The sequence below is a fragment of the Triticum aestivum genome, chromosome 7A, assembly GCF_018294505.1.
Source record: "Triticum aestivum cultivar Chinese Spring chromosome 7A, IWGSC CS RefSeq v2.1, whole genome shotgun sequence".
Lineage (NCBI taxonomy): Eukaryota > Viridiplantae > Streptophyta > Magnoliopsida > Poales > Poaceae > Triticum > Triticum aestivum.
The window spans coordinates 25487577-25559383 of record NC_057812.1 but is presented as its reverse complement, the minus strand read 5'-3'; the positions used below and the strand labels follow the sequence as shown (position 1 = coordinate 25559383).

Genomic DNA, 71807 nt, shown 5'->3' with positions numbered 1-71807 from the left:
CGACGCACCGATTTTTTTTTTCAAACTAATGCATTCAGGGCACCAATAATAAGAATCCAAGTCGTTTGGAGTCGTGCGCACGTACAGAACCCTATCTGTCTGTGCGTAGGGTGCAATATATATCGATCGAATCCAACAGAACAATTCTTCTACCGCGGCTGCTCTTTCTTCTTCGGCACGTCAAACATGTTGCGGAAGGACGAGGTGGCCGCGATCCTCTCCGGCGCAGCTTTCGTCTGGTCTGCGTGGAAGTTATACAACGTAGACGCCGATCTGTTGCCTCGGTTCCCCTTCAGACTCACCATCTTGGACGCCAACAGTGTTGATCCGGTCATCGGCCGCGACAACGAGATCGACCGCGTCATCTGCATCCTCTGCCGCCGGACCAAGAACTGTGCCACGCTCGTCGGAGCCGCGGGAGTCGGCAAGACCGCCATGGTCGAGGGCCTCGCCCGACGCATCGTCGCCGGGACGGTCCCCGACCTTCTCACTGGAGCGCGCGTCGCAGTGCTCGATGTCGGGGCGATGATCGCCGGGACCTCGTTGCGCGGCCAGTTCGAGCAGCGCTTGAAGGAGACCATCAAGCAGGCCGAGGACGAAGGCGGTAAACTGATCGTCTTCGTCGACGAGATGCACATGCTTATTGGCGCAGGCGATCGAAGAGGCACCGCCGACGCCGCTAACATCCTCAAGCCGGCGTTGGCCCGAGGCCGCCTCCGTTGCATCGGTGCTACCACCTCTCAGGAGTATTACAGGTACATTGAGCAGGATGCGGCGCTTGAGCGCCGGTTCCAGAAGGTCGAAGTCGGAGAGCCGAGCATGCAAACCACTCTTGCAATCCTGCAGGGGGCTGAAGCAGAAGTACCAAGAGCACCATGGCTTGAAAATCGACGACGAGGCCCTTGTTGCTGCTGTAGAGCTCGCTGCCCGTTATATTACCGGTACGTATGCTCATGAAATCATCAAGAATTGGTTTGATTCATTACTCTTTTAAATTGGTGCATCTTGAAGAAAATTGTTGTCCTTTTTTTGTTCCAGGTCGCAAATTCCCTGATAAAGCAATTGATCTCATGGACGAGGCATGCACTACGGTAAAGTTGCGTGTCGGCAAACAAAGAGAAATGAATGCACCGAGGGAGGTACTGGTTGGTCCAGGCCATGTCACAGAGGTCATTCCTAATCACATACGTTTGAGTGCTTTCTACTATTTCATCATTAATTATTATTATTATTATTATTATTATTATTATTATTATTATTATTATGCTCTTAATTAATGTTTTCTAATATTGTTTGAAGATTGTGAGCCGGTGGACTCGAGTTCCTATCACTACACTCGATCAAGAGGAGGAAAAACTGACTCATCTAATAGATAGGCTTCATGAGCGAGTTGTTGGTCAGAATGAAACAGTTAGTTTGGTTGCACAAGCAGTGCTACGGTCTAGGGTCGGCATTGATAAATCTGGTCAACCGATATGTTCTTTCCTCTTTTTGGGCTCGATGGGTGTTGGGAAGACAACACTTGCTAAAGCTCTTGCGGAGAAGCTATTTAATAATGAGAAAATGTTAGTTCGTTTAGACATGTCTGAATATGCTGAGATTGGATCTTTGTCGCGTCTCATTGGAGGACCTCGAAGGTTTGACTTGTACACTTGTTGCAAGTGTATTTCATTTTTATGCTTCGTCGATCATCATGTCTCACCTTTTCATTTGACTTCCTAAAGCTATGAAGAAGAGGGACAACTCACCGAGATAGTCAGGCGCCGGCCATATAGTGTTATCCTTTTTGACGACATGGATAAGGCAAATCCTTCGATACTCAAGCTTTTTGTTCAACTCCTAAATGATGGTATGTTGGTTGATGGCAAAGGAAGAGACGTAGATTTCAAGAATACAATCATTATTATGAGTTCAAATCTAGGATCGGAGCACCTATCTGCTGAAGTGGGAGGAGAAAACACTATGGAAAATGCACGTGATCTTCTCATGAAAGAGGTATGCTAATCAATCCCAAACGGTCCCTTGTAATGTCCTCAGTGATTAATTGTCATATAATACTTGTTTGTGCAGGTTGAGAAACATTTCAAGCCTGATCTTAGGAACAGACTGAGCGAGATTGTGATATTTGAGCCGCTTTCACACAATGAACTGAGGGAAATCTTGAAAATCCAAATGAAAAGCGTCGTCGATATGATGGCTAAGAAGTGTATTTCTCTATCTATGGCAGATGCCGCCTTGGAAGTCATTTTGTCGGAATCACACGACACGGTAAGCATAGCTTCTTACCACAATCAGCGGACGAGAAAGGCATCATATGTAGTTTTTAACTGGAAAATATTTATTTGAGTATTTGTTTGTATGACTTGTTAATCCATGCATCCTTCTTGGATGCTCATAGGTGAACGGTGCGAGGCCTATAAAGATGTGGGTAAAGAAGCATGTGCCGATAGTTCTTTCAAACATGTTGGTCAATGGAGAAGCATGTAAAGGCTCAACGATCTCCATAGATGCTAGTGACGATAAGAGGGGGTTGAAGTACCGAGTATTGAAGAAGCAGGAGATGGCTGATCCATTAGGCCTGCTACAAGTTATGCTGTAAACATCACTTCTAGAACAAAAAGAATATGAAAAGGAAGATGAACTTGCATATACTTGGTAGTTTCGCAAAAGAAAAGGACTTGCATATACTTATATATAGCGGCATCTGATATATGGGTTGTTAGTGATTTACCCAGGTTTATATGTAACATGACTTTGCTATCTTCCGGTCGTTCTGAAATATAGCATCAGATCAGATGCTAGCGCTGTAGCTTGTTTGCATAGGTGTCTAAGAGTAGCCATATTTTAATTAGAAGGGCCTAATTACATGCATGTGTAGAAAAAAAATGATGATGTCAGTCTAGATTTCTTTTAAAATTGAAAATTTAAAATGTTGAGGAAATCGTTAACTGGTAGCTGCTCGGTCGGATAGGGAGTAGGGGATTAATGGGCTAATCAGCAAGTTAATCGGCCATTTAATCAATTAATCGGATGATTTATCGGGTTATCGGCTACTCGGAGACCCTATGAGTAGGGATTAATCGGCAAGTTAACTGGTTAATCGGATGAATTCTTGAACAGTGATTGAGAGATTGTTTTCAGATAAAAGATTCATAGCGACGAGACTTTCAAAACTAGATCTCATGTTACTATGTTTTGACAACTTTTTTGGGGTAAAATGTTACCATGCTTGTTCTACGTAAATGTGTTATATAAGTTGTCATGTAGATAATAATTTCATTCTAGATTCTTCTATTTTGAAACTTCAAAATGTTTTGTAGCTCCAATCATATGCCCGATCGAAAAATTGTTTTCACATAAAGAATCAACGCGGCGACACCTTCAAAACTATATCCCATGTTGATATATTTCCATGACTTTTTTGGTTAAAAAGTTACCAGGCCTAACTAAAGTATTTATCAGTTCTGTTGTGCACATATTGCTATGCTATTCACATATGAGTTATAGGGGGTGTTTTAAAAAAAATCTTGGATCAGATAGTTACCAGTCCCTAGGCTACGTAAGTTATCAGCTTTGTTATGCGTATATTATCATCCTATTTACGAATGAGTTACCCAGGGCTGTTTTTCAAAAAAAAAATCCCCGCGCGGAAAGTTATCATGGTGTTTGTATGCAAGTTATCAGCTTTCTTGTGCGTAAAGAGTAATGTTATTTACACAGACGATATCAGGAGGATCTATGGATAAATACACCGTGAAAAGATTGATAACTAAAGTATGAGAAGCATGGTAACTTTAGCATGATAATGTTGATAACTTCAACATTAACACCCTGATACCAAATAGCATGGTAAGGTCGATAACTACATCGTTAAAAGGCTAATAACTGCATCGTTAGAAGCATGATAAGGTTGATAACTACATCGTTAGAGGGCTGATAACTAGAGCATGACGGGTATGTTTCCACACCTATTTCTCCCCTAAGCCAAAGTTACCATGTTGTTTTGTGCGTAAGTAATCTGGTCTGCGGTGCGTAAAATTAGCACGTTATTATGGATCAACTTACGGGCTGATTGGCGTATTTTGGTTGAAAATTAGGCAGCAGGAGAAATACTTTTGGCCATTTGTGGTTGGCAATCCTTAGCTTAATAAGCTTCTTCTTCTCTTGATATGAAATTTTGGGGCACACATGACGCCCTATACCGCGAGTAAATTTTGAGGTGCATTCCTTAATTAGCTAAAGCTTCTTCTTTTCTTGATATAGGGCATCATTCCTCCTAAGATTGCGTGTATTCCAGTGACTTTTGAGTGTTGAATAAAGAACTATATAGTCATACTCCTAAAGCATCTACCACATGGTGTATGCGGTAAACAATTTTAAAAAAAATGCTAAAGCATCTAAATAAAAGTGGACGTCTAAAACAAAGGTGGGAGGAGAGAGTCCGGTAGTTAAGTTTTGTCTCTCAAAGAAAAACTGGAGGAATTTTGTCTCTTCAGATAAAGAGGTAAATACGCTAGGTGTGCCTCAACTTGTTCTACACGGTCAGTTTAGTGCCTAAAGTTGCAAAATACATGAAATTGGTGATTAAACTTGTCCGGCTGTGCAAATACGGTGCCACCTTCTATATCTGGGCGTATGCTCTGCCCACGTGGCGTGACAACCCCACATGTCAGTGGCAGAGAGCAGGGAACGTGCTGGGTGGCCTGCGCTTGAGATTGTTTTTGTAGGAAACTCCTCATATTTAATTTAATCACGTAGGGAAAACCTATGTCAGTATAAGCGTATGACAGACAAAAACTAAAGAAAACGTGTGAGTCCACGCCAAACTCTGCTGAATAGGCAATCATGAAGTTGAACTGTACATATTGTGTTGCTATGCAAAAGGTAATTCTTCTATAAAAATATAAAGGGGGCGCTTGCCTTTATGATCTCGCCTTTTTTGTAACTTTGCAACACGGGCATATTGTGCCCGTTTTTTGAACTTCAAAGAAACGGATTTTTACAGTGCAAAAAATTCTGAATTTTTTTATATGTGCACATATAGAAGTGTAATACATCGTGTGAATTTTCATCAAAATCTGTGCTTGTATGTGAGAGATAAGAAAAAGACAAATACATGCAAAAATCAGCTCTTTTTTTCTCCGGATTGTTGTCTTTATTGTAGAGTATAATATAACATCATTTCAGACAAAATTTGACAGTCACTTATAGCACATGCATATGTTTTTGTCAAATAAATAAATAAATGTTAACTTTTAAGTGACGGTTTTTACCCTTTCAAAAAAAAGTGCTCAGTGGCCACCGTGCTCCAAAAATCCGTTGTGGTCGCTATGTACCTCTTCAAGCGATTTTGTTTCCATATGGCGCTCGTATTGATCCACACAAGTTTTATTTTTACTTTTTCAAGTTTGTGGTTATATTTTTTTTACTATTTTAAAAAATAAATGTTCGAAAAAAAGTACAAACTGCCATAAACTTAGAAGAAAGTTTTAGTGCATTTGAAAAATGTTCAACATGTTTTGGGAAAAGTTTTCACATGTATTAACAAATTATAAGTGTTTTTGAAAAATATTTTCCATGCATTAAAAATGACAATGTGTATTTTACAAAAGGCTCAACATGTTTTTAGAAAATGTTCAACGGTTATTAAAATTGTTTTGAATATCCTTAAATTTCTACAAACATGGTTGATATGTTTGGATACATTGTAGAATTTAATATTATTAGAAAATAATTTTTAATACATGTTGAATAGTTTACAAAATACAAAGTTGTCAAATTTTTAATAATTGGGTATTTTAGAAATAGAGTGAAGATACACAATAATTGTGTGTGCTTCTGGTGCAGAATGAAGATATATGAATTTCCACAATAGTATTTAATATGGGTTCAACTATTTAAATCAACATAAAATTCTGAAAAAGTTCATTTTACCTCTTCAAAGTACACACAAAAAAAATAAAAAAAGATTTGAAAACACAAAGTAATTTAATATTGGTAATTATTGTATTTTTATATGGGAAAAATTGTGTGTCACAAAACTAAACATGAACTTGGAAAAAATAAAAATAAACAGTGGTAATAAATAAAAAATAAATGATGGATAAACGCGTCAATCAGTCTACAATAGCTTTATTGCTAACATTCTTATGGAAAGCAAAGTTCAGCTGCATGGCTAGATCGTGCCGGTAGTTGACCAAGAGGTGCCTCGTTCGAAACTCCTCTGTGTTTTTTTTTCATTTTATTTCTATCTAGCATACCCTATACTTCAAGACATTCCTGCATAATTAAATAAAATTCGAGTTTGGTTTCTGTAAAATAATTCCTCACGAGCGGGCACATGGGCCACTGCCGCACTAGCATGCCACGCGGACAGCACGTACGTTGGAATATGGATGAAGGCACTGTATTTGCACGATCGGACAAGCTTGAGCACCAGTTTCATGTATTATACAACTTTAGACACCAAACTGATCGCACAAGACAAGTTTAGGCACCTCCGATGTATTTAACTCATAAATATCATGGGGAGCCTTTTTTTGCGGGATATCATGGGGAGTTTTTACAGCGGTGGTGCTGGATATGTTTGTCCCTGAAAGTACTTTTTTTTATTGAAATCTCTTTTTTAAGGGAATTTTCTATTGAAATCTCTGTCCCTGAAAGTTTTTTTAGGGAGAAAACCTGCCGCCACTTTGTTTAACTAAACAAAGTTTGAAATGTCATCCGAAATTACATCTAAAATAAAATCTGGAGGAGACTAAAGCCATAGCTCTGATCTCTCCTCACCTACACCTACTCTGGCAAGCTTATGCATAGCAACGTTGGCAGATCTCCGAACCCATGACACTTTGAACTCCACCACAGAATCAAGCATCCCCTTTATTTCTTGAATCCATGGCCCTGCTGCAGACAAATTCTTTTCCCTTTGTTTGGTTATCTGCACCACCGCTTGGCTGTCCAGCTCCACATTGATCTTTTTCGCGTTCTTGTCAAGTGCAAACTGTCCCTAAAGGTTACTCCCTCCTTTTCGGTTTATAAGGCTTATCTCAACTTTTTCGTTTTTCCAATTTAGAGGGCTCATCTTCATCTCATATTTAGTTTTCAATGCGCATTAAATATTTGCATGCAAGAATTAAAAAAGAACACACCAATGCATGTAATGTTCCTACTCATCTAGTGGTCAAGTATGCATGCACTGTAATTAATCCAATTAATGCATGAGTTTAATTAGGATAGTTTTATAAAGTATAAGATACATTCCTCCAATCACAAAATGCGTTGGTTGATGAGATTTAAGATTTGAGCCCTATAAACCGGAAGGGAGGGAGTAATCCGTAACAATGTTCTCTGAGTTCTACTAGCATTTTTGTTTCAACCCTCCCCCTTATGATTTCAACCACGTCAGTCCGTAGGATAGTCCCGTAGTAACAGGATTTTTTTTTGAGGGAGTAACATGGTTATTAGGACGTTGAAAAGGTTCATACGACTCCAATCGAGGGCCAATCAGCGGTCGCTCCAAATCGCACGGTCGCACGTCGATCGCTCACAAGTAGGGTACGGCCCGCGCCGGCCCTAGCTGTTGGCGAAGATCAATGGAGACGCTGCCGGAGGACGTGGTCGCGGAGATCCTGGTGCGCGTGGCGGGCGTCGTCGCGCTCTTCCGCTGCGCCGCGACGTGCAAGCGGTGGCGCCGCCTCATCGCCGACGCCTCTTTCCTCTTCCGCCGCTGGCCGGAGGGCGTGCCCCACCCGTCCTTCCTTCTTGGCTTCCTCGTCACACAACCGCCCCGTGAAGAACGACCAGCAAGAATCATCTCTGGGCCCGCGCCGTCGTTCGCCCTGGCACCATGGTCCCCCCTCGGAGACCGCTACCGCTTCCTCCGGCATGGCATCGGCGGCCTCCCCAAGGATGGTAGTTTCCACGCGGTGCCGCTCACCTCGCGTCGTGGCCTTCTTCTCGACCACATCGTCCCACTCGTCCGCCCCAACAATTTAACCGAGAGAAACTTGAGTCTGGCAGTGTTCGATCCGCTTGCCGGCGTAGGAAACCTGCTGCCCCCGCTGAGGTACAATGGGAATTTCACAATGGAAGGATACACCTTCCTAACCTATCTGGATTGCTGCTCCGACAAACGGCGATGGCCAATCTACTCGGTGTCCTTCAAAGTGCTTATCATCAGTGTCGACAAAGGTCAGCCAGGGTACAATCTCCATGTGTTCACGTCGGCTGAGTGGAGCTGGGGCACGCCTACAAAGTTCTTTGACACTCTGGAGCACGGCGTGCATGTGGCGCCCCAGCAGGCCAGCGCCGTCGTGTGCCGAGGCACTGCACACTGGCTTTTCAGGGAGAGACAAGCTTTTACACGCTCAACGTGTGCGCTAAGACTGCTAACATGTCCTTAACAAGGCTCCCAATCACCCCGAACCACCATGACCTCAATTTGTACAGCAAACCAATGCTTAGCGTCACCAATGACGGGACGCTATCATTGCTTCGCTTGTATAGGAAATGCACCATGCTGGAGATCTGGACATGTCAAGGTGATAACAAGAGCGAAGATGGCACTGCAGACCGCTGGAACCGCACAAAGATGATCAAGCTAAAACGACCCAACCAAAGTAAGATCGGCCTTGTGCATGCGTGTGTGTGGGCGAGATGACCGGCAAACTGCTGGTCAATGACAATCAAGGTTGTGCGTACATTGTAGATCTTCAAACTGGTGTGGTGGAGACGGTCACCGAGTGGTTCCACGGCGGTGTCCAGAGTGCTATACCGTGTGAGATAGATTGGCCTGCCTACTTCATTTCTAAGTTGGCTGGTGGCAGGATCAAGCGGACTAAACTGGGAGGAGCTATGCAGAAAATTACGAAATCTTTCTGGGGACTAGTAGTTGTGTCAGTAATCTTTGGACCAATTGCTATGAGGTGGGCTTGGGCCTAGTAGGAGCTACAAGAATCTTAGGTTTTGTATGGCAGACTTTGTGAACACCTAAGTTAATATATTACTTATGGGCGCATTGGCTACGACACTCACTATAAAGATGCATCATCAAGGCAAGCAACAAACTTTTCCATTGACTTTTTTCATCAGATTAACAGGATGGAATTGCCATATTCAGATCAATTGCCTCCGCATTATGTCTTCTGTTTTGATATGTGTTTATCAAGACTGCTTTGTGTGCTTGCTGAACCATGGATGTTCTATATTGAACAAATCGTAATGATGTTTTCAATGGCCGTTTAAGTTATGTGCATATCCAGTTCTCCAGTATCTAAGAAGTGAAGTTTCAGTTTTTGTAGATTAAGTATACAGTTAATTGTGATAATAACTCATAGTTCAACTGAACCTGCATGCTATAACACTATATCCCGCATGCTGCTTAATTTGTTCATTATTTATTTCATCGCTAAAGTAGAGATCAAGATAAAACTTGTAGTACTACTTGACTATGAGACAAGCATGGCCGAGTAAGCATTTGCAAGGTCCATCAAATTTCAAATATGAAAAATGACTCAATAGCCGCCAAGCCATGGATGAATTATTCGGTAATTAAAAAATTACCACCAGAAGAAAATTTACCCTTCGCAAAGGATGGATGCATCTCTCGGGTCGCCATGCATCGATTTACCAGCAAATACTCCACACACTTAAATCCAAGCGGATGGCCAACTTGAAATATACTATCTAGAGCTAACAACAATATTACAAGAGACTCAGGGACGCGGCTTGAGAGTTTCATAAGGAAATATTTTTTCTAATCAGTCAATCAAAAGCTCTTGGTTGTTGCAGGGGTCAGTCAGCTAATTGGCTTGAATCTGTTTCAACTTAATTATTGACAACTGAAGCACATGACCAGCAATCCAGCATCACAAAGTTTTCATTTAGAACACATTAGTAATATATAACTTTATTTTCTTATTAGCATGTAAAACATGCAAAAACATGAAATGACATGTGTTGTTGAACAAACGGAGTACTTAATACAAGTAACATTTAGAAATACACAATACAAACATTGGTCATAATTTGATCACATTTTTCCATGATAGATACCACATAGTTATATCTGCAGTGTATCAATAACCATCGTTCCCTGAGAGAAATGTTCATACAGCCCGGCAATATAGTCCTTGACCTTCACTTTCATGTACAATGCTGGTCTCTTCTCATCGATCAGCTGAGCCGATGGCTCAATTTCTCTCTCATGGTCAACAGAATAGTCTAGAGCCACTGATAGCCTCTCTTTCTTTGCATTTGTCACGACCCTATGCACAGGGCTCTTGAAGAAGCCGTTGCTCATTATCTATGAAACAAAACATTTAACTCAATCAGCCCAAGACCTTAGAAACTTTTGACAAAATGATTATTTTATCCGAAAACCCTGGCATTTAATTTTGATTGTTGTGTTCCATTATGAATATGCTAGCAAAGGCTATAAATTTGTTATACCATGGAAGTATTTTTCATGGAAAACTCAAACAGTAAGGTTCTGACCTGACCATACAAAATAGTACTGCTAGTTTATAAAAAAAACGCACCTCAGTCTGATCTCCTATAATGACCAACAGTGTGTGAGGTACGATCGGTACATCCCACCACACCCCATCTCTTAGAACTTGCAGGCCACCGACGCTGTCATCGACCATGAGAAGTGTAAGAACGGTTCCATCGCAGTGAGGCTTGAGACCAAATACAAGCTCTGGCCTTGGACACTCTGGGTAGTAGCTGCATCTCACGTTAGTTTCAGCCTTCTCCCCGAGCTGGTCCACAAAGTAGTCGTCATCATGAAGCTGCAGCAGCTTCGCCATTGCCCGGAGCAGATTGTCCTTCACTCCCCCACATTTTATCGTGAAGTTGTGCAGAATATCCCTGCAAAGACAACAATATATGAGCTTATGATACTTAAACCCCAAGCCTGGAAATTTGGAAAGTGATATCTCTGATCAATAGGTGACCTGAAGTTTTCAGGATGTGTTGGCCAGAGGGCGATGCGTCGCTCGTCCTCGGGCTCTACCTTGAGGTAGAGGCGGTCAGACCAGTCCAGGATCTGGTCCGGCGACCTCACCTGGTCATTTCCGTACCCCTCAAACTGGAACTCCTCACCGCCGATTAGGTTGGTGTACCTCTTCTTGTCTTCAAGTGGCCGCTTGAAAAACCCCCTCGAAGCAATCATCATGTCGTCCATAATGGTGGTTTCTACACCATGGTTACTGAGCTGCATGCAGGCACATACATATAGGCAAGATGAATATGAACGTTTGATCTTGTACTAAAATTGTGGAGTACTACTAAGTACCAGGAAGAGGCCCCATGACTCGAGCGCTGCTCGAAGCTTCGATGCCTCATCAGTGGCTGCACCATCCTCCGTGAAAAGGCAGCAGAGGTCGATGACAGGGATAGGTGCTGCGATGGCTGCGGCGAGCTGCTGGTCGTGGTGCCCGCGCACCATGTACTGGGCTGGCATGTCGGGCTTGCCGAGGACGTTGGCGAGCTCCTGCACCGTCATTGCTCGCTCTTCTCCCATGCTTCCCATAGTTGCACTTGCACGACCTTCACGTATACTGCATGGGTCTTATAGTAAGAGGGAGTACCAAACAGAAGAATCCGAAATGTATTCTGATTACACTTAAAAATCAGATTGATACTGCAAATCTGACATATGTTAAATCTCATGCATTTTCTTGGCTAGCTCATGCATATGAAGCTTAGATCAGGAACTGCCAAACGAAATTACCTGCAATAGTGGGAGAGATCTGAGATGGACCTTTGATCAATCTCCTTGACCAATTCCTCGGGTCAGTATTTGTGCTCTACAACAAGTAATGCAACTTAGATGTGGAAATACCAGAGCATGGAGCTCCGTTTATATAGACTATTGGAGTAACAGATAGCACCTCTAACAATTGAAGAATATGACAAAAGGACTTCATAGCCGGCCAGCCATGGATTAATTATTGGGTAAATAGAAGATTACCGCCCACAGAAAATCTAGTCTTCCCCATGCACATGCTCATCCCAAAGGATCGACGCATCCGGTCACCATGCATCTAACTGCCAGCAAATACTCCACATTTAAGCTAACCCAAGTGGATGGCCAACTTGAAACATACCACCTATGAACTTTGAGGTAACAAATTAAAAATATGACGAATAACTTAGTAGCCGCCTAGCCATAGATTAACTATTCCGTAAATTAAAAACTACCACCAAAGTAAAATTTACCCTTCCTTGAGGATCGATGCATCTGGTCAGTATCTACCAATCTACCACTAAATACTCCCCACTTGCAGCCAAGTGGACTGCCAACTTGAAATATACCGTGTATGTGCCACGAATGAACTTAGAGCTCACAACAATATTGCAAGAGACCCAAGGACGCGACTCGAGAGTTCCGTGAGAAAACTTAATTTCGTATGAACACTTGCTTTGCACGCCGACGTGGAATGCATTCTTCTAATCGGTTGGTCAAGAGCGCTTGGTTGTTGCAGGGGTCAGTCCTATATTCCTGCGGCTGGCTGGCTTAGATCCGTTTCAGTTTAAATATTGACAACTGAAGCCCATGACTACGTCAATTTCAAACTATTTATGTGTCGTCAGCAAGGACGTTGTTAGTGCTAATTATGATTACATCAGCAACTGAAGCACAAGCTGCTGCTACGTTGGAGTTAAAGTTTACTTGAGACAAACTTAGCCGCACATTTATGTGCTAATCATCATCTTAATGATTGTAGTTTGAGTGTGTGGTATGTCACACCTCCAGTCTTCCTTTGAAGGTGTGCTAGAACATGAATGCACGTTTTGCCTATCTGAGAACATTTATCAGGTAGAAAAGTTCGAGAAAGAAATGAACAATTTAAATGATGTTAGGGTTTAAAGCAGTACATATTTTACATGTTTACATAATTCTTTGTAACAATTTTTTGATAAATATTGTAGCATGCACATTTGAATGTTTACACTATGCTCCAAATATAAATTATGCAGATGCCACCAATTCCATAGGTTGAATATGGGTCATGATTACAATTCCCTTTCATGCTCAAATTAAAAATGATGAATATCACTCCATGCATAAGTTTTCTAATTAGTCAAACAAGAGCACGTGGTTGTTGCAGGGGACAGTCAGCTAACTGACTTGGCCCCGTTTGAACTTAATTATTGACAGCTGAAACACATGACAACCAATCCAGCATCAAATAGTTTTCATTTAGAGCAGATTAATAATGCATAACTTTATTTTTCTTATTAGCGTGTGGAACATGCAAATAAATTGAAATGACATGTGTTGTTGAACAAAGTGATTCTTGGCATTTAGAAATACACGATACAAATATTGGTCATAAAATGATCTTTTTTTTTAAATCCCGTGATACCACATATTTATATCTGCAGTGTATCGATAACCATCGTTCCTTGAGAGAAATGTTCATACAGCCAGGCAATGTAGTCCTTGACCTTCACTATCATGTACATGCTGGTCTCTTCCCATCAATCAGATGTGCCGATGGCTGGAGATCCTCTCGTGGACAACAGAATAGTCTAGAGCCATCGATAGCCTCTTTTTCTTTGCATTTGTCACAACCCTATGCACAGGGCTCTTGAAGAACCCATTGTTCATTATCTGTGCAACAAAACATTTAGCTTCATCAGCCCTAAACCTTAGAAACTTTGACCAAAATGATTTTACGTTTTAAAATACCTGGCATATAACTTTGATTGTTGTGTTACATATGGATATGCTAGGAAAGACTATAAATTGTTTATAGTATGAATGTGTTTTTCATTGAAAACACATGCGGTAACGTTCTAACCTAACCAAAGGAAGTAGTACTTCATTAAAAAATGCTCCTTAGTCTGATCTGCTACAATGACCAGTTGTGCGTGAGATATGATCGGTACATACCACCACGCCCCATATCTTAGAACTTTTCGAAATAGGATTTCGCCATGCTTTATAAGTAAAGAAACCATCACATCGATACCACAAGTTCAAGTGCAGCAAGTAGAGAAATAGTATGTTGTGGCATGAACACAAACACGTCCAAAGAAGGTATTAAGAAATAAGAAAAAAAAGGCCACCAATTGGCAAGAGTCTCAGGTTGCCTTCATCGAGGCAAGTCGGCGAACGACATCCGTCATAGCATCTATCATAAGGCCCAACCAATCGCGATATCATTGTTTAGACAATGGGTGCAAGTGTTGCAGAAATGCAAGGAATTTGGAGATTGAGTAAGAGACCTATCTAAGAAAGACTCGCTCAATGACCATCTTATTGTGTGTCGTCCACAGGGTTCAAGCTAGCGCCGCAAACACAATCCAGAAGAGGTGTTTCCTCCTACCGGCCAAGTTGGCATGGGTTGTAAGGAACCCAGCGAGGTCCAGGGCCTCCCAGTCAAGCCACAGAGCATCACGGACAAAACTCCAAAGCACTCTCGCCGCCGTGCAAGAGAAGAGAATGTGGGTCCCCATCTCCAGGACATCACAGAGAGGGAACATCCCATTGCCAGGGACATGCCACTTGATCACCTCTTTCCTAGATGGGAGGCGATTCCGTAAAAAAGGTCAAACACAGATTTTGATCTTTAGGGGTAAGGGCACTTTACAGAGTGGAAGAGTCCAGGCAACAGATGGTCGCTGACACAGGGCAGGATATGTCTAGCCGAAGAGAAGTCCCCTGAAGGGGCCAGCTGCCAGCATACAGTGTCCGGATAATCTGTGAGCACCGGCGGGAGGGCCACCTGCAATCTAGCCCACTCTACGGTATCCCTCAGCTCAAATGTCCATAGGAACAAGATGTTGAACTGGCCATCGTAGGAAGCCTTGGAGACCAGCACCATCTGATCCGAGCAGATGGTAAACAAGATTGGAAACCCCGTACATAGTGGTGTCCCGTCCAACATGGTTCAAGCCAAAATAGGTTCCCCTCCCCATTGCCAATGGAGAAGGACAACCCCGGGTGGATCTCATGCTTGATCCGCTGGATGGACCTCAAGAATTGGGGTCCCTCCATATGCCCACAAGTAAGAAAGGGCTCACCCTCGGGTATTTTGCTTGAATAAGCTGCAACCATAGACCCCCCCCCCCCCGGTCCTAGGAATGACCGGCCATACCCAGTGCAGCATAAGGGCCACGTTCATGCGACGAGATGTCAGAGTTCCCATCCCTCACAAAATCTTTGGCATGCAAATGTGAGGCAACTTTACTATATTATATTTTTATTGGCCATCCATCGCTTGCCAGAAGAATTGGGAAAGGTCTTTATCAAACAAGCTATGAACCCCTTCCAGAAAGATATAAAACCCCATCATATACAACGGGAAACAAGAGATGTTGGAATATATAAGGAAGTTCTTACTCCCCTTGGATGTAGAATGACCGCACCAAGGTTCCACCCTAGATACAGCCCGTTCCATAAGCGGGTCGAACTCACTCAAGAGAACCCTCTAGTCAGACAGCGGCATCCCCATGTACATAGTGGGGAAGGAGGACAACGTGCAGTTTAAGTTGTCTGCTATCTGCAGTCGCTCGTCCTTTGAGTATCCTAAAACTACCTCCCCGCTCTTGTCAAAGTTGATCTTCATATCAGACATGGCCTTGGAAATAGAGTAAGATGAACTTGAGATTGATGATGTCAAGATCAGAGCCCTCGGCCATAATCATGGTATCATATGCATAATGAAGGTGGGTGACACAAACCCTAGGGATAAGATGCCCAACCACCCGAGAGATGCGGCCGGCCATCCAAGCTTTGTCCAGAATGACCACAAGGGCGTTGACCAAAAGGTTGAAGAGAAGAGGGGAAATAGGACCCCCTTGTGTCTTGCCCCACGCTAATATCTAAAGAAGGGACCAACATACCCATTAATATTGATCGATCTGCTGCTAGTCCGAACCAACGGCGTGATCCAGGAGCACCATCAGTCATCAAATCTCCTCAGTTCAAGCACCAACTGGAGGAAGGCCCCGTCTAGACGCTTATAGGCCTTCTAAAAGTCTAGCTTAAGGAAGACACCTTTATGGCAGTGTATCCTAACCCATGGGCTATTTCATGAAGGGCTAAGATCTCATCATCAGGGACAGAGGAGCAGCTGGCTGACTTTCTGACAAAGACTTTGGATCGCATCAGGGTCCTCTAGCTGCGTGACAAGATTGGAATGCTCAAGGTAAGGTAGGCGCTACAAGTATTAGGGGGTAATTGTTAGCAAATAAAACTTTTTTTGCGGTCATAAAACCTTGTTGTGCGTTGGTAGTTAGAGTATGTACAATGGTTGATAAGATAGTTTTATCTTAAGTTTTGCATGTAATTTAGAGATAACAAAAAAAATATCTACAATGGGGCATCTCTTAGCCTTATCTTCAACAACTAGTACTTTCTAAAAATATGATGAGACATATTATGGTAAGAGATCATCTCTTTCTTCTCTCAAATAAGAGAAGACAAGCCTTTTCTTATGAGTTTTCTCTCCTTCATCTTATTATTTATCCTATGGGACGCTCCTAAGATAGCACCATTGTACATTGCCTTAATCTACCATCGCAAGGTATTTTTGTTTCTATGGCAGCGCTTTTATAGGCTGCCATGGCAGTGTTTTTCAACCGCCGTGGCAAGTCTTTTCTGTTAGAGTTTTTTCGGTTTAGGCTCAACTACTTCGACCGATTCTTGTGGCGTGATGAGTTTGTTCGTGGGATGGCATGAACCTGTAGGGATCATGGGCGCCGCATGATTTCCTTGTTAGGAATAAAAGGAGGTCAATTAAATCGGAAAAGCTGCAAGGTCGCAGAAACCACTCTCTGCCTCTTTGTTCTCTTATTCGTCGAGCAAGTGTGAGCTGAGAGCGAAGGGATTCCTAACAGATAGCCGGCCAACAAATGTGTTCAAAAAAAAAAGATAGCCGGCCAGACATGGATTAATTATTGGGCAAATAAAAGATTGTCACCTACTGAAAATCTAGTCTTCCCCATGCACATGCTCTTCCCAAAAGAGGGATGCATCTGGTCGCCATGCATCTGTCGACAAGCAAATACTCCCCATTTAAGCTAACCCAAGTGGATAGCCAACTTGAAATATACCACGTAACTATTCTGTAAATTTAGAACTACCACAAAAAAAATCTACCCTTCCCAAAGGATCGATGCTTCTGGACACTATGCATCAGTCTATCAGCAAATACTCCACATCTAAACTTGAAAATATACTATGTATATACTTATTTTTGCGGGAGTATTGTGTATATAGAGAAAATTCCTTATATAACACTGTTTTAAATTATGTTTCCCTATTTGACACAAAATATTTTTTTTCTTCCGTATCTAACATAGTCTCTAAATTTTATGCCCTTTATGACACTTTCGTCCATTTTAAGCCTTAAAGATGTTAAATGACATCTGAAAAGACCTATTTGCCCCTCATGTGATAGGTGACCAAAATATTACGTGGTAGTTTAGCTTTAGGTCAGCAGGGTAGCCGGTGTACATCAATAGTACATGGTACACTACATACTAGATCGATAGTATACAGCAAGTAAGTATGTTAAAATCGTAGTGAGTGCTTGTAATTTTTTTGTGAAAAGGCAGTGCTTGTACACGCACGTACACAGCTATTGCTAGGTATAACCTAGTATATATTTGCATATGCCCAGTCCTTTTGTAACAGCCGTAGTTGAGATTGAAAAAGGAATGTAAATAGGACCGACATGGTCCCGTGGCCATCAATCGCATCGTGTGTGTTCCAGTTGTAGCCGAGATTGTATCCCTAACTTGCTTTTTTTTACGGGTATGGCTAGCTTTAGCTAGGCAGCGAACGTAGAAATGATCAAGGGAGAGATCGGCTGCTAGCTAACTTCATCTATTACGTATTAGCAGTACGCGTCCAACTAGAATCGATCCACCTGCCTGCCTACTTGTTTCTTGGTGTGTACGTGTCGTCTACGTCTCGGCGGAACCCTCGGAAAGTATTCGAGCTAGCCTCGTATGCCTGTACGCTGGAAAACACCCGGCTATAACGCCATCAAGGTCGGAGGTCGAGGTTGGGACCAAGGCCAGCGCAAAACGAGTCGGCCGGATACACACATACATATAAAGTTTGGTCAAATATCACACGAAGGGCAAATAGGTCTTGTCCTGTGTTCGTTATGGCTTAAAATGGACGAAAGTGTTATAAAAGACATAAAATTTAGACTCTATGTTAAATAAGGAAGGAAAAGTTTTTCGGTGTTAAATAGGGCAACAAATTTTAAGACAATGTTAAATAAGGAATTCTCTTGTGTATATACCATCTATGAACTATGAGCTAACAGTATTGTAAGAGACCCAAGGACGCGAGTCAGGATTTTTGCAAGGAAAAACTTAATTTCGTATGAACACTTGCTTTGGGCGCCGACGTGGAATGAGTTCTTCTAATCGGTCAGTCAATAGCGCTTTGTTGTTGCAAGGGTCAGTCCTAATTCCAGCAGCTAGCTGGCTTAGATCCGTTCCAAGTTAATTATTGACAACTGGCGCACATGACCAGCTTGTACGTCAATTTCATACTGTCGTGCGTCGTCAGCAAGGACGTGGTCAGTGCTTAACTACTAATCACGATTACGTCCGCAACTGGATTTGGGCTAGTTGTTGTACCATGAAGATCAAGGTCTTTTCGTTGATGATTGTGATGGATAGATTGAACAGTCAAGATCTACTTGCAAGAAGGCATTGGAATGTCTCTGATCCTGATACATGTGTTCTGAGTCCAACTCACACCAAGGAAGACAGGGATCGTCTTTTCTTCATGTGCAACTTCAGTTGCAGAGTTTGGAATTACTTGCAGATTGATTGGCCATAGGGAGTGGATATGAGGGACAATGCTTTGGCGCCCGGAAGGAATTTTGCTAAACCTTTCTTCACGGTGGTGGTGTTCACTACATGTTGGGATATCTGGATCATAAGGAGTGCTAGAGTCTTCAGGAATGAAAAGCCTAGCTTCAACAGATGGAGGGATGCTTTCATTCATGACATTTCTCTTCTAGCTCATCGAATTAGCAGAGATATAGAGAGGAGCTAGTTAGGTGGGTTTCCTTTTTACCACCCTGAGGTGAGTCTGGTAGTTTTCTGTACTTATTTTATTTCTCCTTTGCCTTAGGGCATGTACATACTGTATCGTGTTCTCTTTGAAATAAAATGAGATGTTGTGGGGCGTTTTGCCCTACAGTAAGCGGTAAAAAGACACATCAGAATTAAAGTTTAATTGAGAATTAGTATGACGATCATCAAATATTAGTTTGATCAGTACCAAAAATGATTCTGACTCTTGAGTTATTGTACATTAGTTTGGACTTTGGAACAAACAAGAAAGGCGGCACGGATATTAGCCTGAACTCACCTACACCTCATTGGGAAAAAATCTAGAAAAACAGCAGAGTATTTCAAAAATAAAATCAAGTTTGTTTACTGCATATATGTTTCGGCGTGTACATGTGTGTGTGGGGGTTGGGGGGGGGGGGGGGGTATAACGTGCACAATCTGGACCTTATATATGGACTTGTCGAAGTAATCTGTTCTATGGTACTAAAGGTATCACACCTCAGCATGTCTGTACCTGGGTGAAGGATGGTGTGCATCAGTAATGTTCTCTTAGTGCCAATGCTCGTAGTTTTGGCCCAAAAAACTACAAAATAGTATGATCCAGTGATGGGTATGAATAAAATCAGTTTTGCTGCGTCCTTTGATGGAAGATCCGATGGTGAGTTTGCCCTTGCCACTGCAGCGGAATGTGAAAACGTTCAAACAGCGGAACACTCGCCTTCAGAGATGGTGTAACAAATGCAGCTACAGAAGTGTGGCAACAGATCCATGTTGAAACGGATGGCCAAGTGCTGGTTAGTATGTAGAAGTCTCCGAAGAAATATGGGTTAGAAATCATCATGATGCAGAGACCGAGGTTTCAACCTCCTTTTCAGAAAAAAAACATGGGCATTCTTCAGATTGATGAGCACATTTTATCCGGTTCTTAGGTTTTGAAATGTCTTACACCATGAGGGAGGCGAACTTAGCGGCACAGTTATGTGCTAACCATCATGTGATTGTAGTTCGACCGTGTGATAACACCTCCAGCCTTCCTTTTAGGGTGTACTAGATAATACCCTGCACGTTGGCGCAGGATATTATTGTGCGACAAAGAGCTCAAAAGAGATGGAGGCAAAGTCAGAATAAAGAGAGTTAGAAAATCCAGTTTTGTAGGTGATCTTAGTATTTAATTAGATGATAAAAAAAGTACTTTGTTCATCTCAGTGGAAAGGAGACCATGCAACTAAAAAATTATTAGAGCATAATTTATTAAAATGAGAACACTAATATAGAGAGAAGATAAAGAAAGGAAACATCATAACCAACAGGGCTTCAGACAAAATATATGCTGAGATACTACCGCAATATGAATTGCTTGTTTGCACCTTCGTAAAGAAAATAGTATTTTAGAGCAATTTCACACACACACACACACACACACACACACACACACACACACACACACACACACACACACATCTTTATTGCATAATAAATTCAGAGAATTTTTTGAATTGTTTTGGCGCCTGACACGTTACACAACTCCACCAGAGAAATAACATCATAATGGTTCACTAAAACTTGTCGACATAGGAGCTAGCATGAAAGAAAGTTTGTAATTTGAACGATTTGCATAAGTTGTTTCTGTTCGAGAAAAAGTCAATCCCACTCCTCCTGTGAGCCCCTCCCATTCACCCTACATGTCAAGCAGGGAGTTGCCCTTGACCTTCCTCAAAAGGCAGTGGTTTTCGGTTTTCTAGCGACTGTCAAAAGAAAATGGCATACTACTCCCATGCATTGGTCTAGCAGGAAACATTCCCAATTTAAACCTGAGATGGACAGCTTGAAATATACAAATATGAACTTTGAGCTAACAACTAAGATGTTGGCAATGTCGCAAGAGACTCAAGGATGACGTGACTACTGACTAGAGTGTGCCTAAGCAAGTTTCGTACAAAAACTAATTCGCTATGAACTCTTTGGACGTTGACGTGGAATGATTTTTTTTCTAATTGAAAATCCATGCACATTAATTGTTGTGGTACACTCGTACAAAGGACTTGAACGATTGCTCTAACTGAATCCCTCATGAGCGTGAGCCAATGATCATACACATGCAAATCATATACTCGTACAATGTGCACGACGAAGAGATCTCTGTATATCCGGAACCGTTGTCTAAAAAGGTTCTACGAATACACCAGACTGTCTGTAAATAATTCTTGACAAGTTTGGACGTCCTTCTGCCCTATGGCAAAAAAATGCAACCACGGCCTGGTTGAGAACCACGTCTCTCATTCTCCTTTCCATCTCAATTGATCACTGCCATCGGCAACTTCCTATTCCTCACACGAGGAGTCGTTGAAAAACTCTTCCACAATCCTCTTCATCTGTGGATTGCGTCGGAGTTAAATATGAGCTTTGTTGCCAACGAATTTGCTGCATCAATTGAGGAAAAAAACAAAAAAAAGGGGGGAAATAGTTCTGGAATAATGTCTTGAGCACCTTATGGCATGCGGCAACCGACGCATGATGCACGGGGGAGGTCACGGAGGGCAAAGGGGAGGCGCGGAGGAGGCATGGACGCGTGACGAGTCAATTCCAAGATCGCCTTCACCGCGGCAACGGGGCCCACTGATGGGGTTGTGTACCTAGGGTAGGATCATGGACCTGATCCAAGTAACTTACCCTAGGACATCCTTAGAAGAGGTCGCCTTCCAGTCGACCAACGAGGATTCACTCGACTGGCCTGAAGGACTCGACCACGAAGACTCATTCGACCACCAGGAGGTCAAGAGGCACTCTGCACTGCAACGGCCTGTAATCAAGTAGACTTTATGATAGTAAAGGCACTTTATGTGGGGCGTTACCAGTAACGCCCCAGACTTAACTCACCTTAAACCCTCTCCTGCGTGGGCTGGCTAGGGTCCTGGCGCACTCTATATAAGCCACCCTCCTCCACAGGCAGAAGGGTTCGGCACCTTGTAATTCATACATTCATAATCCACTCGACCGCCTCCGGGCTCCGAGACGTAGGGCTGTTACTTCTTCCGAGAAGGGCCTGAACTCGTACATCCTTTGTGCTTACAACCTCTCCATAGCTAGGACCTTGCCTCTCCATACCTACCCCCCACTCTACTGTCAGGCTTAGAACCACGACAGTTGGCGCCCACCGTGGGGCCGGTGTTTTAGCGATTTTGTGGAGAAGTTGCGATTCTTCCGAGTACTCTCATCATGGTGTCTGCTGGAGTTTTGGTCAACGGTCAAGAGATCCGTCTCGGCACCCTCACCTTCATCGCCGACGACTCCGCATGGCTCCAGGAGGCTCCACTCGACGTAGACGCGCTCCCCGTCCGCGGTGCGACGCATTTTCGCGCATGTGTCCGCGGCGTTCTGCTGCGGCAACCGTCGACCCAGTATCGGTCGGCTCCTCCATCATCCACCCTCCCGGTCTCCCGCCAGCGCAAGTGCTCAGGCCGGTCGAGGCTTCAGCGATGGGTGAGTCACGCAGTGGCTCGCCAATCGGCCACTACACAAGTTGCGGCAATCGAGCCCAACGAATCTCTCTACGGCTTGTTCGATCAGTCGACTGGCTCCGGAGAGACTGCATCCGAGTGCGGAAGCAGTGATCCAGCGGCGGAAATCTTGATGGTCGACGGGCCCCACAGCCCTCCTGGCTTCGCCCGTGGTGGTGGAGCAGGTGACGGCGGCGACCCTGCACGAGACTACGAAGAGTACCAGCCCGAGCCACTCGACTCTCTGCAAAGAGAAGAGCTTCGCCGCAGGAACGAGGATCCCCTGCGTATTCCCATCGCAGGAGAAACCCCCGAGGCTCGTGCCTTGGAGGAGGCGCGTCTGGCCAATTTGGCCGAGCGCACTCGACTGGAGAACCTTCAGCGAGCACTCGACGAGCGCGCGCGGCAACGAGTTCCCGACACCAGTCGACGTCAATTCTTCCCGCCGACTCAGGTATATCGAACCCCAATTCAGAATTTAGCAGCTGCGACCCGTATAGCAGAGTCCATTCAGCCTTCGCAGTCGGAAGCTGGCAGAGGTTTGCTGCAAATCAGGGATCTGCTCCGGGCAACAGGAGATCAGAATTCAGCCGTGTCTCAGTCGCGCAACAGAATTCACAGTCGATCTGTCACTGTGAATACGGTTCAGTCGGCTCACAGCCCCAAATCGCCTCCGCGGCGCGAAGGGCGTGAGAATCGGCGAGATCAATATGGCGACAGACTCGACCGAGATGATAGGCGTCGATTGCCCTATTCCCCTCCGAGGGGTGGGTCTTATGCTCCTCGGCAGCCAGATGATAGGCGTCAGTACAGTACAGGGCGTAGGGTTCCAGTTGACCCCAGAGAGCCAGGCTTCGACGCGCGATCCATTATCGTGCAAGGGTTGGTCGACCAGAACAGAGCCCATCGAGGCGCACTCGACAGAGGTGTACCCACGAGCAGTCGAGTACATGTTTCTGGTCCTGAATGTTTCAGCAGAGCTATCAGAGCCGCAGTTATCCCCCCCAATTTCAGGTTGGCAACAGGAGTCAGCAAGTTCACTGGTGAGTCTAAGCCTGAAACTTGGCTTGAAGACTACCGAGTGGCAGTTCAGATCGGTGGTGGGAACGACGAGGTGGCCATGAAGCATTTGCCCCTCATGTTGGAAGGTTCTGCCAGGGCATGGTTGACTCAATTACCTCCTAGCAGCATTTACACTTGGGAAGATCTGTCCCGAGTGTTCGTCAGAACGTTTGAAGGGACTTGCAAGCGACCAGCGGGATTGACAGAGTTGCAAGTCTGCGTGCAGAAAACTAATGAGACTCTCAGAGAGTATATTCAGAGGTGGATCACTTTGCACCACACTGTGGAAAATGTCTCTGATCATCAGGCAGTATGCGCCTTCAAAGACGGCGTCAAGAACAGAGAACTGAGTTTGAAATTTGGTCGAACCGGTGACATGACCTTGAGTCGGATGATGGAGATTGCTACCAAGTACGCCAACGGCGAAGAAGAAGACCGACTCCGAAGCGGCGAGCACAAGCCGAGTCAGTCGGAAACAGAAGCGGAAGGCTGAACCGGCAGCTCCTGGAGAGGCTCTGGCCGTGACTCAAGGAAAGTTTAAGGGGAAACCAAAAGGATCCTGGAACCCCAAGAAGGTAAAGGATAAAGAAGGGAATGACGTGATGGATATGCCGTGTCACATTCACACGAAGAAAGATGAAGAGGGGAATATCATTTACCCAAAGCACACCACTCGCCAATGTCGACTCCTGATCCAGCAGTTTCAGGGAAAACAGTCTAAGGACAAGGAGAAGGAGTCGGACAAGGCCGAAGACAAAGAGGACAGTGAGGGAGGATATCCGCATATCAACTCCACTCTGATGATCTTTGCAGATGTGGAAAGCAGAAGTCGACTGAAAGTGATTAACCGAGAGGTGAACATGGTTGCCCCAGCAAAGGCAAATTATCTGAACTGGTCTCAAACACCCATCACATTCGACCAATCTGATCACCCGACTCATATTGCCACCCCCGGGAGGCAAGCTTTGGTGGTCGATCCAGTTGTCGAAGGCACTCGACTAACAAAGGTGCTGATGGATGGTGGAAGTGGGCTGAACTTATTGTATGCAGACACATTGAAAGGTATGGGCATTCCGATGTCCCGACTGAGCACTAGTAACATGAGCTTCCATGGAGTTATACCAGGGAAGAAGGCCGAGTCACTCGGCCAGATAGCTTTGGACGTAGTGTTTGGTGATTCGAAGCATTTTCGCAAAGAAAAGTTGACGTTTGAGGTCATGGATTTTCAAAGTGCATATCATGCCATTTTGGGGAGACCAGCCTATGCACGGTTCATGGCTCGACCATGTTACGTGTACCTCAAATTGAAGATGCCCGGTCCCAAAGGTGTGATCACTGTCACCGGTGATAGGAAAAAGGCAGAGGAGTGCTTTCAGAAGGGCTCCAAGATTGCCGATTCCCAAGTGACAGCGGTCGAGTTCGAAGAATACAAGCAAAACGCAGATCCGAGTGACTTGCTGCGATCCAAGAAGCCCGCCACAGAGTCTGCATTCCAGTCGTCCGGTGAGACGAAGCCTGTTCACATTCACCCGACCGACCCCGAAGCAGCTCCGACCCGCATCTCCACAACACTCGACCCAAAATAGGAAGAAGCGCTCATCCAGTTCCTCCGTGAGAACTGGGACATTTTTGCATGGAAGCCCGCTGACATGCCAGGTGTTCCCAGGGGACTGGCTGAGCATCGCCTAAGAGTCGACTCGTCTGCAAAACCAGTCAAAGAGCATCTTCGGCGGTCCGCCGTCCAGAAGAGAAAGGCCATCGGTGAAGAAGTGGCTCGACTGTTGGCGGCAGGATTTATCCGAGAGATATACCACTCCGAGTGGCTCGCTAATGTCGTCATGGTTCCTAAGAAGGACAAGTCGCTCCGAATGTGCATTGATTTCAAGCACATCAACCGGGACTCCAGAAGCTGATGCAGCGTTTGCCGAGCTAAAAGCTCTGCTCTCCACCCAGCCGGTGCTTGCTGCTCCAATCAGCAAAGAGCCTCTGTTGCTCTACATCGCAGCCACAGGACAAGTCGTCAGTACTGTGCTAACGGTCGAGCGGGAAGAAGAAGGAAAAGCTCTCAAAGTTCAGCGCCCAGTGTATTATTTGTCTGAAGTCTTGACTCCATCCAAGCAGAGATATCCTCATTATCAGAAGCTTGTGTATGGAATATACATGACCACAAAGAAGGTTGCCCATTATTTCTCTGACCATTCCATCACAGTCGTCAGCGACGCTCCACTATCAGAGATTTTGCACAACAGAGACGCAACTGGTCGAGTGGCCAAATGGGCGATTGAACTTCTTCCCCTTGATATCAAGTTTGAGGCAAAGAAAGCCATTAAGTCCCAGGCGATAGCAGATTTCCTCGCCGAGTGGATTGAACAACAGCAGCCGACTGAAGTTCACTCGGAGCATTGGACCATGTTTTTCGATGGCTCTAAGATGTTGAATGGTTCCGGTGCTGGGGTTGTCCTGGTTTCCCCCAGAGGAGATAAGCTCAGATATGTGCTCCAGATTCACTTTGATTCCTCCAACAATGAGGCAGAATATGAGGCCCTCCTATATGGGTTGCGCATGGCCATTTCACTCGGCGTCCGTCGCCTAATGGTCTATGGCGACTCGGATTTAGTGGTCAATCAGGTGATGAAAGAGTGGGACGTGAGAAGCCCAGCCATGACTGGATACTGCAGTGCAGTGAGGAAGCTGGAGAAGAAGTTCGAGGGGTTGGAGCTCCATCATATACCCCGACTGAAAAATCAAGCAGCTGATGATCTAGCAAAGATAGGTTCCAAGAGAGAAACCATTCCGAGTGGTGTGTTCTTGGAGCATATACACACTCCGTCAGTCAAAGAAGATCCTTTCACCGAAGAAACTCCGCAGCCCAAGGGCGCCACAGATCCGACTGAAGTTGAAGTCCCAGCGGTGGTCGACTTGATCATGGAGGTTTTGGTGGTCATTCCCGACTGGACGATTCCGTATGTCGCATATATCTTGAGGAAAGAGCTTCCGGAGGATGAGGAAGAGGCTCGACAGATCGTCCGTCGATCTAAGGCCTTTACCGTAATCAAAGGACAATTATACAGAGAAAGCGCGACTGGAGTCGGTCAGAAGTGCATAACACCAGAAGAAGGTCGACTCATCCTCAATGATATTCACTCGGGGACCTGTGGTCATCATGCGTCCTCTCGGACCATCGTGGCCAAAGCATACCGAGCCGGATTTTACTGGCCCAAGGCGAATGAGATGGCAAAAGAGATAGTAGATAAGTGCGAGGGATGTCAGTTCTACTCGAATATGTCGCACAAGCCTGCGTCAGCTTTGAAGACCATCCCACTCGTCTGGCCTTTTGCAGTTTGGGGGCTGGACATGATCGGTCCTTTGAGAACAGGACGAAGTGGCTTCACGCATGTACTGGTGGCAGTCGACAAGTTCACCAAGTGGATCGAGGCTAAACCAATCAAGAGCCTTGACACCGGTACTGCTGTTAGCTTCATCAGGGAACTAATATTCAGATATGGAGTCCCGCACAGCATCATTACGGATAATGGGTCGAACTTTGACTCAGAGGAATTCAGAGCTTTCTGCGACTCCCAAGGCACACGGGTCGACTACGCATCAGTCGCCCATCCGCAGTCGAATGGACAAGCAGAGCGAGCTAATGGACTGATTCTCAAGGGACTGAAGCCTCGACTGATGCGTGATCTCAAACACGCGGCTGGAGCTTGGGTCGACGAACTTCCATCTGTACTCTGGGGACTGCGGACCACGCCTAATCGGTCGACCGGAAGAACTCCATTCTTCTTGGTCTATGGAGCTGAAGCAGTCTTGCCGAGTGATCTTCTCCACAATGCTCCTCGAGTTGAAATCTACAACGAAGCAGAAGCTGAACAAGCGCGGCAGGACGCAGTCGACCTTTTAGAGGAAGAAAGGGAGATGGCTCTGATCCGATCGACCATCTACCAACAAGTTCTGCGCCGTTTCCACGCCCGAAATGTGAGAGGTCGAGCCTTCCAGGAAGGGGATTTGGTTCTCCGAGTGGATCAGCACAAACCACACAAGCTTGCTCCTTCTTGGGAAGGCCCCTTCATCGTCACCAAGGTTCTCCACAACGGGGCGTACCGTCTCTACAACGTCGAGCATAATATCGACGAGCCCCGAGCTTGGAACGCGGAGCTACTCCGCCCATTTTACACTTAAGTTTTATCACTCAAATGAGTTGCAATAAAGTACTTTTGTAGTTCATGGACCTCAAAATAATAGTGTCATAGTTCCTCCACAATATCTGTCACTTTTTATTTTTATTTTCCAATAAAATTCCCCTCAGTGGGTGACTTAGTTGCGAATCCGTTTCGCCTAAGTTTGTAAAAATCCTACCGAGTGGTGAGCCAGACTCCCACTCAGAGGCTTAGCTGCGAATCCTTTTCGCCTAAGTTATCAAAATCCTACCGAGTGGTAAGCCAGCCTTCCACTCGGAGGCTTAGCTGCAGCCTTGTGCTCGCCTAAGTTATCAAAATCCTACCGAGTGGTAAGCCAGCCTTCCACTCGGAGGCTTAGCTGCAGCCTCGTGCTCGCCTAAGTTGTGAAAATCCTACCGAGTGAAGAGCAATCCTCTCACTCGGAGGCTTAGCTGCAGCCTCGTGCTCGCCTAAGTTATCAAAATCCTACCGAGTGGTAAGCCAGCCTTCCACTCGGAGGCTTAGCTGCAGCCTCGTGCTCGCCTAAGTTATAAAAATCCTACCGAGTGAAGAGCAACCCTCTCACTCGGGGGCTTAGCTGCAGTCCAAGCACTCGCCTAAGTTGTGAAAATCCTACCGAGTGAAGAGCAACCCTCTCACTCGGGGGCTTAGCTGCAGTCCAAGCACCCGCTGGGTGTGACTTAGTTGCGAATCCGTTTCGCCTAAGTTTGTAAAAATCCTACCGAGTGGTGAGCCAGACTCCCACTCAGAGGCTTAGCTGCGAATCCGTTTCGCCTAAGTTATCAAAATCCTACCGAGTGGTAAGCCAGCCTTCCACTCGGAGGCTTAGCTGCAGCCTTGTGCTCGCCTAAGTTATCAAAATCCTACCGAGTGGTAAGCCAGCCTTCCACTCGGAGGCTTAGCTGCAGCCTCGTGCTCGCCTAAGTTGTGAAAATCCTACCGAGTGAAGAGCAATCCTCTCACTCGGAGGCTTAGCTGCAGCCTCGTGCTCGCCTAAGTTATCAAAATCCTACTGAGTGGTAAGCCAGCCTTCCACTCGGAGGCTTAGCTGCAGCCTCGTGCTCGCCTAAGTTATAAAAATCCTACCGAGTGAAGAGCAACCCTCTCACTCGGGGGCTTAGCTGCAGTCCAAGCACTCGCCTAAGTTACAAAAATCCTACCGAGTGAAGAGCAACCCTCTCACTCGGGGGCTTAGCTGCAGTCCAAGCACTCGCCTAAGTTGTGAAAATCCTACCGAGTGAAGAGCAACCCTCTCACTCGGGGGCTTAGTCGCAGCCCTGTGCTCGCCTAAGTTACAAAAATCCTACCGAGTGAAGAGCAACCCTCTCACTCGGGGGCTTAGCTGCAGTCCAAGCACTCGCCTAAGTTATAAAAATCCTACCGAGTGGTGAGCCAGGCTCCCACTCGGAGGCTTAGCTGCGAATCCGTTTCGCCTAAGTTATAAAAATCCTACCGAGTGAAGAGCAACCCTCTCACTCGGGGGCTTAGCTGCAGTCCAAGCACTCGCCTAAGTTATAAAAATCCTACCGAGTGGTGAGCCAGGCTCCCACTCGGAGGCTTAGCTGCGAATCCGTTTCGCCTAAGTTATAAAAATCCTACCGAGTGAAGAGCAACCCTCTCACTCGGGGGCTTAGCTGCAGTCCAAGCACTCGCCTAAGTTGTGAAAATCCTACCGAGTGAAGAGCAACCCTCTCACTCGGGGGCTTAGCTGCAGCCCTGTGCTCGCCTAAGTTACAAAAATCCTACCGAGTGAAGAGTAACCCTCTCACTCGGGGGCTTAGCTGCAGTCCAAGCACTCGCCTAAGTTATAAAAATCCTACCGAGTGGTGAGCCAGGCTCCCACTCGGAGGCTTAGCTGCGAATCCGTTTCGCCTAAGTTATAAAAATCCTACCGAGTGAAGAGCAACCCTCTCACTCGGGGGCTTAGCTGCAGTCCAAGCACTCGCCTAAGTTGTGAAAATCCTACCGAGTGAAGAGCAACCCTCTCACTCGGGGGCTTAGCTGCAGCCCTGTGCTCGCCTAAGTTACAAAAATCCTACCGAGTGAAGAGCAACCCTCTCACTCGTGGGCTTAGCTGCAGTCCAAGCGCTCGCCTAAGCACAGGCACCTTGCTTTGAACCTGCAAAAGACATTCCGAGCCGAAGGCAATCGTATTCAAGCAGCAAATCCAAGTTTGAATCGACATCTAAAGGAACCGAAAGTGCTCAGGCGTCAAGCCTGTTCAGGTTTGTCGGTTACAATTTCACTCGGCATACCGAGGCAAATTGAAAACGTCGAGCCAGAAGAAGTTTTTTACCCCTCCTGTGGAGGGCTGGAAGGTGCAACAAATTCATCAAGGTCAATCCCGTCGGCGATCCGAGTGGCAGCTGCAAGGAAAGTTTCCATAAAGGATCTGAAGTCGTGCTTCTTGGTATTGGCCACCCGAAGGGCCGCCAGCTTCTCTTCTCGCGCATCTTTGCAGTGGACTCGGGCCAGACACAGAGCGACATCTGCACCACACCGAGCCGAGGACTTCTTCCACTCCTGCACTCGACCAGGGATCGTGTTCAAGCGGACCATCAGCGACTCAAGGTCATTCTGAAGTGTCTCCTCAGGCCAGAGCGTCGAGTCGATGCGAGATGTGGCGGCCTTCAGCCTTGCGAGATAGTCCACGACAGCTGCAACACGAGACTCCAGTCGGAAAACATCCATGGCAACTTCGTCGTTCACCGGAGAATTGACGGGGTCAAGGTTTGGCTCCAGTCGGCTGGTTTCTTCTTCAAAGTTTTGACAAAATTCTGCAAGGGTGATCACTAAGTCAAGGAGATAGTCGAATGGAAAAAGCCACAATTGGAAATATTTGCCAAACATGGAGGTCTACCTTCAAGCATAAGGAACAACTTCTTGGCAAGGCCACTCAGGAAGGCCTCCAGTTCAGTTTTCTTCTCAGTCAATTTGCTGACTTGGTCGGTCAGGGCAGCTTTGTCAGTTTTCAGTCGACTGACCTCCTTGTTGGCAATCCCAAGAGCAGCTTTCAGATTGGTATTGTCTTGTTCGAGCTTGGTGACTGAAGCTAACTTCTCGTCAGCAAGCTTGATCTTCTCAGCTAGCTCAAGGTCTTTCTTCTGCTGGGCCTCCCTTACCTTACCTGCAAGTTACAACAAGATCAGATGCTGAAACAAGCAAGGGGAAAAGCAGTCGTCAGGGTCTCACCAAACATACCTTCGGTCTCCTCCTTTGCCTTTGTCAGCTTCTCCTGAACCAGCTTCAAGCTCAGCTCGACTTGAGTATGTTTTTGTTCCAGCTTTGAGTAGCGAGCCACAAGATCACAGGAGTTCTGTGAAGAACCAATCGACTAAATGTCAAATATAATTCACTTCCGAGTGAAAAAGGGGATAAACACACGTTTCTAAGACTACAGCCAAATACAAGCATTCGACCGTAGTCTCGGGGACTACACCCAGTGGGTGCACTCAGCGTGCCCCCACTAATCCTGTTGAAGACAAAGTCGACCAGTCGACCTCAAAAAAAAAGAGAGAGATGCATTCTCTAAGACTGTGATCAACTGCAAGCAGTCGACCACAGTCTCGGGGACTACACCCAGTGGGTGCACTCAGCGTGCCCCCACCGGTTTGTGAAATCCAGTCGACATAGTCGACTGAAAGAAATATTGACGTCATAAAGCCTAAAGCCGACTGCCAGCAGTCGACCTTAGCCTTGGGGACTACACCCAGTGGGTGCACTCAGCGTGCCCCCACCGGTTTGTGAAGTCCAGTCGACTAGTCGACTGACAGAAAGATTGACATCATAAAGCCTAAGGCCGACTGCCAGCAGTCGGCCTTAGCCTCGGGGACTACACCCAGCGGGTGCACTCAGCGTGCCCCCGCTAACACGGAGTTTATTCGACACACCCAGTGGGTGACTAATATAAATTCCGGAAAAGAAAAGTTTTTGGTAGCATATCCAACAGAACAAACAGCGGTCGACTGACCTGGACATTGCTTTGGAGGGCAGAACTGGCGTCATAAGCTGCCTGGCTCGCGTCCCGGATGGTCTTCAGCTGCTCCATCATGAGTCCCGCCTGGCGTATTGCCTCCTTCGCTGCGCCAGCTTGGTCCTCTGGGACGTGGTGTGTCGTAAAGAGGGAGGGCTGCTGAGCACTCATCAGTGGATTTGCGAAGGACACCGTGTGTCGAGTGGTGTTCCCTTCCTCCACAATCAGAATCTCAGGCGCCGTCACATCCTGAGGTACCTTACTGGCGGACGCTTTCCGACTCCTCCTGCGTGTCAATGGTTCTTCATCCTCGTCGTCGTCAGGGAGATTGATAACAGTGTTGGGTGGAGCTGCGGAGAAGGATCAGGATCAGAGATCGCGTGTCAGTCGACTAAGAACGGTGTTAAGAACACAGTACCTGGATTCGAAGTTGCTGCATCCTCCATCTCGTGGTCATCAGCCCGGGCCGAGGTCTCAGAAGTAGCAGCACTGCAACTCCAAAGGATCAGTCGACTAACTTCAGCGTCGACCAGAGATAAAGTTCGCACAGAATAAGAAAATATGAGCAGCACAATTACCCTGATATGGTGGGGATGGACACCTTCATTTTCGGCAGGAGCTTGGTCGGCTTTGGCGGAGCCCCCCTAGGCTGCTTCGGCGCCTTTTCAGTCGGCGCTGGAGAAGTGGTCCTAGGGCGCTTGGTCGACTGCGTCGCAACCCCCTTGCCGCGTTCAGTCGAAGGTGAAGGAAATATGCCCTAGAGGCAATAATAAAGTTATTATTTATTTCCTTATAATCATGATAAATGTTTATTATTCATGCTAGAATTGTATTTACCGGAAACATAATACATGTGTGAATACATAGACAAACAGAGTGTCACTAGTATGCCTCTACTTGACTAGCTCGTTAATCAAAAGATGGTTATGTTTCCTAACCATAAACAATGAGTTGTTATTTGATTAACGAGGTCACATCATTAGTAGAATGATCTGATTGACATGACCCATTCCATTAGCTTAGCACCCGATCGTTTAGTATGTTGCTATTGCTTTCTTCATGACTTATACATGTTCCTATGACTATGAGATTATGCAACTCCCGTTTACCGGAGGAACACTTTGGGTACTACCAAACGTCACAACGTAACTGGGTGATTATAAAGGAGTACTACAGGTGTCTCCAATGGTCGATGTTGGGTTGGCGTATTTCGAGATTAGGATTTGTCACTCCGATTGTCGGAGAGGTATCTCTGGGCCCTCTCGGTAATACACATCACATAAGCCTTGCAAGCATTACAACTAATATGTTAGTTGTGAGATGATGTATTACGGAACGAGTAAAGAGACTTGCCGGTAACGAGATTGAACTAGGTATTGGATACCGACGATCGAATCTCGGGCAAGTAACATACCGATGACAAAGGGAACAACGTATGTTGTTATGCGGTCTGACCGATAAAGATCTTCGTAGAATATGTAGGAGCCAATATGGGCATCCAGGTCCCGCTATTGGTTATTGACCGGAGACGTGTCTCGGTCATGTCTACATTGTTCTCGAACCCGTAGGGTCCGCACGCTTAAGGTTACGATGACAGTTATATTATGAGTTTATGCATTTTGATGTACCGAAGGTTGTTCGGAGTCCCGGATGTGATCACGGACATGACGAGGAGTCTCGAAATGGTCGAGACATAAAGATTGATATATTGGAAGTCTATGTTTGGACATCGGAAGTGTTCCGGGTGAAATCGGGATTTTACCGGGTTACCGGGAGGTTACCGGAACCCCCCGGGAGCCATATGGGCCATCATGGGCCTTAGTGGAAAGGAGAAAGGGGCAGCCCAAGGGGGCTGCGCGCCTCCCCCCTTCCCCTAGTCCTATTAGGACTAGGAGAGGTGGCCGGCCACCCCTCTCCCTCTTTCCCCCTTGGGAATCCTAGTTGGAATAGGATTGGGGGGGGAGTCCTACTCCCGGTAGGAGTAGGACTCCTCCTGCGCCACCTCCTCCTGGCCGGCGCCTCCTCCCCCCTTGGCTCCTTTATATACGGAGGCAGGGGCACCTCTAAACACACAAGTTGACACAAGTTGATCCACGTGATCGATTCCTTAGCCGTGTGCGGTGCCCCCTGCCACCATATTCCTCGATAATACTGTAGCGGAGTTTAGGCGAAGCCCTGCTGCTGTAGTTCATCAAGATCGTCACCACGCCGTCGTGCTGACGAAACTCTTCCCCGACACTTTGCTGGATCGGAGTCCGGGGATCGTCATCGAGCTGAACGTGTGCTCGAACTCGGAGGTGCCGTAGTTTCGGTGCTTGATCGGTTGGATCGTGAAGACGTACGACTACTTCCTCTACGTCGTGTCATCGCTTCCGCAGTCGGTCTGCGTTGGGTACGTAGACAACACTCTCCTCTCGTTGCTATGCATCACATGATCCTGTGTGCGCGTAGGAAAATTTTTGAAATTACTACGAAACCCAACAGTGGTATCAGAGCCAGGTTATTGATGTTGATGTTATATGCACGAGTAGAACACAAGTGAGTTGTGGACGATACAAGTCATACTGCCTACCAGCATGTCATATTTTGGTTCGGCGGTATTGTTGGACGAGACGACCCAGACCAACCTTACGCGTACGCTTACGCGAGACCGGTTCCCTCGACGTGCTTTGCACAGAGATGGCTTGCGGGCGACTGTCTCTCCAACTTTAGTTGAACCAAGTATGGCTACGCCCGGTCCTTGCGAAGGTTAAAACGGAGTCTATTTGACAAACTATCGTTGTGGTTTTGATGCGTAGGTGAGATTGGTTCTTACTTAAGCCCGTAGCAGCCACGTAAAAAATTGCAACAACAAAGTAGAGGACGTCTAACTTGTTTTTGCAGGGCATGTTGTGATGTGATATGGTCAAGGCATGATGCTGAATTTTATTGTATGAGATGATCATGTTTTGTAACCAAGTTATCGGCAACTGGCAGGAGCCATATGGTTGTCGCTTTATTGTATGCAATGCAATCGCGATGTAATGCTTAACTTTATTACTAAACGGTAGTGATAGTCGTGAAAGCATAAGATTGGCGAGACGACAACGATGCTACGATGGAGATCAAGGTGTCGCGCCGGTGACGATGGTGATCATGACGGTGCTTCGGAGATGGAGATCACAAGCACGAGATGATGATGGCCATATCATATCACTTATATTGATTGCATGTGATGTTTATCTTTTTATGCATCTTATCTTGCTTTGATTGACGGTAGCATTATAAGATGATCTCTCATTAAATTATCAAGAAGTGTTCTCCCTGAGTATGCACCGTTGCCAAAGTTCGTCGTGCCCAGACACCACGTGATGATCGGGTGTGATAAGCTCTACGTCCATCTACAACGGGTGCAAGCCAGTTTTTGCACACGCAGAATACTCAGGTTAAACTTGACGAGCCTAGCATATGCAGATATGGCCTCGGAACACGGAGACCGAAAGGTCGAGCGTGAATCATATAGTAGATATGATCAACATAACGATGTTCACCATTGAAAACTACTCCATCTCACGTGATGATCGGTTATGGTTTAGTTGATTTGGATCACGTAATCACTTAGAGGATTAGAGGGATGTCTATCTAAGTGGGAGTTCTTAAGTAATATGATTAATTGAACTTAAATTTATCATGAACTTAGTACCTGATAGTATCTTGCTTGTTTATGTTGATTGTAGATAGATGGCTCGTGCTGTTGTTCCGTTGAATTTTAATGCGTTCCTTGAGAAAGCAAAGTTGAAAGATGATGGTAGCAATTACACGGACTGGGTCCGTAACTTGAGGATTATCCTCATTGCTGCACAGAAGAATTACGTCCTGGAAGCACCGCTGGGTGCCAGGCCTGCTGCTGGAGCAACGCCAGATGTTATGAACGTCTGGCAGAGCAAAGCTGATGACTACTCGATAGTTCAGTGTGCCATGCTTTACGGCTTAGAATCGGGACTTCAACGACGTTTTGAACGTCATGGAGCATATGAGATGTTCCAGGAGTTGAAGTTAATATTTCAAGCAAATGCCCGGATTGAGAGATATGAAGTCTCCAATAAGTTCTATAGCTGCAAGATGGAGGAGAACAGTTCTGTCAGTGAGCATATACTCAAAATGTCTGGGTATAATAATCACTTGATTCAATTGGGAGTTAATCTTCCGGATGATTGCGTCATCGACAGAATTCTCCAATCACTGCCACCAAGCTACAAGAGCTTCGTAATGAACTATAATATGCAAGGGATGAACAAGACTATTCCCGAGCTCTTCGCAATGCTGAAAGCTGCGGAGGTAGAAATCAAGAAGGAGCATCAAGTGTTGATGGTTAACAAGACCACTAGTTTCAAGAAAAAGGGCAAAGGGAAGAAAAAGGGGAACTTCAAGAAGAACGGCAAGCAAGTTGCTGCTCAAGAGAAGAAACCTAAGTCTGGACCTAAGCCTGAAACTGAGTGCTTCTACTGCAAGCAGACTGGTCACTGGAAGCGGAACTGCCCCAAGTATTTGGCGGATAAGAAGGATGGCAAGGTGAACAAAGGTATATGTGATATACATGTTATTGATGTGTACCTTACTAGAGCTCGCAGTAGCACCTGGGTATTTGATACTGGTTCTGTTGCTAATATTTGCAACTCGAAACAGGGACTACAGAATAAGCGGGCACTGGCAAAGGACGAGGTGACGATGCGCGTGGGAAACGGTTCCAAAGTCGATGTGATCGCAGTCGGCACGCTACCTCTACATCTACCTTCGGGATTAATATTAGACCTAAGTAATTGTTATTTGGTGCCAGCGTTGAGCATGAACATTATATCTGGATCTTGTTTAATGCGAGACGGTTATTCATTTAAATCAGAGAATAATGGTTGTTCTATTTATATGAGTAATATCTTTTATGGTCATGCACCCTTGAAGAGTGGTCTATTTTTATTGAATCTCGATAGTAGTAATACACATATTCATAATGTTGAAGCCAAAAGATGCAGAGTTGATAATGAAAGTGCAACTTATTTGTGGCACTGTCGTTTAGGTCATATCGGTATAAAGCGCATGAAGAAACTCCATACCGATGGACTTTTGGAACCACTTGATTATGAATCACTTGGTACTTGCGAACCGTGCCTCTTGGGCAAGATGACTAAAACACCGTTCTCCGGTACTATGGAGAGAGCAACAGATTTGTTGGAAATCATACATACCGATGTATGTGGCCCGATGAATATTGAGGCTCGTGGCGGATATCGTTATTTTCTCACCTTCACAGATGATTTAAGCAGATATGGGTATATTTACTTAATGAAACATAAGTCTGAAACATTTGAAAAGTTCAAAGAATTTCAGAGTGAAGTTGAAAATCATCGTAACAAGAAAATAAAGTTTCTACGATCTGATCGTGGAGGAGAATATTTGAGTTACGAGTTTGGTGTACATTTGAAAAACTGTGGAATAGTTTCGCAACTCACGCCACCCGGAACACCACAGCGTAATGGTGTGTCCGAACGTCGTAATCGTACTTTACTAGATATGGTGCGATCTATGATGTCTCTTACTGATTTACCGCTATCATTTTGGGGATATGCTTTAGAGACGGCCGCATTCACGTTAAATAGGGCACCATCAAAATCCGTTGAGACGACGCCTTATGAACTGTGGTTTGGCAAGAAACCAAAGTTGTCGTTTCTTAAAGTTTGGGGCTGCGATGCTTATGTGAAAAAGCTTCAACCTGATAAGCTCGAACCCAAATCGGAGAAATGTGTCTTCATAGGATACCCAAAGGAAACTGTTGGGTACACCTTCTATCACAGATCCGAAGGCAAAACATTCGTTGCTAAGAATGGATCATTTCTAGAGAAGGAGTTTCTCTCGAAAGAAGTGAGTGGGAGGAAAGTAGAACTTGACGAGGTAACTGTACCTGCTCCCTTACTGGAAAGTAGTTCATCACAGAAAACTGTTTCAGTGACACCTACACCAGTTAGTGAGGAAGCCAATGATAATGATCATGAAACTTCAGATCAAGATACTACTGAACCGCGTAGATCAACCAGAGTAAGATCCGCACCAGAGTGGTACGGTAATCCTGTTCTGGAGGTCATGCTACTAGATCATGATGAACCTACGAACTATGAAGAAGCGATGGTGAGCCCAGATTCCGTAAAGTGGCTTGAAGCCATGAAATCTGAGATGGGATCCATGTATGAGAACAAAGTATGGACTTTGGTTGACTTGCCCGATGATCGGCAAGCAATTGAGAATAAATGGATTTTTAAGAAGAAGACTGACGCTGATGGTAATGTTACTGTCTACAAAGCTCGACTTGTCGCAAAAGGTTTTCGGCAAGTTCAAGGAATTGACTACGATGAGACCTTCTCACCCGTAGCGATGCTTAAGTCCGTCCGAATCATGTTAGCAATTGCCGCATTTTATGATTATGAAATTTGGCAAATGGATGTCAAAACTGCATTCCTGAATGGATTTCTGGAAGAAGAGTTGTATATGATGCAACCAGAAGGTTTTGTCGATCCAAAGGGAGCTAACAAAGTGTGCAAGCTCCAGCGATCCATTTATGGACTGGTGCAAGCCTCTCGGAGTTGGAATAAACGTTTTGATAGTGTGATCAAAGCATTTGGTTTTATACAGACTTTCGGAGAAGCCTGTATTTACAAGAAAGTGAGTGGGAGCTCTGTAGCATTTCTGATATTATATGTGGATGACATATTACTGATTGGAAATGATATAGAATTTCTGGATAGCATAAAGGGATACTTGAATAAAAGTTTTTCAATGAAAGACCTCGGTGAAGCTGCTTACATATTAGGCATTAAGATCTATAGAGATAGATCAAGACGCTTAATTGGACTTTCACAAAGCACATACCTTGACAAAATTTTGAAGAAGTTCAAAATGGATCAAGCAAAGAAAGGGTTCTTGCCTGTGTTACAAGGTGTGAAATTGAGTAAGACTCAATGCCCGACCACTGCAGAAGATAGAGAGAATATGAAAGATGTTCCCTATGCATCAGCCATAGGCTCTATCATGTATGCAATGCTGTGTACCAGACCTGATGTGTGCCTTGCTATAAGTTTAGCAGGGAGGTACCAAAGTAATCCAGGAATGGATCACTGGACAGCGGTCAAGAACATCCTGAAATACCTGAAAAGGACTAAGGATATGTTTCTCGTATATGGAAGTGACAAAGAGCTCATCGTAAAAGGTTACGTTGATGCAAGCTTTGACACTGATCCGGACGATTCTAAATCGCAAACCGGATACGTGTTTACATTAAACGGTGGAGCTGTCAGTTGGTGCAGTTCTAAACAAAGCGTCGTAGCGGGATCTACATGTGAAGCGGAATACATAGCTGCTTCGGAAGCAGCAAATGAAGGAGTCTGGATGAAGGAGTTCATATCCGATCTAGGTGTCATACCTAGTGCATCGGGTCCAATGAAAATCTTTTGTGACAATACTGGTGCAATTGCCTTGGCAAAGGAATCCAGATTTCACAAAAGGACCAAACACATCAAGAGACGCTTCAACTCCATCCGGGATCTAGTCCAGGTGGGAGACATAGAGATTTGCAAGATACATACGGATCTGAATGTTGCAGACCCGTTGACTAAGCCTCTTCCACGAGCAAAACATGATCAGCACCAAAGCTCCATGGGTGTTAGATTCATTACAGTGTAATCTAGATTATTGACTCTAGTGCAAGTGGGAGACTGAAGGAAATATGCCCTAGAGGCAATAATAAAGTTATTATTTATTTCCTTATAATCATGATAAATGTTTATTATTCATGCTAGAATTGTATTTACCGGAAACATAATACATGTGTGAATACATAGACAAACAGAGTGTCACTAGTATGCCTCTACTTGACTAGCTCGTTAATCAAAGATGGTTATGTTTCCTAACCATGAACAATGAGTTGTTATTTGATTAACGAGGTCACATCATTAGTAGAATGATCTGATTGACATGACCCATTCCATTAGCTTAGCACCCGATCGTTTAGTATGTTGCTATTGCTTTCTTCATGACTTATACATGTTCCTATGACTATGAGATTATGCAACTCCCGTTTACCGGAGGAACACTTTGGGTACTACCAAACGTCACAACGTAACTGGGTGATTATAAAGGAGTACTACAGGTGTCTCCAATGGTCGATGTTGGGTTGGCGTATTTCGAGATTAGGATTTGTCACTCCGATTGTCGGAGAGGTATCTCTGGGCCCTCTCGGTAATACACATCACATAAGCCTTGCAAGCATTACAACTAATATGTTAGTTGTGAGATGATGTATTACGGAACGAGTAAAGAGACTTGCCGGTAACGAGATTGAACTAGGTATTGGATACCGACGATCGAATCTCGGGCAAGTAACATACCGATGACAAAGGGAACAACGTATGTTGTTATGCGGTCTGACCGATAAAGATCTTCGTAGAATATGTAGGAGCCAATATGGGCATCCAGGTCCCGCTATTGGTTATTGACCGGAGACGTGTCTCGGTCATGTCTACATTGTTCTCGAACCCGTAGGGTCCGCACGCTTAAGGTTACGATGACAGTTATATTATGAGTTTATGCATTTTGATGTACCGAAGGTTGTTCGGAGTCCCGGATGTGATCACGGACATGACGAGGAGTCTCGAAATGGTCGAGACATAAAGATTGATATATTGGAAGTCTATGTTTGGACATCGGAAGTGTTCCGGGTGAAATCGGGATTTTACCGGGTTACCGGGAGGTTACCGGAACCCCCCGGGAGCCATATGGGCCATCATGGGCCTTAGTGGAAAGGAGAAAGGGGCAGCCCAAGGGGGCTGCGCGCCTCCCCCCTTCCCCTAGTCCTATTAGGACTAGGAGAGGTGGCCGGCCACCCCTCTCCCTCTTTCCCCCTTGGGAAATCCTAGTTGGAATAGGATTGGGGGGGAGTCCTACTCCCGGTAGGAGTAGGACTCCTCCTGCGCCACCTCCTCCTGGCCGGCGCCTCCTCCCCCCTTGGCTCCTTTATATACGGAGGCAGGGGCACCTCTAAACACACAAGTTGACACAAGTTGATCCACGTGATCGATTCCTTAGCCGTGTGCGGTGCCCCCTGCCACCATATTCCTCGATAATACTGTAGCGGAGTTTAGGCGAAGCCCTGCTGCTGTAGTTCATCAAGATCGTCACCACGCTGTCGTGCTGACGAAACTCTTCCCCGACACTTTGCTGGATCGGAGTCCGGGGATCGTCATCGAGCTGAACGTGTGCTCGAACTCGGAGGTGCCGTAGTTTCGGTGCTTGATCGGTTGGATCGTGAAGACGTACGACTACTTCCTCTACGTCGTGTCATCGCTTCCGCAGTCGGTCTGCGTTGGGTACGTAGACAACACTCTCCTCTCGTTGCTATGCATCACATGATCCTGTGTGCGCGTAGGAAATTTTTTGAAATTACTACGAAACCCAACAGAAGGGTCGTGGACGAGCTTCGACCGCCTTTCCGAGCGCGGTGGCACGACCTCCTCCTCTTCCTCCTCGTCTTCGGCATCATCATCATCGCCGTCGTCATCATCATCGTCGTCGTCGTCCCCTGCAACGTCCGAGTCCCATTCCTCCTCGTCCTGGCTCTCGCCCCCACTCGCCTCACCCTTCTCAGTCGGAGTTTGTGCCCCATTGGGCATCGAGTACAGCTCGGTGAGGGCCTAGCAGATATCAAGACAATGATCAGTCGACCGGTCGGCAGAGTAAACAGAGATGAATGCGACAAGAATGCAGTGGAGAGCAGGGCAAGTGTACCTTATTTGGATCACTGTTGTGGTCGAGTGGAGGAATCCTTCTGGCTCCGTGTGGGTTGTCCTTGTTTCCGGTGACGGCTACCATCCATCTTTCCAGAGTGACATCGTCGACTGCTTCTGGATGGACTCTAGTCTCGTCTTCGGTCCCACAGTACAACCACATGCAGTGGCTCCGGAACTGGAGAGGCTGGATGCGACGCCTGAGGAAAACCTCCAGGAGGTCCATGCCCGTCAGTCCCTCCCGAACCAACTGCACCACGCGCTCCATCAACATCTTCACGTCAGCTTTCTCCTCCGGAATCAGCTTCAGAGGGGAAGGCTTGCTCACTCGGTCCATGGTGAACGGAGGGAGTCCACTCGACTGCCCTGGCGTCGACTGGACCTGGCAGTAGAACCAAGTCGACTGCCAGCCTCTGACGGACTCGGGAAAGGTCATGGGCGGGAAGGTGCTCTTATTCCTCACCTGAATCCCCAGGCCTCCGCACATTTGGACGACTCGGGTTCTCTCATCACCTGGGCTCGCCTTCTTCACGGTCTGAGATCGACACGTGAATATATGTTTGAACAAACCCCAGTGCGGTCGACAGCCCAACAAACCCTCACACATGGACACGAACGCGGCAAGGTAGGCAATGGAGTTTGGGGTAAAGTGGTGGAGCTGCGCTCCGAAGAAGTTCAAAAAGCCACGAAAGAAAACACTCGGTGGCAAGGAAAACCCGCGATCAACATGGGTGGCCAAAAGCACACACTCACCCTCTTCTGGCTGGGGCTGCCACTCCTTCCCCGGAAGCCTCGCAGCTCCGTGGGGGATCAAGCCCTCGTTGGCCATGTCGAGGAGGTCATTCTCCGTGATGGTCGACTGGATCCAGTCTCCTTGGACCCAGCCCTTCGGCAGGCGGGATCTGGACGAGGACCCTCCGCGGCTGGTGGACCTTCCTTTCGCCTTCTCCGATGCCGACGCCTTCTTTGCGCGCTCCAGCGCCGCCGTCTTCTCCTTGGCCATGGTCGCCGGCGAGATGCGCAAAGGGAAGTGGTGCGGGGGCGAGAGCGAGCACGCTGAGCAGGGAGGAAGGAAGCAGAGAGAGGGGAAGAATGCTAAGGCGCAGCACAGAAATCCTCGCCGGGCACATTTATAAGGTCCCTTCCGAGTGGATGACAGGCGGGCCCGGGCGATCTAATCATATCTGGAACAGTTATGCAGGCGGGATACGTGGCGAAAAAGGCGGCGCGGAGATCGAGGCGTCCATGCCCCGTCCCATCCGAACGCCGCGGTCCGCCCCGCTTCGCGCGCGCCCCAAAATTTCGCATCCCGCGGAATCCGCGAGCAACAAATCAGTCTGTCAGGCGCGGTGTTTCCGGCGATCCGTCGCTCGGAGATCGTCGAAGCCTGAAAGATCACTCGACGCAAAAACAGAATGGATCAAGTTGACTGAAGGCAATTTGTTTCCTGTCGACAAAGGGATTCTTTGGTCCAGAACAGCGCACAACCGGAGCGCAAAGGTTAATCGGAAACGACATCAACTCCTTCTTCACTCGAAGCCTCGATCCATTCGGGGGCTAATGATGGGGTTGTGTACCTAGGGTAGGATCATGGACCTGATCCAAGTAACTTACCCTAGGACATCCTTAGAAGAGGTCGCCTTCCAGTCGACCAACGAGGATTCACTCGACTGGCCTGAAGGACTCGACCACGAAGACTCACTCGACCACCAGGAGGTCAAGAGGCACTCTGCACTGCAACGGCCTGTAATCAAGTAGACTTTATGATAGTAAAGGCACTTTATGTGGGGCGTTACCAGTAACGCCCCAGACTTAACTCACCTTAAACCCTCTCCTGCGTGGGCTGGCTAGGGTCCTGGCGCACTCTATATAAGCCACCCTCCTCCCCAGGCAGAAGGGTTCGGCACCTTGTAATTCATACATTCATAATCCACTCGACCGCCTCCGGGCTCCGAGACGTAGGGCTGTTACTTCTTCCGAGAAGGGCCTGAACTCGTACATCCTTTGTGCTTACAACCTCTCCATAGCTAGGACCTTGCCTCTCCATACCTACCCCCCACTCTACTGTCAGGCTTAGAACCACGACACCCACCACATATTGGCTCGGTTGGCAGAGGTGGCCAGCATGGGGTGGCGACTGGCGAGGAGGAGGCCGAGAGCTTGGGCATACATCTCCAGGCACCCCCCCCCCCCCCCCGATCCTCGGGCTAGTACGTGGAGATGGTTGGGAGGTTGTGTCATGTATACTATGAACAGAAGCGACAAACTCGGCTCGGCGAGGTAGTCGCCTCGGCGGGGGCTAGGGAGGCAGTGGGGCGCTAGTGTGCAAGGGAAGGATATTCCATCAATCCCTCTTTATTCCTTTTAGGGTATGTACATCAGTGTCGACGCCTGCTTTCTGCAGCATACGTACACATCATCTATAGACACCGTTAAGAATAGAAGTATAGTGGGGCGTCTGCTGTAAACACTCCAACCGCTTGTAAACAATGGGCCCATATATATGCGATCTATCAGCCCACGACAGCGACGAAAGCAGCAGTGTATAAGGATTAATCACCCTCAAATCCTTCATGATGGATCAAATCCCCCCTCAAGTCTAAAACCGGATTAATCACCCCCTCAAATCTATAATACCGGATCAATCAGGCCCCGAGTGGTTTTGAGCAGGATTTTAGGTGGTTTTGAAGAAGAATCGCACGATTTCGAACTTGTCGGGTGGCGGCGAGCGAGCCCGTCGAGGACTTTGCTACCAGCTCATTCTCCACGTGTCCATCATGACGTACTGCAGCAGTAGCCACGCTATGCCCATTTGTGCCGCCATCTGCAGCCTGCGCGTCTCGGCGCACGCGGCCATGGTGGCCACTATGCCAGTCGCCGTCGCGTGCCCGATCCCCATGAGCCGCAGCGGCGCGAACGCCACGGATGATGCGACGGCCCTGTTATGATCGTGACGCAGGTGGCGACGAGCACCGTCTCGATGGACGTCGGCGGCGCTGCCTGTGATGTGGGAGTCCGTCTTCGTGCCCTGCTGCACGAACATGGTCTGCGCTTGCGTGCTGGTGAGGAAGCAGACGGCCGGTGTGAGCCATATCGGGGTCAGCCGCAGCATAGTCGTCGGCCAGTGTGAGCCATATCATGCTCCTCCAATTGGATCGCCGTGCACAACCTCCATAGCCGGTTCAGGTTGCGTCTTCCAAGTCCTCGTCCGTGACAATGGCAGCCCTGTCCAAACAACTGGTGCACGAGCATGTGTGTTAATCTGAAGAAATCACTTGTGCTGGGAATCTAGTTGAACTGATTTTTTTTAATAGGACCTGAATTGGTGGGTGTGCTGCAATCGCTTGTCGATTGGACTGAAGTATGTACACATGTTAAGACTGTCAGGTTACTTGAGAAGAATGTTGGGAATCCTATCCCGTGCTGTGCTGCCCGATGTGAGTTGCATAATCAGGAAATTAGACTGATTGATCATGTCTGCACTGCATATGTAACTGGTTCAGATTGCCTGGTCATCAAGCATGCATAAAACATGCGCCTGCAGGATCGGGCGACTCTGGCGCGAGGCGGCCGCCCTGATCAATGGCTTCGTGGAGGTCCTCTTCAACTCTGTCAGCGCGCAGGTTTTGCATATGGCTGTCTTCCTCCTCGGGGAGCTCGCCTCCCGAACATGTGCGTCGAGCCAAAGTCCGCGTCAGCGATCCTTCTGAGCCAGATTCCCCTAGAATAAGGGGTCGGCCGGGGGAGCACGTCGCCGGTGCCGAGATCCTAGAAAATTTCCACGTCGTCGGCGACGCCGACAAGTTAGAAATCTTGCAGTTCCTATCAAAACCACCTAAAATCTTGTTCAAAACCGCTCGGGGCCTGATTGATCCGGTATTACAGATTTGAGGGGGTGATTAATCCGGTTTTAGACTTGAGGGGGGATTTGATCCATCATAAAGGATTTGAGGGGGGAAATGATACTTTCCTCGTGTATAAGCAGCGATTTACTTGGGAGTGGACCGTCAATAATTCTACAGACAGGCTCCAGCGTTTCTCCCTTTCTCTCTCCCCCACATCATTTATTTTTGAGTAATGCTACACGTACAAACGAGTTACAAGTTTTTACAAAGAGGGTTAATTTGATTGGTCAATAGGTGAGGATGCGGCTCATCCCCCTGAAAATCAGAAGGGAGGCAAGTTTATGATTGGTTAGTACATGAAGAAAGTCCTAATCAGCGTGTAATTATGTTTATCATTATTGCTTCTTTTCCTATGTGGCTTGTATTACAGAAGGCTGACTAGATGCCGTCGTACATGCCCTTACAAGATCAACGGGCGTGATGGGTGTCATGGCGTCGACAGTGGGTCGGAGATGCCGTTGAGGACGAGTTGGGCAGCAACAGGCCTCGACAGCGGTTTATTGGCGGGTTGCGGTTGAAAATATAGCGTGCCACAAAATGCTCGGCGTCAAGACGGGGCATGGAGAAGACAAACTCTGTGGAAAATGCATAGAGTACAATGCATTTGCTTCACATGAACAATGTTAAGTACTCATTCTTGATCGGTTAGGATTATATTTCAACAAACAAGAGCCGATTTCACTTGACCTTGAGATTAAATTAAGCCTCAGCCTGAGCTGATTTCTCCATGTAGAGCTCGACGATCTTCTCCTGGGAGAAATCCGTGAAGTACCCCTCGCCGACGGCGAGCCCTTCCTCACCCGCGAGCCGCTCCACCATGCCCTGCACCTCCTCGGCGCCCACGCTCCCGAGGTCGAGCAGGTTGCACGCGACCTCGGCGCCGCCGTCGCCGTGCGCGAGCCCCATCGCCTGCACGGACCGGAGCCCGCCGCCGCGCTCGCTGACCCGGCGCGCGACCCGCCGCACGGCCTCCACGTCGGCGGTGCGCACCGGGACGTTGTAGTTGTCCACCCAGGCCGTCGCCCCGAGCACCAGCACGCCCTTGGACGCCGACGCCGCGTCCGGGCCGGCGTCGGGCGCGACTGGCAGCGCCGTCGTGTCGGCCGCGACCGGGAGCGGCCCGTGCCACTCGGCGCTGCTCTGGGGCTTGAAGTAGCCTAGCTGCCTCCTGATGGCCGCCAGCTTCCGGCCCTCCCGGTGCGCCGCGCCGTAGAGGTACGTCGGCACTGCGGACCGACACCGTCGTCGCAAGAAACGAATCTGAGCATCAGCACGCCGCACGGAGTGGCAAGCAGAGGGGAACAAGAACGAGAGACGGAGGAGACTGGTTTACCTCGGAGCCCGTCGCCGATGTCAGCGGCCACGGCGGCGGCGAGCGCTGCGACGTCGCGGAGGGCGGCCCCGGCGAGGGGGTGGAAGCAGACGTGGTCGACGGCGCCGAGCCGCGGGTGCGCGCCGGCGTGGGCGCCGAGGTCGATGGCCCCGAGCGCGGCCTCGACCATGCCGAACACGGCGCGCCGCAGCGGCGCGGCGGGCGCGACGGGGTCCGGGAGGCGGGAGACGAGCGTGTAGCCGACCCGGTTGTAGGCGTCGTCGGCGAAGGTGTTGACGAGGACTACGGCCGGGTGGTGCCGGCGCGCCGCCTGCTCGACGGCGCGCAGGGCCGCCGCGCTCCGGCCCTCGGAGACGTAGAGCTTGCAGCACGCCAGCATCGGCCTCAGCATCCTCCTCCTCTACGCGGCCGCCGCATCCAGATGCAACCACCAACCAAAAAGGAAACCAAAATTATTCTCGTACAAGGAGGAGAAGATGAGGCTGTGGACAGAGTTGGGCAGCGAGAGAGGTGAACAAGCGTCCATCGTCCCAGCCACAGAATAGGTTCTCAAAATTGCTCTCGCTGAATTACAAGAAAGTGCAGTCAGGAGCATTAATATCCATGAGAATGCAGCCATTACAACGATTGCAACAACAAGGCCTGTTCATGTTGCTCATCTCAACAAAAATTTTTATTTTTGAAACAATGTTGCTCATCTCAACATTGCTCAATTGCAATATGAAAAGGCACAATTACTACTGCAAATTGGCAAAACTTTGAATTACACATGACATCTTATCCATGAAAATGCAGCCAACAAAAAATGATTTTACAGAAGACCAAGCAAGTTCCAGAAGAACAGAACCATAAGGCCGAACACCAGCATTTGCGTTCGGCCCAGCAAACACTGTCCTAAATCAAAACTCTCAAAAACAGTGAAAACAGAGCTAGCAAAATTGTTCCCAATGACAAAATCTTCTGACCAGCGACATGAATAAGACAGTGGCACCGTGTGTTCAGTGTGTCTCTAAAACATAACAAGATCAATTATACAATACAAGATGCCGCCAACCGTCATGCCTCACTCTTGGGAGAAGAATACGTGCCAGGCAGCAGGGTGTAGCATTATTTCCCAGCTACAATAACTCGAAACCAAGATCTATGTGTTGCCATGCGAATTCCATGCAACCTAACTATATAACTTAAACCTGTGAATTCCAGGCAGCATCCTACTCTATCTTGTGGTGTGTGATGAGCTAAACCGCCCATGAAATGCTGGGCGGCTTGGCTCCTAAGACCGGCTATCCTGATGCACCAGCAGCCTTTTCCGCATCCTTGTCGTCCTCGCCCTTCTCTTCCTTCTCGAACTCCTCAAGAAGCATGCGCTGTTTCTGCGTCAAATTCCTGCAGGAAATATGTGTGAGAACTACCTGTGACGGCACAGGGCATTGTACACAAGTTTTGCAGGCAACTTACACAGGGATTTTGACATTGAAATGGACATATTGGTCTCCATATGAATACGAGTTTCTCGTCTTGATTCCTGCAGGACACGATGTTTATTATTATATAGGCAAAAGAAATGCATCAGTTATTCCGTTTTCCTATAATCATTATTAGTATCTGAAAATGTGATGCCATACATAAATCATTTATGTGGTCGTTCAAGCTGAATGTTCACCTAGATGCCAGCTAAAAACGAATCCTGGCATTTTCTTTCAGATCTTACTCCTGGCAATCTAATATACAGGAAGGCAAAAGGAGACAATTTTGGAGGTGCTACAAACTTTGTCTCTTCGTTGCTTATTCATATCCTTATTGCTTCACTTGAAGACTTAAACCCAGATACAGTTTGGCAAATGCCTACTTTTCAATTGTTCCGAAGAAAAGAGTAGATCTTAGCAACTAGTAGTAGTTATACCTAGCAAACACAAGATGTACTTCAACATAAAAGCACCAACTATAAACTATGTCACCGTATATGCACCTAAGATAAAATGAACCACGAGCAAAAGATAAACAGTCCAATGCAATTTACCTTTTCCTCTCAGAACAACCTTCTGACCAGGTTGAGTACCAGGCTTAACCTACAACAAGAAGGTACATGAGACCGATGGATAGTTTGCCACTTAATAAACAACTAAAACCTTGCACAATTAAGATAGACCTTTTTGGGCATACCTTTAGAACAACATCTCCAGCGAGAGTTGGCACTTGAACAGTACCTCCCAGAATTGCCTATAAAATGACATGAATTAATGTCTCATGAGAACAATTATACAACCTCACATTTCAAGTGCCACTGCAATGTCACAAGTGACTCGGCACAGAACTACTCGTAACATGAGCTGTTGTGATTAATGCGAGGAAGGATTGGTACTTGCTCATTCAAAGGACATGGGGAAGCTAATAGCATTAGTATCCTATAAGATCAAATTCAGCCAACACGATCAGGATTCGTATTCCTATCAATCAGTGGCTTAGAACAGAGCTTTCATGCTAGCGCACAGAGGAACAATTTCGAAGAAGGGGGATCAAGTTTACCACTTTCCTTTAACTGTCCCCTGACAAATAAAAATGGTATACCACACAGAGACTGGAACATGCAACAATTACCTGAGTCACATTTAAGACAGCATCTACATGGATATCACCTTTCTCTCTCCGGAATACTGGATCCTCACGAACCTGGAACGAGAATAGCATTACAAAGGTCAAGTGCCCATCTTCAGCCATCAGCTGACAACAGAAATTCCAAACGAGAAGACGACTGACCTTAATGGCTACATAAAGGTCACCAGCACGAAGACCGTCTGGATCTGCTTGACCTGATCTAAGCACTTTCATGACATCCTCATCATCCGTACCTGCACATGCAGAATCATGTCCAAAGACATATAGTAAACACAGAAGAACATCATGTGGGTACAAGCGATGTCAAAAACTTGGAAGCTTACCAGGTGCTATATCAATAGAGACTGTTTTTATTCCTGGCACAACCTTCTTCCCCCTGCACGACTTGCAGAAATCCTAACAACACAGGCATGGTAATCTTCAGCTCACATCAAGTAATTAGAAATACTCATTGTGCATAATGTACATTGCAGACAAATATGGCAAGACAAAGGGCTTCATAATCATCAGTCTTCACATTAACCAGTAAATGTATGATAGGAAGCAACATTCACATTATAAACAGTAATGTATGATAGGAAGATGCAGATGCACAGTCTCACATGACATTTATTCTAGTCACCTGGTTGGTAACAAATCAGTACACACTAAAAAGTACACAGATATTTGTTCACTATGATGTTGATGTAGATATTTGTAGGTACCAAAAAGTAAGCAGATATTTGCTCATTCCATTTATTCTGGTCATCTGGTTGAAAATAAATCAATATACATGTTAATAAGTACGCAGATATTTTTTCAAATAAGAAGCTTCTCTAGCCTAGAACCTTAACGAATGGTCAACTTTCCAAATGATTAATTGGAGGCTTGGTACAGCAAATGTGCTACATCGGAAAGCTGATAGTTGGTATTACAAAGTGATATCTCACCTTTACAGTCTTGCCAGATCCACCACACTGCGTGCATGTTGATTGCATTCTGAAGGGACCAGTTTGCAGAACCATCTGCCAGCATTAGATGAAAAACAAATAAGACACTAAGTATATTGATCAAAGGCATCTTGATAACTAAATAGAATATGCTGGAGGACGAACTAACATATCCAGAACCCCTGCAAGCTAGACAAGTTTCGGGTTTGGTTCCCGCAGGTACACCAGCTCCATCTAGAAGAAGCATGATGTTATCAGAAAAGGGAAAATGTGATTCAAAGACGACATTTAGTTACCAAAAAAATGCAGTTGGTAAATAGTAAAATACACGTGCGTATACATACTGCAGGTTTCGCATGTTACTAAAGTCTGGAAGTTGATTGTCTTTTTGCATCCTTCAACTGCTTCCATAAATGACAACTCAAGCTTAACCTGCAAAAGGATTACATGTAATTGCAATTCAAAGGGCAGAGCTATGACGGTCAAAGAAAATTAAATCTAGAAATAACCTTAACGTCCTGTCCACCAGATTCTCTATCTTTGAAGATGTTCCGGAGGAACTTCACAGCAAACAAAGACAGCAGAGATCAGATTAAATATGCTAGATTCATGAGATTTGAATACATAAAGCAACAGAAAATTCATCTGTTCAATGTAGAAACGGATCGAGAAATATTCCTATATGCTTAGCAAGCTAACTCGATGAGAGAGAGAGAGAGAGAGAGAGAGAGGAACCATCTGTGACATAAGAGGGTATGGCTGGTGCTTTAGGAGAGCATCACAAAAGAACCAGCCATATAAGGGGCTATCTAGTGTGTAATGATTAACACACAAATGCAGATGCTTAGCTCAAAGTAGCTCCGGAAACTGAAAATTGCGAAGATGAAAAGATTTTCCACACGATACTATTTCTGCTGAGTCAGAAACATACATAATAATGCTAAAAACGTGAGATTTGAAAAGAAGCAAAACCACCAAACTGGGACCTAAAATAAAAACAGTAGACAAGATTAATAACTCAGAAGATGACATACATCATTCATTCCGCCAGTACGACCAGCGTTGAAAATATCCTCAAAAGGATTTCCAAAACCCCCTTCGAATCCGCCAGCTCCACCACCTCCAGCAGCAGCCCTCTCATATTGATCAGGGCCAACCTGTAAAATCAGGCAAAGTTATCAATGTAGATTCCATGTTAGCATGAGATTCTGGCCAAGCTTTCCAGAATAAAAGGTTGGTGTTTTAATTGTTTGATGACTGTTGCAAATAGTGTAGGCAAACAAAAAATAGACAATTAGTCAAGTAGTATTTCTGTCTATTTATCATAATTTTCAAGCAATTAATTATTTGTACATCATGAACATACAAAAAAAACCATTGGCAGTCAAAGGAACGTAGACATGTATAATCAGAGGAATTAAATTGTACCTGATCATAGACCGCTTTTTTTTCTTCATCCTTCAAAGTCTACAGAGAAGAAGCGAAAAAATATATGTATCAATACTATTCAAAGCTGTATACCTTGAAATTGAGCATCCACGCTGAACAAAAAACAAGTACCTCATAAGCTTTCTGAACCTCTTGAAACTTTTTTTCTGCATCGGCATCGCCTTTATTTGTATCTGGATGGAGCTTCTTCGCAAGCTTTTAGAAGAAATCAAGAGTAGAAAATATAAGATGGTGAGGTAAATAACAAATTGCATGCCATTGAAAGTATGAACTATCTTACAGTGTAGCCTATAATAAAGAAAAGATAACTCAATTGCCACAGATATGATATAATAACTTGCAATTACTTTGTAATTAGGCACCAAGGAGACACCAGCCCCTCCACAAATATCAAACATCCTAAGGCCCTTTACTTCTGAAATCCTGTATGCTTAAAGAGTCCATGTAATTCTTATTTTCCGAAACATTTTTGGAAGTGTTTTTTCAGGTTGTTCAGCAGAGACCTGAACAAGTTTTGACAACACAAAACTCAGACAATATTACCACCAATAACAGGTGAATGGTGATCTGATTTCTGCGCATAAAACACATGATGAACTAATAACAGGTGAGCGATGATTCGATTTCTAAGCACAAGCTTTTGCCACCACATTTAGCGCATAATGTGTGTATTTCGCCTGGAGCATCTACCAACTAAAGTAACTACCCACAAGCAGCCTTCAAGTTCAGTCTTAGACAACACTAGGATTACAGTACAAGTGCCACACCCAGTTGTACTGAGCCATACCGCGTAATACGCCTTCTTGATCTCGCCCTGGCCGGCGTCCTTCCTCACACCGAGCACGTCGTAGTAGTCCCTCACCGCCACAGGCCTGGTCCCTGCACGCAGCCACAGACATCAGGGAAAGCTCACCCAACCGGGAACAAACGAGAACCACAACCGCCCATCGCCCTCACCGTGGAAGAACCTGCTCGGCGAGGAGAAGGGCGGCCTCCAGGAGGGCGCCGCGCGGGCCGCGTCGCCCCATCTAGCTGCGCGCAAGCACCAAGGGTCAGTTAATCAGGGGGGCGGCGGACTCCGGGAAATCGGGAGCGGCGGACTCACCTCTGTGCGCGCGGGAGGCGTGGAGGGAGGAGGAGCGGGCGGAGGAGGCGGCGGCGGTGGAAAGGGAGCGGCGGGCGAGGAGGAGAGCGAGGCGGGCGCCGCCGGGGAGCCGCATGGTCGTGGGGGCGAGGTCGGTGGCCGTCGGCGTCGCCGCCTCGGGGTTAAGGGGGAGGGGAGGGGGGGAGGGGAGGGGGGGAGGGCGCAAGGTAGGGGAACGTTCTGGAATGCGCTGCTCGCTTCGCTGGCCCGCATTCTTCTACCTCGCGGCCCGTTGGGCCTGCCGTGTTCTGCAAGCACGAGTGGGGGATAGCTGGCTGGCCCATGCCGAGGCGTTTGTAGCCCGAAATGGTGGATGCTTCGGTCTCTTTTTCTTTTTTTGACAATTAAACTATGGACGTAAGAGCATCTACAAGCCATGAATCTCCCCCCCCCACCCCACCCCACAACGGCCTCCCCAGTCATTGTCCGGACGTAAATTGCCACTCAAACGGATGCCTGAAAGTAGTCCACACGTTCAGACCGACATGACAGACAGCGGAATCTGACTTCGAGATGTCACTATGGCCCACCCTCCCTCACATAAATTCATCCCCATCCCCACTTTGGACTAAACCCGAGCCAATCCACCTCACTCCACTCCACCCCCTAGCTTTTCACCGATGAACTCATGCCATCTCCGACATGGCAGACAGCGGAATCTGACTTCAAGATATCCGGATTCATCAACTGTGACCTTGTCCTTTGCGGTCTTGAGGAGGAGATGACGGTTTGCGCCGCTCTTTGCCTTTATCTCTACTTTTACAAAAAGAAAAAAATGGTTGAATAAAAAGGTTTTGCACTCACTGGAATTATTCTAAAAGCAAAAGTGATGGGGTAAATCAACCACATGGTGTTTTAAACAATAGATCAGTGGTCCGTGCTTTGGGCATTGCTTATATGGAATCGGTATTCCATAGTACTTAAGATTATGTCAAAATCTATTTTTTACAATACATGGCTCTTCAGCTTCTTGCTAGTTCCATGGCCTTGTTGCTGGAATTTAGTCTATTTTGGGCAGCCCAATAACTATTTCAGAAATTCCTAATAAATCCTAGAGGCCCACTTAGCCCATTTGTGAAAGTCAAGGGATACTACTAAATTAGTTTAGTCCCACATTGCTAGTTTAGTGGGAGTTGGACCTCCTTATAAGGAAAGTTCTTTCCCCACTTGTACGAGTATGAGAACAAGAGGGATATCCACGTGCGCTGCGGGTTGCGGGAATGAGCCGAGCCGATATCTAAATTTTTTGCCATGCACTACGGGTATACGAAAGGTCACACAGAAAGTGGAGTTCGAATGCGAACGGTGCAGCCGACTGGCTGTTCGTCCTCCCAGAGAGACGCACCAGAACTATTCCTTCCCTCATCATCAGCTCCATCTCTGAGCTGCTGTTGTCTTCCTCATCCCGGCTTGCGGCGTGCACCGCATGTTGGGACAGTAGGCCTCCGAGACCGCACCTTTCGAGTCCTATACGGGAGAAGGGTGATAAGGTTTTTGGGGAGCGCTCTGCGCGACTACTGGCTTCTTCATCACGGACTCCGACGACTACTTCCCCGACGACGACTTCTTCCCCGATGTCGACTACCTCAGCAACGACATGGCTGGAGAGGATGTCGACCCCAAGTCCAGCGCTTCTGCTGCTGCTATCCCGTATGTGTTCTTCTTCTTTCTGTCAGATGTCCTGCCACAGTTTCTCGTACTAGTACTTGCCCTACATGTGTTAGTTTTTACTCCATATATGCAACATGATCTAGTGTCTGTCCTAGATGTGTTTAGTTCAAGTTCATATATGCTAATGCTATTTACTTTTTCTCCGTCGGGTTGCATGACTTGCTTTATCACGACTATATTAATCATGCTTTATCTAATATTTCTGTTAATAAAATTATTTGGTAAATTGCTCATATTTTCCAACAATCCAAAAACCTTATTATAGGCAATTTACCCCAAGTGGTTTTGCTGCTTCCATGAGACCTCCTATGTTTGAGGGTATCCACTATAAGAGGTGGCGCGTGAGAGCAGTCTTATGGTTTCAAACCATGAGTTGCTACGACGCCACTCTTGGCAAACCTGAAGGAGAGCTTGATGCTCAACAGGCACAAGCTTTTCAGAAAATGGATACTCTGTTTAAGGCTGCTCTCTTGAGTGTTCTTGGTGAGAACATAGTTGATGCTTATGCGTCAATTGATAATGGAAAAGATATGTGGGATGCACTCGAGGCCAAGTTTGGGGTCTCGGATGCTGGCACTGAGCTGTACATCATGGAGCAATTCTATGATTACAGGATGACTGAAGAGCGCTCGTGGTTGAGCAAGCTCATGAGATACGGTCATTTGCTAGAGAACTTGAGCACTTCAGTTGTATGCTACCGGACAAGTTTGTTGCTGGAGGTATCATCACTAAGCTTCCTCCTTTGTGGAGGAACTTTGCTACCTTGCTGAAGCATAAGAGGTAGGAGTTTTCCGTCCCGGATCTCATTGGTACTCTTGATGTGGAAGAAAAGGCGAGAGCAAAGGACACACGTGCTCGAGGTATTGAGGGAGGATCTAGTGCCAATCTGGTACAGAAGAAGAACTTCCAGTCCCACCAGTTCAAGAACAAGGGCAAGTTTGATGGTAAAGCAAAGTTTGATAGGAAGAACAAGGTTGTGCAACACGCGAACTTCAAGAAGAATGACAAGAAGAAAGGTGATTGTCATGTGTGTGGGGATCTTGATTGTTGGGCTCCTAGTTGCCCTAATCGCTATGACAAGCGTCATCCTGGGAAAGGCGGCAAGACCGCTAATGTTGTCATTGGAGACACTGACATGAAGGATGCTGGGTATGGTATATTTCCCACTATTCTTTCAGTATGTCATTCTCCTGATTGGTTGATCGACACGGGTGCTAATGTGCATGTATGCGGTGATATTTCCATGTTTTCGTCTTACAGACCGCGGGGACTTCAACCGTGCTGATGGGCAACGGTTCAAGTGCTTATATTCGTGGTGTTAGCATGTTCGATCTGAAGTTTACTTCGGGGAAGATCGTGCGGCTGAAGAACATGCATTATTTCCCCTCCGTCAATAAAAATCTTGTTAGCGGATCTCTTCTGTGTAGAGATGGCTACAAGCTTGTCTTTGAGTCGAATAAATTTGTAATATCCAAGTATGGAACCTTTGTTGGTAAAGGCTATGAGTCAGGAGGTCTGTTTCGCTTATCCTCATCAGACGTTTGCAATAAAGTTGTCAATCATATTTGCAACAATAGTGAATCCAATGTGTGGCATTCACGTCTTTGTCATGTTAACTTTGGTTGCATGTCGCGACTAGCGAAGTTGAACCTAATCCCTAGTTTCACCACTGTCAAGGGATCTAAGTGTCAAGTGTGTGTGCAAGCTAAGTGTCGGTGTCAAAACCGGCGGATCTCGGATAGGGGGTCCCGAACTGTGCGTCTAAGGCGGATGGTAACAGGAGGCAGGGGACACGATGTTTTACCCAGGTTCGGGCCCTCTTGATGGATGTAAAACCCTACGTCCTGCTTGATTTATTCTTGATGATATGAGTATTACAAGAGTTGATCTACCACGAGATTGGAGAGGCTAAACCCAAGAAGCTAGCCTATGGTATGATTGTATGTTGTCCTACGGACTAAAACCCTCCGGTTTATATAGACACCGGAGGGGGCTAGGGTTACACAAGGTTGGTTACAAAGGAGGAGATATACATATCCGTATTACCTAGCTTGCCTTCCACGTCAAGTAGAGTCTCACCCGGACACGGGACGAAGTCTTCAATCTTGTATCTTCATAATCCAACAGTCCGGCCGAAGGATATAATCCGGCTATCCGGATACCCCCTAATCCAGGACTCCCTCAGTAGCCCTGAACCAGGCTTCAATAACGATGAGTCCGGCGCAGTGTTGTCTTCGGCATTGCAAGGCGGGTTCTTCTCCAAATTTCGAATGTTCGTAAGCAGTGTCTGGCCTCATAAATGTTGAACCTCTTGGCTTCTATGCCCAATAAGGGCTATCTCCCACGCGTCGAAGGAATACGAGGCGCCAGGGCGTTTTTACATTCGCCCCCCTAGCCAGATAAATAAATTGTCTATTAAAGGGATGGAGATTCTTGTTGGGGAACGTAGTAATTTCAAAAAATTTCCTACGCACACGCAAGATCATGGTGATGCATAGCAACGAGAGGGGAGAGTGTTGTCTACGTACCCTCATAGACCGAAGCGGAAGCGTTGACGCAACGTAGAGGAAGTAGTCGTACGTCTTCCCGGTCTAACCGATCCAAGCACCGTTACTCCGGCACCTCCGAGTTCTTGACACACGTACAACTCGATGACGCACCCCGGGCTTCAATCCAGCAAAGCTTCGGGGAGGAGTTTCGCTGACGGCATGGTGACGATCTTGATGTTCAACCGTCGCAGGGCTTCGCCTAAGCACTGCTACAATATGACCGAGGTGGAATATGGTGGAGGGGGGCACCGCACACGGCTAAGGAACGATCACGAAGATCAACTTGTGTGTTCTAGGGTGCCCCCTGCCCCCGTATATAAAGGAGCAAGGGGGAGGCCGGCCGGCCCTTGGGTGCGCCAAGGAGAGGGGGGAGTCCTCCTCCTAGTGGGAGTAGGACTCCCCTTTCCTAGTCCAACTAGGAATAGGGAGGGGGAAGGAAAGAGAGGGAGAGGGAGAGGGAAAGGGGGGCCGCGCCCCCCCTCCTAGTCCTATTCGGACTCCCCATGAGGGGGGCGCGCCACCTCCTGGGATGCTGCCCTCTCTCTCCCCTCAGGCCCAATAAGGCCCATTACTTCCCCGGGGGGTTCCGGTAACCCCTCCGGCACTCCGGTTTTATCCGAAATCACCCGGAACAATTTCGGTGTCCGAATATAGTCGTCCAATATATCGATCTTTATGTCTCGACCATTTCGAGACTCCTCGTCATGTCCATGATCACATCCGGGACTCCGAACAACCTTTGGTACATCAAAATACATAAACTCATAATAACTGTCATCGTAACGTTAAGCGTGCGGACCCTACGGTACGAGAACAATGTAGACATGACCGAGATACGTCTCCGGTCAATAACCAATAGCGGGACCTGGATGCCCATATTGGCTCCTACATATTCTACAAAGATCTTTATCGGTCAGACCGCATAACAACATACGTTGTTCCCTTTGTCATCGGTATGTTACTTGCCTGAGATTCGATTGTCGGTATCCAATACCTAGTTCAATCTCGTTATCGGCAAGTCTCTTTACTCGTTCCATAATACATCATCTCACAACTAACACATTAGTTGTAATGCTTGCAAGGCTTATGTGATGTGCATTACCGAGAGGGCCCAGAGATACCTCTCCGACATTCGGAGTGACAAGTCCTAATCTCGAAATACGCCAACCCAACATGTACCTTTGGAGACACCTGTAGAGCTCCTTTATAATCACCCAGTTACGTTGTGACCTTTGGTAGCACACAAAATGTTCCTCCGACAAACGGGAGTTGCATAATCTCATAGTCATAGGAACATGTATAAGTCATGAAGAAAGCAATAGCAACATACTAAACTATCGGGTGCTAAGCTAATGGAATGGGTCATGTCAATCAGATCATTCAACTAATGATGTGATCCCGTTAATCAAATAACAACTCTTTGTCCATGGTTAGGAAACATAACCATCTTTGATTAACGAGCTAGTCAAGTAGAGGCATACTAGCGACACTCTGTTTGTCTATGTATTCACACATGTATTATGTTTCCGTTTAATACAATTCTAGCATGAATAATAAACATTTATCATGATATAAGGAAATAAATAATAACTTTATTATTGCCTCTAGGGCATATTTCCTTCAGTCTCCCACTTGCACTAGAGTCAATAATCTAGATCATATCACCATGTGATTTAACATCAATAGTTCACATCTTTATGTGATTGGTTCACATCTCCATGTGACTAACACCCAAAGGGTTTACTAGATTCAATAATCTAGTTCACATCGCTATGTGATTAAGACCCAAAAAGTGATCATGTTTTGCTTGTGAGAGAAGTTTAGTCAATGGGTCTGCCACATTCAGATATGCATGTATTTTGCAAATTTCTATGTCAACAATGCTCTGCATGGAGCTACTCTAGGTAATTGCTCCCACTTTCAATATATATCCAGATTGAGAGTTAGAGTCATCTGGATCAGTGTCAAAACTTGCATCGACGTAACCCTTTACGACGAACCTTTTGTCACCTCCGTAATCGAGAAACATATCCTTATTCCAGTAAGGATAATTTTGACCGCTGTCCATTGATCTACTCCTAGATCACTATTGTACTCCCTCTCTTAACATAGTGTATGGTATACAATAGATCTGGTACACAGCATGGCATACTTTATAAAACCTATGACTGAGGCATAGGGAATGACTTTCATTCTCTTTCTATCTTCTGCCGTGGTCGGGCTTTGAGTCTTACTCAACTTCACACCTTGTAACATAGGCAAGAAACGTTTTCTTTTGACTGTTCCATTTTGAACTACTTCAAAATCTTGTCAAGGTATGTACTCATTGAAAAAACTTATCAAGCGTCTTGATCTATCTCTATAGATCTTGATACTCAATATGTAAGCAGCTTCACCGAGGTCTTTCTTTGAAAAACTCCTTTCAAACACTCCTTTATGCTTTGCAGAATAATTCTACATTATTTCCGATCAACAATATGTCATTCACATATACTTATCAGAAATGTTGTAGTGCTCCCACTCACTTTCTTGTAAATACAGACTTCACCGCAAGTCTGTATAAAACTATATGCTTTGATCAACTTATCAAAGCGTATATTCCAACTCCGAGATGCTTGCACCAGTCCATAAATGGATCGCTGGAGCTTGCATATTTTGTTAGCACCTTTAGGATTGACAAAACCATCTTGTTGCATCACATACAACTCTTCTTTAATAAATCCATTAAGGAATGCAGTTTTGTTTATCCATTTTCCAGATTTCATAAAATGCGGCAATTGCTAACATGATTTGGACAGACTTAAGCATAGATACGAGTGAGAAACTCTCATCGTAGTCAACACCTTGAACTTGTCGAAAACCTTTTGCGATAATTCTAGCTTTGTAGATAGTAACACTACTATCCATGTCCGTCTTCCTCTTGAAGATCCATTTATTATTAATGGCTTGTCGATCCTCGGGCAAGTCCACCAAAGTCCACACTTTGTTCTCATACATGGATCCTATCTCAGATTTCATGGCCTCAAGCCATTTATCGGAATCTGGGCTCATCATCGCTTCCTCATAGTTCGTAGGTTCGTCATGGTCAAGTAACATGACCTCCAGAATAGGATTACCGTACCACTCTGGTGCGGATCTCACTCTGGTTTACCTACGAGATTCGGTAGTAACTTGATCTGAAGTTACATGATCATCATCATTAGCTTCCTCACTAATTGGTGTAGTAGTCACAGGAATAGATTTCTGTGATGAACTATTTTCCAATAAGGGAGAAGGTACAATCACCTTATCAAGTTTTCTACTTTCCTCCCACTCACTTCTTTCGAGAGAAACTCCTTCTCTAGAAAGGATCCATTCTTAGCAACGAATGTCTTGCCTTCGAATCTGTGATAGAAGGTGTACCCAACTGTCTCCTTTGGGTATCCTATGAAGACATATTTCTCCGATTTGAGTTTGAGCTTATCAAGATGAAACTTTTTCACATAAGCATCGCAACTCCAAACTTTAAGAAACGACAGCTTAGGTTTCTTGCCAAACCATAGTTCACACGGTGTCGTCTCATCGGATTTAGATGGTGCCCTATTTAACGTGAATGCAGCTGTCTCTAATGCATAACCCCAAAACAATAGTTGTAGATCGGTAAGAGACATCATAGATCGCACTATATCTAATAAAGTACGGTTATGACGTTCGAACACACCATTACACTATGGTGTTCCAGGTGGCGTGAGTAGTGAAACTATTTCACATTGTTTTAATTGAAGGCCAAACTCGTAACTCAAATATTTTACCTCTGCGATCATATCGTAGAAACTTTTATTTTCTTGTCACGATGATTTTCCACTTCACTCTAAAATTCTTTGAACTGTTCAAATGTTTCAGACTTATGTTTCATCAAGTAGATATCCCCATATCTGCTCAAATCATCTGTGAAGGTCAGAAAATAATGATACCTGCTGTAAGCCTTAATATTCATCGGACCACATACATTAGTATGTATGATTTCCAACAAATCTGTTGCTTGCTTCATTGTTCCAGAGAACGGCGTTTTAGTCATCTTGACCATAAGGCATGGTTCGCAAGCATCAAGTGATTCATAATCAAGTGATTCCAAAAGCCCATCAGTATGGAGTTTCTTCATGCGCTTTACACCAATATGACTTAATGGCAGTGCCACAAATAAGTTGCACTATCATTATTAACTTTGCATCTTTTGGTTTCAATATTATGAATATGTGTATCACTACGATCGAGATCCAACGAACTTGTTTCATTGGGTGTATGACCATCGAAGGTTTTATTCATGTAAACAGAACAACAATTATTCTCTGATTTTAATGAATAACCGTACTGCAATAAACATGATCAAATCATATTCATGCTCAATGCAAAAACCAAATAACACTTATTTAGGTTCAACACTAATCCCGAAAGTATAGGGGAGTGTGCGATGATGATCATATCAATCTTGGAACTACTTCCAACACACATCGTCACTTCACCCTTAACTAGTCTTTGTTTATTCTGCAACTCCTGTTTCGAGTTACTACTCTTAGCAACTGATCCAGTATCAAATACTGAGGGGTTGCCATAAACACTAGTAAAGTACACATCAATAACATGTATATCAAATATACTTTTGTTCACTTTGCCATCCTTCTTATCCGCCAAATACTTGGGGTAGTTCTGCTTCCAGTGACCAGTCCCTTTGCAGCAGAAGCACTTAGTCTTAGGCTTAGGACCAGACTTGGGCTTCTTCACTTGAGCAGCAACTTGCTTGCTGTTCTTCTTGAAGTTCCCCTTCTTCCCTCTGCCCTTTTCTTGAAACTAGTGGTCTTGTCTACCATCAACACTTGATGTTTTTCTCGATTTCTACCTTCGTCAATTTCAGCATTACGAAGAGCTTGGCAATCGTTTCCGTTATCCCTTGCATATTATAGTTCATCACGAAGTTCTACTAACTTGGTGATGGTGACTAGAGAATTCTGTCAATCACTATTTTATCTGGAAGATTAACTCCCACTTGATTCAAGCGATTGTAGTACCCAGATAATCTGAGCACATGCTCACTGCTTGAGCGATTCTCCTCCATCTTTTAGCTATAGAACTTGTTGGAGACTTCATATCTCTCAACTCGGGTATTTGCTTGAAATATTAACTTCAACTCCTGGAACATCTCATATGGTCCATGATGTTCAAAACGTCTTTGAAGTCCCAATTCTAAGCCGTTAAGCATGGTGCACTAAACTATCAAGTAGTCATCATATCGAGCTAGCCAAACGTTCATAACGTCTGCATCTGCTCCTGCAATAGGTCTGTCACCTAGCGGTGCATCAAGGACATAATTCTTCTGTGCAGCAATGAGGATAAACCTCAGATAACGGATCCAATCCGCATCATTGCTCCTAACATTTTCAACACAATTTTCTCTAGGAGCATATCAAAATAAACACAGGGAAGCAACAACGCGAGCTATTGATCTACAACATGATTTGCAAAATACTACCAGGACTAAGTTCATGATAAATTTAAGTTCAATTTAATCATATTACTTAAGAACTCCCACTTAGATAGACATCCCTCTAATCCTCTAAGTGATCACGTGATCCAAATCAACTAAACCATGTCCGATCATCACGTGAGATGGAGTAGTTTCATTGGTGAACATCACTATGTTGATCATATCTACTATATGTGTTGGGTAACGTAGCAGAAATTCAAAATTTTTCCTACGTGTCACCAAGATCTATCTATGGAGTCATCTAACAACGAGGGAGGAGTGGATCTACATACCCTTGTAGATCGCGCGTGGAAGCATTCAAGAGAACGGGGTTGATGGAGTCGTACTCGTCGTGATCCAAATCACCGATGATCCTAGCGCCGAACGGACGGCACCTCCGCGTTCAACACACGTACGGAGCAGCGATGTCTCCTCCTTCTTGATCCAGCAAGGGGGGAGGAGAGGTTAATGGAGATCCAGCAGCACAACGGCGTGGTGGTGGAAGTAGCGGGATTCCAACAGGGCTTCGCTAAGCGCTGCGGGAGGAGGGAGATGTGTCACGGGAGGGAGAGGGAGGCGCCAGGCCTTAGGTATGGTTGCCCTCCCTTCCCCCCACTATATATAGGGCCAAGGGAGAGGGGGGGGCGCAGCCTTGGCCCTTCCTCCAAGGAAGGGTGCGGCCAAGGGAGGAGTCCCTCCTCCCCAAGGCACCTCGGAGGTGCCTTCCCCCTTTAGGACTCTTCCTCTCCCTTGATTCTTGGCGCATGGGCCTCTTGGGGCTAGTGCCCTTGGCCCATGTAGGCCAAGGCGCACTCCCTACAGCCCATGTGGCCCCCCGGGGCAGGTGGCCCCACCCGGTGGACCCCCGGGACCCTTCCGATGGTCCCGGTACAATACCGGTGACCCCGAAACTTGTCCCGGTAGCTGAAATAGCACTTCCTATATATAATTCTTTACCTCCGGACCATTCCGGAACTCCTCGTGACATCCGGGATCTCATCCGGGACTCTGAACAACTTTCGGGTTACCGCATACTAATATCTCTATAACCCTAGCGTCACCGAACCTTAAGTGTGTAGACCCTACAGGTTCGGGAGACATGCAGACATGACCGAGATGACTCTCCGGTCAATAACCAACAGCGGGATCTGGATACCCATGTTGGCTCCCACATGTTCCACGATGATCTCATCGGATGAACCACGATGTCAAGGACTTAATCAATCCCGTATACAATTCCCTTTGTCTAGCGGTACGATACTTGCCCGAGATTCGATCGTCGGTATCCCGGTACCTTGTTCAATCTTGTTACCGGCAAGTCTCTTTACTCGTTCCGTAACACATCATCCCGTGATCAACTCCTTGATCACATTGTGCACATTATGATGATGTCCTACCGAGTGGGCCCAGAGATACCTCTCCGTTTATACGGAGTGACAAATCCCAGTCTCGATTCGTGCCAACCCAAAAGACACTTTCGGAGACACCCGTAGTGCACCTTTATAGTCACCCAGTTACATTGTGACGTTTGGTACACCCAAAGTATTCCTACGGTATCCGGGAGTTGCACAATCTCATGGTCCAAGGAAATGATACTTTACATTAGAAAAGCTTTAGCATACGAACTACACGATCTAGTGCTATGCTTAGGATTGGGTCTTGTCCATCACATCATTCTCCTAATGATGTGATCCCGTTATCAACGACATCCAATGTCCATGGTCAGGAAACCGTAACCATCTATTGATCAACGAGCTAGTCAACTAGAGGCTTACTAGGGACATGGTGTTGTCTATGTATCCACACATGTATCTGAGTTTCCTATCAATACAATTCTAGCATGGATAATAAACGATTATCATGAACAAGGAAATATAATAATAATCAATTTATTATTGCCTCTAGGGCATATTTCCAACAGTCTCCCACTTGCACTAGAGTCAATAATCTAGTTCACATCGTCATGTGATTAACACTCACAGGTCACATCGCCATGTGACCAACATCCAAAGAGTTTACTAGTGTCACTAAACTAGTTCATATCATCATGTGATTAAGACTCAATGAGTTCTGGGTTTGATCATGTTTTGCTTGTGAGAGAGGTTTTAGTCAACGGGTCTGCAACATTCAGATCCGTATGTACTTCACAAATTTCTATGTCATCTTGTAGATGCAACTACTATGCTACATTTGGAGCTATTCCAAACAACTGTTCCACTTGGAGCTATTCTAAATTGTTGCTCCATTATACGTATCCGGTATCTCTACTCAGAGCTATCCGGATAGGTGTTAAGCTTGCATCGACGTAACCCTTTACGATGAACTCTTTCGCCACCTCCATAATCGAGAAAATTCCTTAGTCCACTAGTTACTAAGGATAACTTTGACCACTGTCCTGTGATCCATTCTTGGATCACTCTTGTACCTCTTGACTGACTCATGGCAAGGCACACTTCAGGTGCGGTACACAGCATAGCATACTGTAGAGCCTATGTCTTAAGCATAGGGGACGACCTTCGTCCTTTCTCTCTATTCTGTCGTGGTCGAGCTTTAAGTCTTAACTTCATACCTTACAACTCAGGCAAGAACTCCTTCTTTGACTGATTCATCTTGAACACCTTCAAAATCATGTCAAGGAATGTGCTCATTTTAAAGTACCATTTAAGTGTTTTGATCTATCCTTATAGATCTTGATGCTCAATGCTCAAGTAGCTTAATCCAGGCTTTCCATTGAAAAACACTTTCCAAATAACCCTATATGCTTTCCAGAAATTCTACGTCACTTTTGATCAACAATATGTCAACAACATATACTCATCAGAAATTCTATAGTGCTCCCACTCACTTCTTTGGAAATACAAGTTTCTCATAAACTTTGTATAAACCCAAAATCTTTGATCATCTCATCAAAGCGTACATTCCAACTCCGAGATGCTTACTCCAGTCCTTAGAAGGATTGCTGGAGCTTTGCATACTTATTAGCATCTTTCAGGATTGACAAAACCTTCCGGTTGTATCACATACAACCTTTCCTCAAGAAAATCGTCGAGGAAACAATGTTTTGACATCCTATCTGCAAGATTTCATAAATAATGCAGTAATCGCTAATATAATCCCAACAGACTCTTAGCATCGCTACGAGTGAGAAAGTCTCATCGTAGTCAACTCCTTGAACTTGTCGGGAAACTTCTTAACGACAAGTCGAGCTTTCTTAATGATGACATTTACCATCATTGTCCGTCTTCCTTTTAAAATCCATCTGCACTCAACAGCCTTACGACCATCGAGTTGTTCTGCCAAAGTCTACACTTTGTTTCCATACATGGATCCTCTCTCGGATTTTATGGCCTCGAGCCATTTATCGGAATCCAGGCCCACCACCGCCTCTCCATAGCTCGTAGGTTCATTGTTGTCTAGCAACATGACTCCCAAGACAGGATTACATACCACTCTGAAGTAGTACGCATCCTTGTCATCCCACGAGGTTTGGTAGTGACTTGATCCGAAGTTTCATGATCACTATCATAAGCTTCCACTTCAATTGGTGTAGGTGCCACAGGAACAACTTCCTGTGCCCTGCCACACCCTAGTTGAAGAGACGGTTTAATAACCTCATCAAGTCTTCACCATCCTCCCACTCAATTCTTTCGTGAGAAACTTTTCCTCGAGAAAGGACCCGATTCTAGAAACAATCCCTTATTGCTTTCGAATCTGAGACAGGAGGTATACCCAACTGTTTTGGGTGTCCTATGAAGATGCATTTATCCGCTTTGGGTTCGAGCTTATTAGCCTGAAACTTTTTCATATAAGTGTCGCAGCCCCAAACTTTTAAGAAATGACAGCTTAGGTTTCCTTAAACCATAGTTCATACGGTGTCATCTCATCGGAATTACGTGGTGCCCTATTTAAAGTGAATGTGGTTGTCTCTAATTCCTAACCCATACACTATCGTGGTAATTCGATAAGAGACATCATGGTATGCATCATATCCAATAGGGTGCAGTTATGATGTTCGGACACACCATCACACTATGGTGTTCCAGGCTGTATTAGTTGTGAAACAATTTCCACAATGTCTTAATTCTGTGCCAAACTCGTAATTCAGATATTCATCTCTATGATCATATCATAGATATTTTATCCTCTTGTCACGGCGATCTTTCAACTTCACCCTGAAATTATTTGAACCTTTCAATAATTCAGACTCGTGATTTATCAAGTAAATGTACTCAACATCTACTCAAATCATCTGTGAAGTAAGAACATAACGATATCCACTACACGCCTTAGCACTCATTGGACTGCACACATCAAAATGTATTTCTTCCAACAAGTTGCTTTCTAGTTCCATTTTACTGAAACCGAGGGTTTCAGTCATCTTGCCCATGTGGTATGATTTGCATGTCTCAAGTGATTCAAGATCAAGTGAGTTCAAACTGTCCATTTGCATGGAGTTTCTTCATGCATATACACCAATAGACATGGTTCGCATGTCTCAAACTTTTCAAAACGAGTGAGCCCAAAGATCCATCAACATGGAGCTTCTTCATGCGTTTTATACCGATATGACTTACGTGGCAGTGCCACAAGTAGGTGGTACTATCATTACTATCTTTTGGCATGAACATGTGTATCACTACGATCGAGATTCAATAAACCATTCATTTTAGGTGTAAGGCCATTGAAGGTATTATTCAAATAAACAGAGTAACCATTATTCTCCTTAAATGAATAACCGTATTGCGATAGACATAATCCAATCATGTCTATGCTCAACGCAAACACCAATCTCGATGGTAGAGGGAGCGTACGATATTTGATCAACCTTGGAAATACTTCCAACACATATCGTCATCTCACCTTTCAGCTAGTCTCCGTTTATTCTGTAGCTTTTATTTCGAGTTACTAACACTTAGCAACCGAACCGGTATCTAATACCCTGGTGCTACTAGGAGTACTAGTAAAGTACACATCAACACAATGTATATCCAATATACTTCTATCGACCTTGCCAGCCTTCTCATCTACCAAGTATCTAGGGTAATTCTGCTCCAGTGGCTGTTCCCCTTATTACAGAAGCACTCAGTCTCGGGTTTGGGTTCAACCTTGGGTTTCTTCACTAGAGCAGCAGCTGAATTGCCGTTTCATGAAGTATCCCTTCGTGCCCTTGCCCTTCTTGAAACTAGTGGTTTCACCAACCATCAACAATTGATGCTCCTTCTTGATTTCTACTTTCGCGGTGTCAAACATTGCGAATATCTCAAGGATCATCATATATGTCCCTGATATATTATAGTTCATCACGAAGCTCTAGCAGCTTGGTGGCAATGACTTTGGAGAAACATCACTATCTCATCTGGAAGATCAACTCCCACTTGATTCAAGCGATTGTTGTACTCAGACAATCTGAGCACAAGCTCAACAATTGAGCTTTTCTCCTTAGTTTGCAGGCTAAGAAAATCGTCGGAGGTCTTATACCTCTTGACGTGGGCACGAGCCTGAAATCCCAATTTCAGCCCTCGAAACATCTCATACGTTTCGCGACGTTTCAAAATGTCTTCGGTGCCTCAACTCTAAGCCGTTTAACTAAACTATCACGTAGTTATTGAAGGAAATATGCCCTAGAGGCAATAATAAAGTTATTATTTATTTCCTTATAATCATGATAAATGTTTATTATTCATGCTAGAATTGTATTTACCGGAAACATAATACATGTGTGAATACATAGACAAACAAAGTGTCACTAGTATGCCTCTACTTGACTAGCTCGTTAATCAAAGATGGTTATGTTTCCTAACCATGAACAATGAGTTGTTATTTGATTAACGAGGTCACATCATTAGCAGAATGATCTGATTGACATGACCCATTCCATTAGCTTAGCACCCGATCGTTTAGTATGTTGCTATTGCTTTCTTCATGACTTATACATGTTCCTATGACTATGAGATTATGCAACTCCCGTTTACCGGAGGAACACTTTGGGTACTACCAAACGTCACAACGTAACTGGGTGATTATAAAGGAGTACTACAGGTGTCTCCAATGGTCGATGTTGGGTTGGCGTATTTCGAGATTAGGATTTGTCACTCCGATTGTCGGAGAGGTATCTCTGGGCCCTCTCGGTAATGACACATCACATAAGCCTTGCAAGCATTACAACTAATATGTTAGTTGTGAGATGATGTATTACGGAACGAGTAAAGAGACTTGCCGGTAACGAGATTGAACTAGGTATTGGATACCGACGATCGAATCTCGGGCAAGTAACATACCGATGACAAAGGGAACAACGTATGTTGTTATGCGGTCTGACCGATAAAGATCTTCGTAGAATATGTAGGAGCCAATATGGGCATCCAGGTCCCGCTATTGGTTATTGACCAGAGACGTGTCTCGGTCATGTCTACATTGTTCTCGAACCCGTAGGGTCCGCACGCTTAAGGTTACGATGACAGTTATATTATGAGTTTATACATTTTGATGTACCGAAGGTTGTTCGGAGTCCCGGATGTGATCACGGACATGACGAGGAGTCTCGAAATGGTCGAGACGTAAAGATTGATATATTAGAAGCCTATATTTGGATATCGGAAGTGTTCCGGGTGAAATCGGGATTTTACCGGAATACCGGGAGGGTTACCGGAACCCCCCGGGAGCTATTTGGGCCATAGTGGGCCTTAGTGGAAAAGAGAAGGGGCTGCCCTAGATGGGCTGCGCCCCCCCTTCCCCTAGTCCTATTAGGACTAGGAGAGGTGGCCGGCCCCCTCCTCCTCTTTTCCCCTCCGAGGAATCCTAGTTGGACTAGGATTGGAGGGGGAATCCTACTCCGAGAGGGAGTAGGACTCTCCTGCGCCTACCCCCTTGGCCGGCCAGCCTCCCCTCCTCTCCTCCTTTATATACGGAGGCAGGGGCACCTCTAAACACACAAGTTGACACAAGTTGATCCACGTGATCTATTCCTTAGCCGTGTGCGGTGCCCCCTGCCACCATATTCCTCGATAATACTGTAGCGGAGTTTAGGCGAAGCCCTGCTGCTGTAGTTCATCAAGATCGTCACCACGCCGTCGTGCTGACGAAACTCTTCCCCGACACTTTGCTGGATCGGAGTCCGGGGATCGTCATCGAGCTGAACGTGTGCTCGAACTCGGAGGTGCCGTAGCTTCGGTGCTTGATCGGTTGGATCGTGAAGACGTACGACTACTTCCTCTACGTCGTGTCATCGCTTCCGCAGTCGGTCTGCGTTGGGTACGTAGACAACACTCTCCTCTCGTTGCTATGCATCACATGATCCTGTGTGTACGTAGGAAATTTTTTGAAATTACTACGAAACCCAACAGTGGTATCCGAGCCTAGGTTATTTATCTTGATGTTATATGCACGAGTAGAACACAAGTGAGTTGTGGACGATACAAGTCATACTGCCTACCAGCATGTCATACTTTGGTTCGGCGGTATTGTTGGACGAGACGACCCGGACCAACCTTACGCGTACGCTTACGCGAGACCGGTTCCCTCGACGTGCTTTGCACAGAGATGGCTTGCGGGCGACTGTCTCTCCAACTTTAGTTGAACCAAGTATGGCTACGCCCGGTCCTTGCGAAGGTTAAAACAGAGTCTATTTGACAAACTATCGTTGTGGTTTTGATGCGTAGGTGAGATTGGTTCTTACTTAAGCCCGTAGCAGCCACGTAAAACATGCAACAACAAAGTAGAGGACGTCTAACTTGTTTTTGCAGGGCATGTTGTGATGTGATATGGTCAAAGCATGATGCTGAATTTTATTGTATGAGATGATCATGTTTTGTAACCGAGTTATCGGCAACTGGCAGGAGCCATATGGTTGTCGCTTTATTGTATGCAATGCAATCGCGATGTAATGCTTTACTTTATTACTAAACGGTAGTGATAGTCGTGGAAGCATAAGATTGGCGAGACGACAACGATGCTACGATGGAGATCAAGGTGTCGCGCCGGTGACGATGGTGATCATGACGGTGCTTCGGAGATGGAGATCACAAGCACAAGATGATGATGACCATATCATATCACTTATATTGATTGCATGTGATGTTTATCTTTTTATGCATCTTATCTTGCTTTGATTGACGGTAGCATTATAAGATGATCTCTCACTAAATTATCAAGAAGTGTTCTCCCTGAGTATGCACCGTTGCCAAAGTTCGTCGTGCCCAGACACCACGTGATGATCGGGTGTGATAAGCTCTACGTCCATCTACAACGGGTGCAAGCCAGTTTTGCACACGCAGAATACTCAGGTTAAACTTGACGAGCCTAGCATATGCAGATATGGCCTCGGAACACGGAGACCGAAAGGTCGAGCGTGAATCATATAGTAGATATGATCAACATAACGATGTTCACCATTGAAAACTACTCCATCTCACGTGATGATCGGTCATGGTTTAGTTGATTTGGATCACGTAATCACTTAGAGGATTAGAGGGATGTCTATCTAAGTGGGAGTTCTTAAATAATATGATTAATTGAACTTAAATTTATCATGAACTTAGTACCTGATAGTATCTTGCTTGTTTATGTTGATTGTAGATAGATGGCTCGTGCTGTTGTTCCGTTGAATTTTAATGCGTTCCTTGAGAAAGCAAAGTTGAAAGATGATGGTAGCAATTACACGGACTGGGTCCGTAACTTGAGGATTATCCTCATTGCTGCACAGAAAAATTACGTCCTGGAAGCACCGCTGGGTGCCAGGCCTGCTGCTGGAGCAACACCAGATGTTATGAACGTCTGGCAGAGCAAAGCTGATGACTACTCGATAGTTCAGTGTGCCATGCTTTACGGCTTAGAATCGGGACTTCAACGACGTTTTGAACGTCATGGAGCATATGAGATGTTCCAGGAGTTGAAGTTAATATTTCAAGCAAATGCCCGAATTGAGAGATATGAAGTCTCCAATAAGTTCTATAGCTGCAAGATGGAGGAGAACAGTTCTGTCAGTGAGCATATACTCAAAATGTCTGGGTATAATAATCACTTGATTCAATTGGGAGTTAATCTTCCGGATGATTGCGTTATTGACAGAATTCTCCAATCACTACCACCAAGCTACAAGAGCTTCGTGATGAACTATAATATGCAAGGGATG

The 71807-nt window shown here is 45.8% G+C and overlaps 3 protein-coding genes and 1 pseudogene across 3 annotated transcripts; 1 reads left to right on the top strand and 3 right to left on the bottom strand.

The window, feature by feature from the left end:
* Window positions 1-164: 164 nt before the first annotated feature.
* LOC123152164 (chaperone protein ClpB1-like) lies at window positions 165-2728 on the top strand (annotated as a pseudogene).
* Window positions 2729-10060: 7332 nt separating this feature from the next.
* On the bottom strand, window positions 10061-11533 carry LOC123154947 (protein SRG1). The gene is made up of 4 exons (XM_044573546.1): window positions 11297-11533; window positions 10956-11215; window positions 10539-10869; window positions 10061-10303 (listed from the first exon to the last, which is right to left on the bottom strand). The coding sequence occupies exons 1-4, from the start codon at window positions 11531-11533 to the stop codon at window positions 10061-10063; spliced, it is 1071 nt and encodes a 356-aa protein (XP_044429481.1).
* A 34513-nt stretch (window positions 11534-46046) lies between these two features.
* Window positions 46047-47543, bottom strand: LOC123148548 (formimidoyltransferase-cyclodeaminase). Its single transcript, XM_044567986.1, has 2 exons — window positions 46820-47543; window positions 46047-46712 (listed from the first exon to the last, which is right to left on the bottom strand). The coding sequence occupies exons 1-2, from the start codon at window positions 47208-47210 to the stop codon at window positions 46186-46188; spliced, it is 918 nt and encodes a 305-aa protein (XP_044423921.1). The 5' UTR covers window positions 47211-47543; the 3' UTR covers window positions 46047-46185.
* A 214-nt stretch (window positions 47544-47757) lies between these two features.
* Window positions 47758-53140, bottom strand: LOC123148547 (chaperone protein dnaJ GFA2, mitochondrial). Its single transcript, XM_044567985.1, has 17 exons — window positions 52919-53140; window positions 52771-52845; window positions 52601-52692; window positions 51925-52008; window positions 51793-51831; window positions 51399-51521; window positions 50874-50924; window positions 50709-50796; window positions 50534-50598; window positions 50365-50439; window positions 49759-49831; window positions 49577-49668; window positions 49418-49489; window positions 48983-49039; window positions 48840-48888; window positions 48278-48344; window positions 47758-48205 (listed from the first exon to the last, which is right to left on the bottom strand). Exons 1-17 carry the CDS (start codon window positions 53031-53033, stop codon window positions 48103-48105), a joined length of 1320 nt encoding a protein of 439 aa, XP_044423920.1. The 5' UTR covers window positions 53034-53140; the 3' UTR covers window positions 47758-48102.
* Between the last annotated feature and the right edge of the window lie 18667 nt (window positions 53141-71807).

Excerpts from the sequence above, each read along its gene's own strand:
- LOC123154947 (XM_044573546.1), bottom strand. The coding sequence starts at position 11,533 with ATGGGAAGCATGGGAGAAGAGCGAGCAATGACGGTGCAGGAGCTCGCC. Across the intron at positions 11,216-11,296 it reads AGTCATGGGGCCTCTTCCTG|CTCAGTAACCATGGTGTAGA; the intron begins GTACTTAGTAGT and ends GCCTGCATGCAG. Across the intron at positions 10,870-10,955 it reads ACACATCCTGAAAACTTCAG|GGATATTCTGCACAACTTCA; the intron begins GTCACCTATTGA and ends TTGTCTTTGCAG.
- LOC123148548 (XM_044567986.1), bottom strand. The coding sequence starts at position 47,210 with ATGCTGAGGCCGATGCTGGCGTGCTGCAAGCTCTACGTCTCCGAGGGC. Across the intron at positions 46,713-46,819 it reads CATCGGCGACGGGCTCCGAG|TGCCGACGTACCTCTACGGC; the intron begins GTAAACCAGTCT and ends GTCGGTCCGCAG.
- LOC123148547 (XM_044567985.1), bottom strand. The coding sequence starts at position 53,033 with ATGCGGCTCCCCGGCGGCGCCCGCCTCGCTCTCCTCCTCGCCCGCCGC. Across the intron at positions 52,846-52,918 it reads CGCCTCCCGCGCGCACAGAG|CTAGATGGGGCGACGCGGCC; the intron begins GTGAGTCCGCCG and ends GCTTGCGCGCAG. Across the intron at positions 52,693-52,770 it reads GCCGAGCAGGTTCTTCCACG|GGACCAGGCCTGTGGCGGTG; the intron begins GTGAGGGCGATG and ends GGCTGCGTGCAG.